Raw genomic sequence first — 72,089 nt, 5'->3', positions numbered from 1 at the left:
ATATATATATATATATATATTTACGATAAAATATATATATCGGACCTGAGTTGATCAAGGGATGTGTAATCATAATGGAAAATATTCTTGATTAAAGGGTGAAAGTAATAAGAAGTGACAATGGAACAATGGAAGAATTATGCACTTCTAAAGGCATATTCCAGCAATACAGTGCACCCAGAACACCTGAACAGAATGGAATTGCAGAAAGAAGAAATAAAACACTAATTGAAGCTGTAAGAACCATGATAGCTGATGCAAATCTACCAGTGACCTTTTGGGAAGAAGCCATTAGTACTACATGCTATGTTCAGAATAGGGTGCTATTGAACAAGACTCACAACAAGACTCCTTATGAGATCATGTTCAAAAGAAAACCTTATGTCAAGTTCCTGAAGCCATTTGGATATAAATGCTCACTTTTGAACACAAAAGACTATCTCAACAAGTTTCAATCCAAATCTTTGGAATGTTTCTTTGTGGGATATTCATCTCAATCCAAGGTTTACAGAGTGTATGTTAAGGAACATATGTGTGTCATTGAGTCCTCAGGCATTATTTTCAATGAAAACTACTTTAAAAATGTTGATGGGCCATAGTGGCTGTTTGATCTGGAGAAGTTAATCAAGTAATTCAAGATCTACACTGAAGACATGGAAAAAAGCCTGTTCAGAACAAGTTTGGAAGAAAAAGGGAAACAAAAACAGATTGATCTAAACAGACTATGGTCTAAGGTAGCTTCTGATGACAAAGAATTCAACTTTGAAAAGAGCACTCATGAGTTAGATGAAAGTGAATGTGCTGGACCTGATCCTGAGGTTGAAATTTCAAATGATGGTCCAAGTGCAGCAGAAAGTGATTAGATGCAAAGTCATTCAGAAGAGACAAATACATTTGAAGACAAATTTCAATCACTTTTTGATTCACTGCATATTGGAAATGTTGAAGCATCTACATCAGGTAATATCAACAACCAATTTGATGAGATTGAAGTAGAGACTCAGGTTGTTGTTCCTGATGAAAACATCTCTAATGTAACGTCCGTATTTTGAGAATTAATAAATAAAAGAAAATTTATTATTTCATGTGTGTCGTTAATTTAATTGTATGATAGTATTGGGTTTAGGCTTGGGAATGGTTAGGAGAAAAGGTTATGGGCCCTAAGCCCCATGGTCCCCTATATAAACCCCAAACTCTACTCCATTTCATTTTCTTCTCACAACACACACACACACACACACACACACTCAAGAACACACACTTTTTCCCTCAAGCACCCGGATCCAATTCGAGCAAAAGAGAGGCTGAATCTTGTCTTCAACTTCATTAAACAACAAGAAACATTTCTTAGATCCATGGGTGTCCAGAATCCGAACCCAAACCCAAGACCAAAAAGGTGAGTTTCGGCAAAAAGGTTAAGTTTTATGGTCGGATTTGACATGCAACTTGACATATTAGTAGATCGGGTTATAAGAAGTTAGAAAAATGTAAGCTTGATGGGCCGAGCGTTAACGGTTTCGTTATAGGACAAAAAGGTGATATCCTAACCTTGTAAAACACGGGTATACAAAGTTGGTACAACCCAAAAACCATAAAAAGGGGTAAAATCGGGTCCTAAGGAGGAGTCACGAAGGAAAATGGCTTTAAAATGGTAAAAACGAAGAAAGAAAAGAATTCTCATCGCACAACCATGGGAAGCGAATGGTCCATGCGAAGCGAAGGGTTTCCATGCGAAAACCTTTCATGCGAATTGTTGTAAAAAAAAACCCGATTCTTTTTTCTGATGCATTTTTGATAAAGGCCTATTAGCTCGACCTCAGCCAGGGGCTCTGCCCCTTGGACCCTGCTAGGGGCCTCCGCCCCTAAACCCCGCTACCAGGGGCGCTGCCCCCGGACCCTAGTTAGTTGAAGGGTTCATTATCATAGATATACGAAATAGTAGTAATAGATAATTTATACCCGTAACTTGGTACACAGTTAGCCGTGCACAGCTAAGGAAGGGCATTACCATTAACTCGGAGAGAAACCGACTCCAGGTGAGTTTCTAGCCCCTTAATCTGTTATGTTTTCGGGGTTGTGTGTATACTACTATGTGTTTAATGAATACACTTACTTTAAGTGGTAAGTGTATGCTACGTAAATGCCTATGAATGATGTATGAATGATATAGAAAGAGTTAGGTATATGTATGTGGAAGTGTATGATTATATATAAATGTGTAAAAGGTTAGCGAAGTGCGTATGAATGTATGGTTTAATGATGGTACGGAATGAAGGGACCAGACCCTTAATATATGTGATGTTAGGGACCACACCGTTACAATATCTGTGATGTTAGGGACCAGACCCTTACAATATCTATAATGTTAGGGACCAGACCCTTATAATATCTGCGATGTTGGGTATCTGTGATGTTAGGGACCAGACTCTAATAATATCTGTGATGATTGAGTAAGAATAGCTTATGGTATACCATTGGGTTTTAGGAAAGAAAGTATGTAAGTACGTATGCATGTATGTAAAGTATGTATGAAGGAAGTAATAATAAGTAATGTATGAATACGTATCTTCGGACGCGTATGAGTAAGGATATGAATGTAATGTATGTTAATTGATTATAGAACTCACTCAGCGTAGCTGCCTTTTAGTATGCACGCAAGTAAATAGGTTGAGGCAGTTGGCTTGAGGAGGGACACATGGCATGAGCTGAAGAGGCTGACATCTATGAAGAAGTGTCATGACTATTTTATATTAATGTTTATGAAAAGACAATTTATATGCTAAAGACAAGATTCGATGTTTTGTAATGTAATGCTTGAAGTTTTAATTATTCCGCAAAAGTTTTAATTAAATATGATTTTAGAACTGTGTTTATGAGTAAATACAACGTCAAAGTAGGGTTATCGAGAACGAGACCTTACATCTAACTTGGATGCTGAAATTGTGGCACCTCAAATCATACAAACCTCCTTAGCTAAAAGAATTCATCCTGCACAAAATATAATTGGTGACTTGCATGAGAGAGTGACAAGAAGTTCATCTGAAAGAGCAAACACTTGTCTTTATGCTTTCTTTTTTTCCCAAGTTGAACCCAAGAACATCAATCAGGCTTTGAAAGACAACAGCTGGGTGGAAGCAATGCAGGAGGAGTTAGCTCAATTCAGGGACTTACATGCTTGGGATTTGGTTGACAAACCCTGAGGAAAATATGTAATTGGCACGAAGTGGGTTTTCAGAAATAAGAAGGATGAAAGAGGGACAGTAATCAAGAATAAAGCAAGACTAGTGGCTCTATGATGCTTACAAGAAGAAGGAGTAGACTTCTAAGAAGTCTTTGCTTCAGTTGCCAGACTAGAAGCCATTAGAATATTCTTAGTATATGCAGCATCCATGAACATCAAAGTCTATCAATTGGATATCAAGTCTGCATTCTTGAATGGGAAGATTGATGAAGAAGTTTATGTGACTCAACCTCCAGGATCTGAAGACCCAATTCATCCCGACAAGGTGTACAAGTTGAGCAAAACATTGTATGGACCACATCAAGCTCTTAGAGCTTGGTATGATGAGCTCTCAAATCACCTTCTAGATAATGGATTCAGTAAAGGATCAATTGACAATACCTTATTCTACAAATGGAACAGAAGAGATCTACTGTTGGTTGAAGTATATGTTGATGACATCATATTTGGATCCTGAAATGAACAAATGTGCAAAGATTTTGAGCAAGTTATGAAATCTAAGTACAAAATGAGCCCAGTGGGAGAAATGAATTTCTTTCCTGGATTGCAAGTGCAACAGAAGACTGATGGAATATTCATCAATCAATCCAAGCATGTGCAAGAAATTCTAACCAAATTCAAATGCCAAGACTATAAGACAGTGTCCACTCCAATGGACACACATGAGAAGATGGTGGCAGATGAAAAGGGGGAGCCTGTTGATCAACATAAATATAGGGCCAAGATAGGTTCACTGATGTATTTGACAGCTTCAAGGCCAGATATCATGTATGCAGTCTGTGTATGTGCAAGATTTCAAGCAAACTCCAAGGTTTCTCACATGTTAGCTGTGAAGAGGATATTCAGATACATGAAAGGAAAACCAGACTTGGGAATCTAGTAACCAAAGAACAACTCCTTTTACCTGACTGCCTTCACTAACAGTGACTATGATGGTTGCAACATGATGCCAATTCTTAGGGAATAGGCTGGTGTCATGGTAATGCAAGAAGCAAACCATAGTGTCCATCTCAACATTGCTACATCTGCCTGCTGTGCACATGTTCTTTAGATCCAAACCAACTACTGGATTATGGTCTGAATTTCTTACTCATTCCTATTTACATTGATAACACTGCTGGAATGTTTATTGTGAAAAATCCTGTCCAACATTCAAAAACTAAGCATATAGAAATTAGGCATCACTTCATTAGGGACTGTAATGAAAAAGGGCTAATAGAAATGAAAAGGGTAGACACCACTGACAATTTGACTGACTTGTTCACCAAACCATTAGACAAAACCATGTTTCATTTTCTATTAAAATGCCTAGGAATGATAAATGCTTACGAAGTCTAATTGCTGATATGTGCTTAGGTGAGATATTAAAATGTCTAACTGTTGATTACTCACTGCATGAATGTATGATTGTGTGACACATGCTTACTGATTATACTTTGTGTGTCTTATGTGTTGTCTGCTTGCAAAAAGTCTACCTGTGTGAAATGATAAATCTGAAATATGCGAGTATGACTATGAAAAATTGTTTGAATCAACTGTTTTGAAATGATCTTTGCTAATTCTGATTGATTCAAGTTTTTCTGATGACTGTGTGCTTGAATGTAAAATCATTCATCTTGGATGAATGTAACTGTTTGAAATTGTTTTTGAAAATATACACCAAGTTTCTAAGTCAAAACAGATCATATTTAATGGACAAAATTGTTTTCAAAATCAAAACTTGAAATGCATTTTCTAAAAGAGATGATGTTTGAAACAATTAAATGATTTTTGACTAAGTAAACTGTTTTTGGTGACATCATTATGAGAAATGATAAGATTATTCAGTTGCAAGCTTTATAGAAGCTTGAAAAGGTTTTGTGATAGAAATAGTATCCAACCTTTGGAAAATGATAGAAAACTGCTTGATTGACCTAACACATTAATTATAGGCTTAAAAGTCCAAAATTCAGTCATTGACACTGCTTGATAATTTTCTATGGTAAGTAGTTGTCCAAGTGATATAAACATAATGATACTGCTAAGTTTGATGTGGGGATACATTTGAAAATCAAAGTCTTTCTCTTTCACATCTCTCCAAATGAAGGGAAGAAAGGTAATTATCCAGTCATACACAAGCCTGTTGATGTATTGGTCACCAAAAACTTTTATCTAAATGATTGAGGAGCTATATATATGCTACTATATAATATATTAAGCTATTATTAAAAAGGGGGGGGGGTTATATAAAAATATGCTAAATATTAAAATTATATATTTATAAAACTATTCAGACTTAAAGGGGCACCAAGGGAACTATAAGGGTGGGGCATTCAAATAAGTCCTAAACACCCTGAATGTAAGGCATGTAAGTCCGGATTGCATGTAAGTCCAACGTTCAACCTTAAAGTCTGATTTTCAATAAAACTGCTCAAACACACAAAAATAGTTTGACCAATGCATCAGAGGGTTAAAGTCAAATTGAGGTGACTTGGAGAAAGCTAAATAAGCCTTGAGAAGAGATTAGGGACAAACTAGCTCTAAAGTGTTGACCATACAAACTTTGGCACTTAATTGAACCCTAAAAAAATCACTAAAGACAATGACAACCATGAAAAGTTCATCTCCACTGTCAACCTGAACTAGGCCACAATAATGCCAACCATGAAGTGTTGTGAAAGTAATTAAACAGTATGATCCTTTGTTGAGATCTTTCTATAAAATGATTTGCTTGAAATATTAGCTGAAATCTGATCTCTTAGTTTACCTTAAACTAATGCTTAGGTCAACTCAGTGTCTAAAAGATTATTTTTGATGAGTTTTGAAGGTTTAAGCAAAATGTTTTTGGTGTGTGACAATGTCTTCACTAAACAAACCTGAATTACTTGACAAAATATGGTCTATTATGACAAAATTGTTTTTGAGCATGTTCTACCAGTTAGATTTTCTCTTTAAGTGTTTCGAGCATGCTTCTGTGCCTGATTTTGACAAACTGTTGCTCTTCGAGCACAATAATATGTAGTGAAATGTTTTCTAAGTCATTCGAGCACATATCATGATCCTCGAGCACAGATCATGTGCTGTAGGTTACTCTAAGTAATTCGAGTACAGATTCTTGCTTCTTTCACATGAATATGCTTTTCGAGCACAAACTTTGCTTGATATATTTTTCTAATTTTTTTCGAGCATGTGTACATATCGAGCACAAGTTTAGTCTTGATAAATTTTTACAAAGTGTTCTCGAGCATGTGTACATATCGAGTACAAGTTGTCTTTTTCGAGCATGTTTGTATTTCGAGCACAAGCTAAGTCATGATAGATTTCTTTAAGTGTTGGTTAGCATGAGAGTATGCTAGATGCTGAGGATTGGATTTACGAACAAAAGAAATGGAATGATAGATTTTGTTAAGTATTTCGAGCATACGACTGTGCTAGATACTTAGGTTTGGCTCTACGAGCACAGGTTAGGAAATGAAAATTTTGCTAAGTGTCTCGAGCATGAGGATACTCTACGAGCATACGTGACCATAGAACAATTCTCTAAGTATGTTCGAGTAGGGTAGATGATTTGGATGTGATTCGAGTACGATTGAATGACTGAATATTTTTCTAAGTACTTCGAGCACATGAGATGTTTGTTATGTTTTCGAGCATAAAGGTTAACTCGAGTAGGTTAAGCTGACTGAATATGTTAAAGTATTTTCGAGTATGATCTTTTGCAAACGAGCATGAATGAATGTATGTGCGTGAAACTGGATTGAAAATTGGTTAAGGCAAGACCTCGAGCACAGTTCTATCTCGAGCAAACATGGAACTAACTGATAAATATTCTAAGTTTTCTCTCGAGCATACATGGTCTCTAGCACACAATTAAATGAACATTTCAAATAACCATTTTCAATTCAAACTATAATCGATCATACTTGGAATAGTACTTTCTAGTATACTGGGAACCAACTGGTTTTGGCTGTATGCTCGAGCATGGGAGGTGCATTATATTTCAAATTCAAATTAAATGACATCTGGCGTGCACTAGACGACAAATCTATGTTGTATAGTCCAAACGTTAGGTATAAAAGAGGGACTTAGAAAGTTTTCCAAACATTTTCCTTTCCCTATCTCAACCTAAACTCATACTACCTCCTTGGTCGTGCTTCCCTAGCTGCTCAAAATCACTCGATTCTGCTCGATTATTGTTCGACGATAGCCATTAGTTCTATTTCGACCTTGGTAAGATATCGATTATCATCTATCGTATCTCCAAGTATCGAAATTAGGGTTTCTATTGAATGACTTACTGATTGTTTATTTGCTTTGTGTAGGCTCGCAAACTGTTACGGAACAGGTTACTGAAGATGAATCTCTTCTTTAACTACAAGCCGCTATTGATTCTGCGATTATGCGTACTGATTATTTTTCTTTCTTTTGCAGAATTGATGGCCATGAGGTTCGAACCCAAGTATAATATGTGTGCCTGGTTGGAAGTGGATGATGAAAATAGGGAGTTGGAGTTCATAGTAAACTTCCTCAACAACTCCAACATCCGGTGGCACTTACAGAAAACCCAATCATTTATAGAAATCATATAATAGATTTCTGGGGTTCTGCTACTTATGTGAATGATATCAATGGAAGGACAATAGAAGCATCTGTTTTGAATCAGGATATTGAAATTACTGAAGCATCCATTAGAGTAGCTTTGCAACTAAATGAAAATCATCAAGAGCAGCTCATGTACTCCACACAGAGACTGTTGATAATATTCCAAGAGGTGCTAGGTTATCAGGTAGTCGTCCATGAAGGTCAATTCCAAAAGGGGAGCTTTCCATTGTTGTACAGATTTTTAATACATCATGTGATTCAATCCTTATCTCCTCGAAGGGGAACTTGGACCTTGATGAGCAAGGAGTTAGCAACAATGATTGTTGCAATATTGCTCAACCAACCATTCAATTTTTCAAGATTTATATTCAATGGTTTGGTTAGCAATGTTGAGAAGGAAGCACATCCAAGATTTCTAATGTATCAAAGATTCCTTCAAATCCTTATCAATAGATCCTTGAAAGGCTTGAACTTGGCTGGAGAAACATTGAGGCTGTAAGATCCGAACATTTCAAAATAATCAAGGTTGCAAGAAGTCAATTCAATGAGAATGCTGAAAGGGATATCCTTCCTTGGTTACTTGATCCAAACATTGAAGTGATGCAAGTACCTGCCTCTCCTGAACAGAGTGAAGATGAAGAGGAGGAGGATGAGAGTGATGAAGATAATGATGATGATGATGATCAGAATGTTGGTGATGATGGTGTGGGAGCTGAGCGTATAGTAGTTGAGCCATAGGCAGAGCAAGTGATAGATGAGCCTGATGTCCAACAGATTGCCTATGAGGCTCACAATGATGATGATGTGGGTGATAATGTTGAGGTTGAAGAACAAGTTAAGGAGCCGGAAGTGGATTCAAGGGGACTGGAAACTGAAGAAACTGATAATGATGTCTTTAGTGCCAATGTGGTGTCCAATGTGATTGACTCTATTCAAAAGAATACACCACCTGACTCTCCAGGCCTAGTTGAAGACAGTGATGATACATCCTCACTCGCATCAGCCCAAGCCTATGATTCTGTGCATTCATCTCCTGCTGCCACTGAACCTCTTATGTTGTGACAATTGAGACAAACCAGGTACATCTCTGTAAATAATTACCGATTAAACGAATAAACGCTTATTACGTAACGGACGAACGATTAACTGAATGGGTCTGGTTATGACCCAGATATTTTGGAGGGCCATCTATAAGTGATATATGTTTAATATAAGCTAGTATATTAGTATTATGGCCTTAGTTCGATAGCAAACAAGTTAAACGAAAACATGCTCGTTTAACTACCCGCTATATATTTAAACGCGAAAGATAGTTACAAACAAAGCATTGTATCATCCGTTAAGCTGAAAAAGATTTACCAAACATTTATTTGAAATGTTTTAAGCGATCTGTGAAAATATTTTCTATTTTTACAAACGTATAATATGTTTTTATAAATTTACACAAAATTAGTTGGAAAACACTCGTTTTCACGCTGTTTGTTGTACTCGACATATTTTTCGCGCCAAAAACCGAACCAAAAATAAATTTGAACTTGGGCTTTAACGTGTGGGTTTGCAAATTAATATTTTTTGACAAAATGGGCCAGGGGGGGGGGGGCAAGCCAAATCCCGGCCGCAATGGGGAACCCCCCCCCCCCCCTTGGGTTTCTTTCTTTTTATTTAAATATGTAAGATATTTTTTAAGCCTCAAACTTGAAAATTTCTGGAAAACACACTCTGTTCTTCAACGACACACCAAAAGGCTCTAGGTAAATTCATATTTTTCATCATTTTTTACATGTTTTAATAAGGTTTAATACCATATAAACATAGTTTAATTGCTAAAAATCATTCCTAACTATGTAAAAATCCTAAAAATGGTCCAAAAACATGTTTTAATCATACACATGGTTAGGAACCTGGATCGATAGTTTTGTTTTTTTTTTTTTGCCATAAACACGGATTAGAGGGTTTAAACGGCGTTTTTACAGTTCAAAAGTTCGGTTTAGTACCCTAGCCGAAACCCTAAGTTAAGGGGCTGTTATGTTGATGAAACTTGCTTGATTTGTGATTTAGGACTTGTATCTAGCCTACATAGAAGCACAAGAACCAAAAACTTGATTTGAAGGACGAAAACGAACCAAAACCGTTAAGGTAATATCAGATCACTCGTTTATGGGCTGTTCAGGATTAAATTGTGATGTGCATATTTTTTGGTCATAAAATTTTGCAGGGAAATCACAGACCATATTATTGAGTCCCTGTTCAAATTTGATAATTTTTCGACCATCCGAGAATATTTGGCAAATTTATTACCGAATTTGGACATTTATTTGGGAAAAATAGTTAACATGATTAAAAAATTATGAAATTTCGTGGGGAACTCATATTTGGTATATTTGATTACATATGAAATTTGGGAGCATTTTGAAAAGCCTAAGTAGGTTTCGTGCATGTGCGTTTAATTGAATTTTCATAGTCGTTTTTGGCTTGTAAATGATATTTGGCAAGATTGTTGGTGTTTGGAATTTTTCCAGATTGTTTTGGAACATATTCTGATCACTCAAAATATTTTTTTTTGAATTTTTGGAGAGTGTTTGGTATAAACGGACGATTTTTGGGCTAAATATAGTAGTTAAAATGAATTTATAATCAGTAAATAATTTCAGAAATATTTTTATAAAAATCTACATATTTTAATTGATAAGTGGCTAAATTTTTATAATTTAAGGATTAACGGATAATTAATTGTGCTAATTTAAAGATTAAACAAGTTCAATTCTGATATAAACCGATGAGTTCGTGATTAGCGAACCTGTTGGAATATCAGAACATCAAGAGTGATCAAAAATCATATTTTTGGATTAATTAAGTAAAAACTTGAACTTTTTATGAGAAATCTGGACAACTTGGATAAATTTTGCGTAATTTCTGTAAATCAAACTGAATAAACGGAAACGAGCCCGTAGCAAATCCAGAACCCCAATATGTGATATTTCTTTATATCTTAATCATTTTATCAACCAACACATTTACCCAAGCTTACTTCCCCATAACTGTTTTCTAAACGCATAAACGAACAACTTGGCCCAGCTGGGAAAACGGGGAAACTGAGCAAAGTTCGGTTTTAAGTATTAGACATTGAACAACATCACAATCTAAGCCTATTGACGCTTTCTGGGTGTTACAGCTACACCCAGACTAGCTATACAGCCTAGCTTAGTATAAAGATTATAATAATATTAAAATATTAATATTATTATAATATTGATTATAGGGACTAGTGATAGCAAATCAAGTGAACTACGAGTTGATGCACTATTGTAGACCGACTAAATCGTGAAGTTCATGACCCCACTTTAAACTGTTTTTACGAACTTTTGGGGTGAAAAACATGTTGATATATATTTATATACTCTGAATTGTTTGATGATGGGAATTATCTAAGTGATAACACACAAAAGTCCCCATGAACACAGTGATTAACTTCGAGCCGGTGGCTTGTGAATAGTACTATTGGTTTGACAAACCCAAACGGAATTGGCCTGGTTGCTGTGTCACATACCGCCGTTTGCACATGACCATACTTATACAAACAGGCTATGTAGTGTTAGACATAGCTACCAGGGCATGTTATGGGCGGAAGGGGAGCCACAGTGGTTGATTGGGCGTGGGAGATGGATGCACGCAGCACAGACAGTCAAGGCTTCACTGTAGCTTAGCATAATTACATCATAAACATACAAACAAACGTACTTGTGAATGTACATACATACATACATACTTGCGTATTTACAAGCTATGATTGTTGTACGCACAACTGATTTTTTTGAAACTCGTGAAACTCACCAACTATTTGTAGTTGACCCATTTTAACATGTTTTTCAGGTATACCAGACTTGGACTAGAAAGTCAATGTGCTACGTGTTTGACTTGCGATCAATGCTGATGCAAGTGTGCTAGGAAGAAGTAAAGTCGCTTAACGCATTGGATTTAGTTTGTATCACCTATTTGTAAACAAAGTTAGATCGATGTAAAATATTGTAAACTAGTTTATATTGTTCTTTATAAACAATGTGATTGATACCAGAGGTGTCTGTTACATTTATGTTTTTACGCTTCCTCAAATCGCTCAACGGGGTGTGACAGAAGTTAGTATCAGAGCCATTGGTTATAAAAATTATGTTATCCCTTAGGATACCTAAAATATAATCGTAGGCTCGATTAACACTGGGAAAATAAATAATATTTAATATTATATACTGATGGATGCCAGGATGAACTTGTAGGGCTAGTGGGTTATTGTGGTCCGGAACATAATAATAGACTTGCTTGTACGAGGGAATTCGGGGAGAAGTCACCGAACGTATGGGTAGGTAAAAATGACAACATATGTGAACAAAACGTAATGCTGAGTATGTGTAATATATATATATATATATATATATATATATATATATATATATATATATAAATACCCATGAGAATCTTGAATAGTCATATGTTATAACAAGGCAGAATCTCTTCTTGCCAATGCTTGGGACACTAACAGGTCCAAACAGATCCATGTGCAACAGTTCAAGTACCTCATCAATTAAGTTAATCATTTTGCTTTTGTGAGAGGACTTGTGTTGCTTCCCTTTGATGCATGAAGAGCACTTTTCTTCCAGCTTGAATTCTTTTGTAGGAAGTCCTATAGCATGCTCTCCTTTCACCAATCTGTTTATGTTCTTGAGATTTATATGGCACATCTTTCTATGCCACATCTTTGTTTGATTTTCAGTTGCCTTGGAAACAAAACATGCACCACCTCTAGAGACAACATTCTTCATTCTCAGTTCATAGAGGCTTCCATTCCTTAGAGCCATCATCATTATCATTTCTGGTGGGATGATAAATTCAGGCTTCAGGATGAGACAATGTGCATCATTAAAAGCAACCTTGTATCCTTTATCACATACTTGAGAAACACTAAGCAGATTGTATTGTAGTCTTTCAACATACAGCACATTCTCAAATGATACTTTGCCATTGGTCCGTGTGCCTCTTCCTACAAACTTCCCTCCATTTTCATCACCACCAAAGGCTACTGGTCCTTCATATTTTTGTTCATAATTCACAAGTGCTTCTCTGTTGCAGGTCATGTGCTTGGAACATCCACTGTCCATGTACCATATATCATTTCCATTTGAGGAATGTTCCTGCACATACAGACACAAGAAGATCAGTTACAGTCTGAGTTACAAACTTCATCAGTTTGTAAGTCAGAGTCAGCTGGAACTTCAACAGGGGTTGGAACTGGATCTTCATGTATTATTTCACATGATTCATCAGAATCATATTTATTTTCAACAATAGCTTCAACATTCTTCACTTCAACTTGTTCAATCACAGTCTCCATCTTCTTCAATACCTGTTCCTTTGTTTTCCACTGAAAGCCTTTAGGTTCAAAACCTTGTTTCAGGAGAAACTTCTCATCTCCATTCAGAACCCCCAGTCTCATTTTTCCTTTTTCTTTCATGCAAGGTTTCTTACTTTTGACAGTCTTTTCTGATTAGCTTGATTTTTCATTTAGTTTCAAAACTGTCTTCAACCTATCTTCCAGCTTCAGTCTCTTAGCTTCATCATCTGATGGATCATTCTCTTCATTCAGATACCTTTCATACATTTGCTTGTATACTTTCATGTCCAATCCACAGAACATGTCAGGACTGAAGCATTCCTCTTCTTGTTCCACCCAACAAGAATCAGTGTGATGTCCATAGGCATCACATTTTCTGCACCACACCTTGGCAAAACTTCCCATAGATTCTAGTAATTGTTTGTCTTTGATTCTGTCACTAGGTTTAGGAAAGTCAAAACCCACGGAGGTTTTTGGATACAAAGACTTGCTGAACTCCATTTTGATAGGTCTATTTACTTCAGGAATCTGTGGATACTTTTCTTTCACAAATTTTATGAACTTCAGTTTTGCAGGTGTACCAGATGAGCTCACATCCTTTTCTTCCACATATCTTCTTCTTGGCTCATAATCAACATCGCCAATGTCAAAGAGTTCATGATTTGAGAACACAGGGTAGATAGGAGCATAGAACTCTTCATTTGAGTGGCTTCTTTATTGATTATTATTGTTCTTGGATTGAGGCCTCTCACAGATATCAAACACCTTGTGTTCCCTTCTCATCTGTTCATAGTGTTTCTTCAGCTTGGGAGTCACTTTTGGCATCTTTGGTAGTTGATCACCACTTTTCTTCTCTGAGGTCGTCTTCTTCCTCTTGTGATCAGATGATCATTCACTTCTGCAGCTGCAAGTGCTCTCTTCACTAGAATATTCACCCCATTTCTTCTTAGCTGCATCTTGCTTCATTTCCTTTTCAGGTGATGTAGTTGTTTCCTTCATCACAAATTCACCCTCTTTGTTAACTGTCACATTTACATACTTCTCCATAAATTCTTTCTTGTCTTCAAACACGCTTTTAAATTACTTCAAGTATTCTTCTCTGTTTTCTTTATCAACCTTCAATGGATACTTGTCACAAAATGGTGGTGGAACCTTCTTATACTTCAATTCTGGACTCATCTTTTCCATATATCCCACTATGTTTCCTGTTGAGACAAGATTCTTCAAGAATTCCATTTGTATCAACAACTCTAAGTTCTTGAGCTTCTCTTCAGTATAAATCTTCTTCAGCCCCTCAATTTCAGCATGCATCCTTGATTGAGTCATGTAAGCTTGCATGCAGTCTTCTTCAAGGCTCTTGATTTGATTTTCATATGTTGCTTCACTAGCCATATACACATTCATCATAACTTCGTTTCTTCCACACTCAGATTTCCAGTTTCCAACTTCCTTGTTGAGATCATCAATAATTAAAAGTAGTTCAGAAATAGAATGTTCAGAGTGTACCTGTGAGTTGGAGGATTCTCCTTTTTCATGCACTACAGCCATGTATGCAACATTGGCCTTCTCAATATCTGCAGCATGATTTCTCCAATCAAATTGACCATCTTGAGGCACCATTGTCATTGCCACATTCCCTTGATCCCTATTCTGGTTTACAGCAGCATTTCCCCTGTTCTGGTTGCCCTGTATCTGCAACTGGTTGTGTTTTTGTTGAGGCTGTTGCTGTTAAGGCCTGTTTTGATGCTGATAGGGATTATGATTTGTGGGTTGGTTTCTCTGTTGGTAGCCTTGATAGTTTTGATGCTGGTTTTGGTAGAATTGTGCTTGATTCACTTGATTTCCAAACTGTTTTGGTAAACTGCATTCCTTTGCAAAATGACCTGTATTCTGGCAGTTGTAGCAGATGGCTTTTGACTTGTCAAAACCTATTCTGTCATTGGGTCCAGAAATGGTTGACCTCCCAGTCTATTGTATAGTCTTTTACTTCTTACATCCAACATTGCAGCCTGCTACTTTAGATCCATATCTTCAAGGTCATCTGCATTAATTTGCTCTAAATCCTCTTGCACCACACTTGTGTGTATCAGATTCTTTGCAACAAAGGCATTATAGGAATCAGTAAACATTGAGAATAATGCTTGGTAATCAGTCCCTTGACTTGAACTCTGAACAAATGGAGGATGTCTACTGTCAGTTAAGGCATTGTCATCTTCAATCATTTGGACATTAAACCTTGATTGGCTTCCTCCACACATTGATCTTGTTTCAGCTGGCTCTTCCACTATTGGCTGCTGCTGAGACTTGATAGAGAGATTGCCCATTGGTGCAACTAATCCATTTGTCATTAGGAAGCTTGGCCTCTCTTCCTTAATCATATTGTTCTCAATCATTCCATGCTCAGCGACCTGTAGAAATGATGTGACATCATCCAACTTGAAATTTGGAAAATTGACTTTCTCTTTGATGAACTTGTTGGCTGTATACCATTCACCAAACAAAGAAGACAGTAATTTCTTATTTAGTTCAAAATCAGAAATCTGCATATCAGTGGTTCTAATCTCATTTGCAATAGCCATAAACCTCTGCAACACAGATTTAAGCCTTTCACCTTCTTTAAACTTGAATCTGTCAAGCTGTTGCTTCAATCTGTCCTTTTTTATATCTCTTAGCTCAACATTTCCTTCAAACATGTCTACCACAGCATTATATATATCTCTTGCGTTGGTGTGATGATTCACACTTGTCAATATTTCCCATGAGAGACCTAATTTCAGCATTGACAGTGCTTGTCATCTCTTTTCTTCATTTGTCTCTCAATAGCTAGATTGTTTCCAGTTGCTTCAGAAGGAACATAGGGTCCATTTTGGATAGAAACCCAAAATTCTGTGTCATTATAGTTCACAACAGCCTCAAACACCACTTTCCATTTTACGTGATTTTCCTGACCGAGTAACCTTGGAATCTTGTTTGTAGAGATTTCTTGGTCATCCATTTCTTCATATCTGGACTTTTACAAACGAAAACCCTTTAAAGAGTCAAACTTTACTTCAAAACCTTTAGTCCTGTGGCCTTCAGTGAGCTTCCAAATCTCTGATACCACTTGTCAGGACCGGACATGGTGCAAACCTTAATAGGTTGTCAAGAATACACAGATCTAATAAACCCAAAGGCCTATTGAATATCCCGACGGAATCAAGATATTCAACAGATGGGAGTGAAGGAATGAATAATAATATATATTCGGTAAGAACAATAATCAAAGACAAAGATTCACCATATTGAATATATCATTAATGTAACAGTGAAAGGAATGTCTAGGGTTTTGTGAAGGCAGCGCCTGTACGAGAAAACACAAAAGGAATATTCGCTGGAATATTTGTGCTCTTGTATTCTGTGCCAATCCATGCATACAATAAATGGAAACCTATGACACTATTTATAGGCCCCTAACATTCCTTCTAGAATACCCTAATCATTACATAATGAGTGACAAATGAAATACAAATGTAGACAAGTCTTCGAGTAAGGTATATCTTGTTCGAGCAGACTTGATATGCACAGCATACTCGATGAAATTCTTCGAGCACACTTTATTAAAATATTTTCTGATAGAAAATATTCTCCTCTAGCACGCTTCAATCTTCTCAACCAATCCTTGCTTTGCTCGAATAGGTACATTGAGCAAGCATATTTTTCTTGATGTCTTCAATCCTGCCTTGGAGACTTATTTGAACAATCTTCAGCAAGCTCGGACGCAAAGCTTGCTTGGGACTGAACTATGCTCGAAGTCTATACATACAACATTTGGCATCTTCTTTATTGGCATCCATACTCGACCCACCAATGTGTTCGGATCACTTGGTTTAAGCTAGATGATTAAGTTGTTTGCTCAATTGGAAATCCATACTCGATGAAGAACACTCTTGCTCGGCGAAGTGTAGCTTTCTCGAAGCCTTCAACACTTAGAATATTTCACTGAAGTTGGTCAGAAACACCATGCTTGAGGTAGTAAAACCATACTCGATGGTCCAAGCTTGCTCGTAGTCCATACTTAGCCAATTTCTTGAGGAGGTTGAGAAGATTCCAATCTTCCTTGCAAATATCCGACTCAACAAGAAATCCAAAGTTCCATAATCAGCATAATGGAGATGATCTAGTAGGCAGTGGCCCGTCAGTGATACAAAGGCCATTCAAGAATAAAAAAGATAAATATAAAAAATGGGATGTGGAGGATTTTTAAAATGAAAAAAAAAATATTATTAAAGTTTATTTCAATTAAATTATATTAGTAAAGATAAATAATGGAATGGAATACTTTAATAACTTAGTCGACATCAGCTTGACCGTAATGTATGTTACTTCAACGTTAAACATATGAAGGTGTATATTAGTGAAGGGATGGGTCTTTCATGGGAGGATGATGGTTGGACTTGCAGAAGGCGAAATGTATAAGATTTTTATTCTTATTATTATAAATCATATTTTTTTATAATGTTTAGTCAACTTTAAGTTTAATACATAGAGATATGTATGCATTTTGTATTGTTTTTCCAACAATTTATTACATTTTTCACGTTTATGATTTTATAGTATAATGTGTAGGTGTTTATGACTAGAGTTGTATGATCTTTTTTTCATGTATAATGTATTATGTTGTTAATCATGTTATCACCTGCACATAGTGAAATTTATGTGTAAAAGCTACATTTAATGCAGTTTATATGTATTTTTTGTGTAGGTTATATGTGTTAGTTGGTAATTAAATTGTAAGGCCCCGAACTCGGGCACCTTATGTAGCATCTCAGATTTTTCGTATATGTATTTGTTTATGTTTAAACCGATTCAGGAAGGTAATTCAGATCTTTCAAACTATTTAAAACTTGTATTTACTGGTGTTTAACTTCGTTTAACTTATTTTATAATTTCATAACTTTAAGTAATGCCAAATAGCCCTTAAAATCTCTTAAAATTTGCTTAAAATGGCTAAAACTGCATTTTCGGAACTTCAGGACCAAAATTGACAAAACAAAAGTGGTCAGAAATATCCCCTCACCGCGTAGCGCGACCAGGAACCCCATAGTGGTTGCGAGGTGCGGCCAAAGCATCAGATCAGCAAAATCTTTCCTTTGTTAGTTCCTAACTCGTGTTTAATGCAATATCGCTTATTTTTGGACCAAGTTGCGTGCTTTAAGCTCCAAGAAAACCCTCCTAGACTTGTTGCATGCCCATATACATTAGCCCCTTCTTCAAGAATGAATTTTGGTTTATTTTCAGTTGATTTGCTCATTAAACGAGATCGTGTTGCTTAAACGAGTTATTTGACTAAAATTAGCCTTTTTTTACTAATTCTATATAAACAAGACCATTATAATCTGCAAACCTCTTCCCTAAACCCTAATATCTAATATAGCAGTCATCACCCTCAAGAAACACACGTTTCCCTCTGTGTTCTTTGCTATTTTATTCAAGACTGTTCGTGTTCGAGTTGACTTTGTTATTTTCCCGGTGTTTGACTCCGTTTTCTCAATAATCTAATCACTTTCTGGGTAAGTTTTCTTCTATAAAGTTATTCTTTATTGTTCAATGATCAATAAACCTCAATCAATTTCTGTAATTGAGGGGAATTGACGGTTCAATTGGACTCTAACCCGTTTAAGGGCATATTGGTCAACAACGTTGACTAATCGATTTCGATCACTTTTGGTCGGAAACGACTCGGTCCAAAATACTTTTAATTTTATCACAAGATTTTGAGTGTACAGACCAAAACCTGACTCCCGACTCACTCTTCGGATTCTGGTCAGTACCAGCTCGCTTATTTACTGAAAATCTCATAATCGGGGTTCTAGATATCCGTTTGGGATGATTCCAGTGGCTATGTTCTCAGTTTTAATTGTAGTTTATTGTCTCAATGTTTCAGGCCTGGTCATATTAACTCGGTCAGCGCATTAAAAGTTCATTTTCTTATTTTATTCTTATTATCTTGCAAACTCTCCTAAGCAATAAGGTGAGAAGTCATTCCCCACTTTTTACAGCTTTTAAACGTTTGGGGACACTTGTATACTTATCAGTATTTACATATTATATATTATTCGAACTAGAAAACTATGAGTGTTATGTGTTATCAATTGAATGATTAATTGTTATTGGTTTAGTTGTTTTATTTTATTGTTTTTCGGAGAAGTCCATTGGAAGTCTAGCAAGTCAGTATATTATGCGCCGTCTTAGTAGGCAAAGACCGATTCGCTAGGCAATGGTCAACAGACACCCATATTTGTATATGTTTTGACATAGTAGCCATAGCACGTGTTCGAGAGGCATGGTCAACTGGCACCTTTTATTTGCTCATGGTTTGATTGATTTATACTCACAACATCAGTTTTGCTCATTTTAATTATATATTATTATATCAAAACTGGTGACTTTTCTCACTCAACCTCGTGTTAACAAATCTATATTATTTTGTGCGCATTTGTAGGTTATCATTTGGTTTGAAGCTAAGGTAAAGAAACACTTAAAGAGACCTTAGTTAATGAAATAAAAGATATCTTTGTTATATTTTTGATTTGGTAATTTGTTAAAACTTTGTGTAGTTGATTGAAATTTTGGAATTAATAAATAATTAGATATTGTCATATTAAATTGTATGATAGTACCTTATGAAGTGTGAATCAACGGTTCGCACCCCATCATTTCCGCCTTAGGTTGGGGTGCGACACCTTACTTACAGTTGGATTTATACTTGAACACAGCTTAAATGTCAGAGTTTACAAGAACTTTCGCCGAATAAAAATGTATTTATATAGAACTTTCTAAAACAAATCTTTAGATGCAAACACCATGTGGATAACCTTGCATGCACTCCAAGATCCTTAACTTTCTTTTATCAACCACTTGTGTGCATACTAAAAGTCAGCTATGCTGAGTGAGTTATAGTTTAACAGGCACATGTCATACTTACACATTCATCCTTATACGTATCCAAATATGCACATACCATTCTTCACTTGTTCCACATACATATATTCCTACAAGCCTATTAAACATTCTTAGCACATTCACATTCAACACTTTCCTTAACCAACCAAGAGTAGGTTCATAGTCCACCGTCTATACCTATACTCAAGGTCGTGAACACGTACAAGGTCCGCAGTCCTTACCAGTGTTCATCATTCATGGTACTTACAAGGTTTGTTGTCTTTTACCAACATACATTAACGTCATATACAAGGTCCATCGTCCTTCCCTATGATGACACCTACATCATAGCACGTACGAGGTCCACAATCCTCCCCTATGCTACCACATTACATTTACAGTATATATAAGGTCCACGATCTCTTCCTATGCTGACATCTAACAACTACAACACATATAAGGTCCACAATCCTTATGTACGCTAACACATTACATCCACAACATGTATAAGGTCCACACTCCTTATCTATGTTAACACATACCATATTTACGCCCAACGGAAGTTAGACAGATTTGCCATCCTAACTTCCAATGTCTTACATATAACATATATAATTTAATGGAAAATTGGTTTTAAATAATCCCAACCTATACCCTATTAACAAATAACAGTCCGCATTTAACATTTAGGTGGTGGCGGTCCCAATGAAAGGTGTATTTATTTATAACGGTCCACGACTAACAGAACCTTAACGCCGTTAGTTGCAAGTCGTCGAAAAAATGTTTTTAGCCGGAAAAATCACATTTTTCGTTAGAAAACTTAATCTTTTCATTGAAACCTCTTTGTAACCTTAGATCAGACCTTTATGAACATTTTTTTCGTAAAAGACTCAGTTGCTGAGGTTACTGGAACCTTAAAAACACCGTCGAAGTCCATTGTGATGCTCAAGTGGTGCTGGCAATTGGTTTCCTCTCTGACAAAAAGATGCAACAACTACAAAGAATTAGGGATAATATACAGAAAAAGAGGCAGCTTAATTTCAAAAGGAGTCGGCTAATCACCGACACGTGGCACATAATAACTTTTTCAAAAGAAACAGATTAGTCAAGGGACACGGGGCATAAATAACTTTTTGTTTATTAGATTGGGGATTAAAAATGAACATCAAAATTTGAACATGCATATGGAAAAGAAGTTACAATTAATTAATTATAGAAGAAGAAGACCGGCTCTAGGTCTCATAAATGAGACACGACTAAAATTTAACTTGAAATATTCTAATGTTATGATTATTAGAAAATTTTAATGTTTGCACAACGACAACATTTTAATTTAATTGCTAAGCTTCTTTTGAATCTATCTAACATGTTTGTCTTAAGATTTAAAAACTCGACTTTCAAATAAATGAAACACCATTTCACACTCAGATACCATGTGTCAAATGCCCATTGGTTACACAAATACAACTACTTCAAATATATTTTATTAAATTTTAAACATGATATAATTTAAAATATATTTTTGTTGTACGCATATAAACTTAAATTTAGAAAAAAATACGTAAAATACAATATCATTATTTTTACTTGTCAGTTATTTTCTTGTTTTTATTATTAATGAATTAATGTGCGTCTCCCAAGTCGTTATGAGTTTAAATGTGGATTTTATTATAAAAAAATTATGCACATTTAACAATATATTCAAAATTAATATATGTGGTATTGGTATTCTTTATCTTCATCATTCGTATTTAATATTGCACATAAATTCAGTTAGCACATTCATTTTAGTAATAAATTTTATAAAGATATACATAAAATAAAATGAACAAAAAAATCTACTATATTATTAAAACAACACAATTCTTTCAGATGTCATTCAACTAGACCCTGCATATACACTGCCAAGTGTACAAGTTTCTATTTTATAATTTTCACCTTATGAATGATAAAATAAAAAATATGTTGTTGGTGAAAATCAAACTCGTTACCTTGCGTTTAAAATGTTTGTGGCTTACTAACTCAACTAAAATGAATCGATGGTAACATTTTAGTTTTCTTAATTGGTAAAGATTCACAGCCTTTCATTTTCATTTTCTAATAAAAATACAAATTATTCTTACTAATCTATGTATTTTAGAAATTATTTATATGTTATGAATTCATAAGATATGTTATTATACATATTATTCAGTTTAACTTTTTTATTATATTTTTTTAACTACCCGTGTATTACACGTATTATATCCTAGTTTATAGTAAAATACAAATCTAAAATGCATTACTATTTTAATGCACAGGATATTTCTTAGCAAAGCATACCTAAGACAAAAAAAAATCATTATTATAACTTGCTACCATTATTACTTATATTTAATAATCAACATGACGACCGATATCTTTACTCCATTATTAATGTGCGTCTCCCAAGTTGTTAAGAGTTTATGTGTGTTATTTTGCTATTTAATGTTATGTATACAAGTATTTTTAACCTTTCAATAATATATTGACGTTTAAGCCATGAAAATAATAATTGTAAAATATACAAAAGTATTATTAAAAAAAAACGTTAAATATGAAATAAATAAACTATTATTGCTAAAAAATAATAAAAACACTGATTATTACATTTTTGAAGTCATGAACTCATTTTTGTATTTCCCAAATCATTCTTTTTAATGTGTACACCAAATAATATAAAAAAGTAATTAAGCATCATGCTATTCTCACATCATCCCATTTTCGAATTTCACCTTCCAAAAATTTTAAACGGGCGTTTAACAAATACTCAGGCGGCCATTTGAAAGCATGGACCGTGTTAATTAAAGATAGGTAAGCTATAATTTAAAAATAATAAAGTTAAAGCAACTTATAAGACAATTGTTAGAGATGGTATGAGATTAAAGTTTAGTGTGTACGTATAACATGCCGCTTAATTAATTAAAAAAATTAAAAAGGATTTGTGCAACCACTTACCCAACTAACTCAGCCCACAGGTCAGATAAGCATTAAAAATGACTAATTGTTGACTCCTACCCTACCTTTGTTACCCCCCTCACATGTTATATATTTCCCCACCTCTATTGGTTGAGCTAATAATAAATAAATAAATAAAGGGTATGATTGTAACCCTAGCACTACAACTACACCATAGTATCAACCCATATAAATGCTCACAAGCCCTCCACGGTTTATTAGTTGGACAACATTTATAATAGCTTTGGCATAGACATACATACACCCATCTGTACGTATGCATAATGAATCATCTAAAGCCCACATCCGCAAACTCATGCCCACTTACACCTCTCACCTTCTTAGAACGAGCTGCCACCGTTTATGGCGATTGTACTTCCATTGTCTACAATAACACCACCTGTACATGGGCTCACACCCACCGCCGATGCCTCCAGGTGGCCTCCTCCCTCGCCGGAGCAGGCATCCGCCGCGGTGATGTTGTGTCGGTTTTGGCTTATAACGTCCCTGCAATGTATGAGCTACAGTTTGCGGTGCCAATGTCCGGTGCGGTGCTCAACAATCTCAACACTCGCCTTGATGCTCGGACCGTCTCGGTCATGCTCCGACACTCGGAGTCTAAAATGCTGTTTGTTGATGTTCATCTTTGGGCTCTTGGACAGGAGGCGGTGTCGAGGTTGCCGTCCGGGACACCGCGGCCGGTGTTGGTGATCATTAAGGATTTTGAAGGTATGTTTTGTTTTCTTTAATGTGAAGACAATTAAGTTTTTATTTAATGGTATTTTTAATGTGACTATATGATTTTTGTGATATGAAATCATAATAATCAATTTCTACCGGTTAATATGGGGGAAGACTTATTGATAACCAATTTTTTTTAATTAAAATGATGTATATGATTTTTTTGAGTAGTGTATAAGTTTATTTAAACATAATTTCTTCTAACAGATATACAAAATATGATTGCTTATAAATGATTTGGAAACTCATTATTGATCCTATAAATTAATTTAGTATGTGTGTGTATATACTAACTAATTTATGTTTTCATGAAACTTTATAGTGGTCCATTAAAGGTTTAACATTTTAAAGTTGATACTTATTGAACAAAACTGGTACCATTTGTCATTCCAAAAAACATTTGATTGAGACATGTCGTAACAGTCATGAGGATCGGTTATCAGGTTTTAACACTTAGGGTGTGATGATAAGAATTTGATCGATCATCATCATCATCTAATATCAGTCTTCGCAAGACCAGGTAAAAATCGGTTTTCAAAAATTGTTCACGTTAACTATTGCCTAAGCTAATTAACCAACAAATGGCCGGCCTTCAAAATAAGATAATTATGTTGATCACATAAAAACTAGCATCCTTCAAGTGATTGACATATCCAATGAATTACAATCCAAAACCTTTTCACTTAGGCTTTTCTTATAGCTTCAGTAATCCTTAATTACCACTACCCTCCATAGTGCAAAGTTCTCTTTTATTATATATCAAAGCTCACATATGGAGTAGATAATTTGTTCCTTTAGTTAAGAACTATAAGAGCAGCCACAACGTGCATCAAAACCTGAGGTTCAGGTGAGGTGGCTTGGAGGTGAACAAGGGGTGGGTTGGACTCCACCACTGTGTAGAGAAAAGTCCGCGGATGAAGGTCTTGCATTAACTTAAGTAGAAAATACTTTTTGAAAAGGTAAAAGCCTTTTTTTAGCAACTAATAATTAGTATACATTATTTATTAATTAATGTATATTTAATTCACTACATTAAGGATATATAATAATACGAATTTATTAACAATGTTTATTATTTAAATAATAACAATACCCCAAATATAATTGGCGTTTAAGGCAGGTTAAGCTAGTTTGAGCTCTTATGAATCCGTCGCAAAGCGTGGCCCACCTAATGTGTGTGTATAATATTTGAGAGATGTATGCTAAGGCTGAGGGGTGTGGAGCGCTAGAGGGGGCGCGTGAGCCGGGCGTGAGCACCACACCACCGAGGCGCGAGAGGGGCGCGAGCGCGGAAAAAGAGGCAGGCGCAAGGCCAGTAGCGGCTGGGAATGGGCTTAAAGGTGTCTTGGGTTGCGTAAATAGAGCCGTTGGGCTCTTTGTTTATTAAAAAAAAAATTTTTAAATAAAATAATAATAATGAAAACACTTACGAGATAGATAAAGGAAGGAAGAATTGAATAGTGATGTGATGTGGATCCTACACTTGTTCTTCTTCTTCTTCTTCTTCTCCACTGTGTGTTGTTTGTTCAGTTTTGTTCGTTATATGCAACAAACAGAGTAATAATAATAATATTGTGTAAGAATTAGGGTTTTGAGGTTAGAAATAGAAGTAGAAGATGACAGACAGACAAATTCCGAACTGTTTTTCGCTGTAACTTTAGAGAGAGAGAGAGAGTGTTGGCCTTGCGGACGTCAAAGTAGAATTGTATCCGATTGAATAATTTCTTTCTTTCTTACATTCTATTCTATTCTATTCTCTTCTCTTCTCTCTCTCATCAACGGAAGTCAAATCCACTTCTTTATATGGACTTATTATTATTAAATAATTTTTGAGTTTTTTATGTGTGTTTTTTTAAATAATTTTTGAGTTTTTTTAATAAAACGTTTTTTTAATACATTTATAAAAAAATAAAAAAAAACCGCTCGCGCCCCCTCTCGCGCCCCTCCACACCATGTCCCGGGGCGCGAGCACCACTACCAACACCCATCTTATCAAGTTTCTCTCTCTGCCACACGTCACAATATTATTGGCTGGAGCCCCCACTCGCGCCCTCTCTCGCGCCCCCCACACCCATCAGCCTAAGAACTTTTAGATTTTAAAGAGTTTTGCAGCTTTTAATAAATATGATACAACATTTGATGCATTCAAGTAATAACACATTTTTAAGTGGTAAATAGTCTTTAATAACTACGAATAATTAGTGTGTGTTGTTTATTAATGCGTATTTAATTCACTATGTTTAGCACATATAAAACCGCAGATTTAATAAAAATACTAATAATAATTTAAATAATGATACCCAAATATAATCTGTGTTTGAGGTAAGTCGGGATATATTTAACTCTTAAGAACCTTCCGTGAAACTTAGGCTCCCATTGGTGTGTGTATAATTTTAATAATTTTTAATGATATATGTGAAGGTTTGTACGTTGTGGTGGAAGAAAAAAAAGGATCTTTTTAGAAAAGTTTGAAATTTTAGATGAAGTTAATGTGACGATTTACTGTGGGTGCTCTAACTTAAGTGTATAGTAGGTTGTTAACATACTCTCCATAATCAATTACTTCAACTAGTACCTTGTTGTAGGTTTTAGATCACAGAGCTCCTGTTAGATTCGATGTTATTGTAATATAATTAAAAGAAACGGAAAAAATTGAATCGGTTACGAACACATTAATATATATGATGTGAAGAAAATGATTTAGTACTCATTATTTGGTGATACTATATTTATAAATTTGGTTTTAATTGTTTCCAGAATCTGAATCTCTTCCTCTGACCGTTGAATCTGGAATGAATGAAGTTGAATATCTTTTGTCGTACGAGGATATGGTTAAGAAAGGAAACTCGAATTTTGAGTGGATGAGGCCAATCAACGAGTGGGATCCAATTACCTTAAACTACACCTCCGGGACCACATCGTCACCTAAAGGAGTGGTACACTCTCACCGTGCAATCTTCATCGTAACCATTGATTCATTGCTGGATTGGTCGGTACCCAAAAGCCCCGTTTATTTATGGACCCTACCCATGTTCCACTCTAACGGCTGGAGCTTCACTTGGGGCATGGCAGCCGTTGGCGGCACCAACATTTGCCTCCACAATTTCAACGCCGATCACATCTTCTCCGCCTTGCACCGACACAAAGTCACCCATATGTGCGGCGCTCCGGTCGTCCTCAACATGATAGCAAACTCACCAACCGCCAGGCCGTTAAAAAACCCGGTTCATTTCTTGACCGGTGGCGCTCCGCCTCCTGCCGCCGTGGTCCTCCGTACGGAGGCGTTGGGTTTTACCGTCAGCCACGGGTATGGCATGACGGAAGTGGCAGGGGTGGTGGTGTCGTGTGCATGGAAAGAGAAATGGAACCGGTTGCCAGTCATGGACCGGGCAAGTTTAAAAGCAAGACAAGGAGTTAGGACCCTAGCGTTGACTGAAGTCAACGTGTTGGATCCTAACTCAGGACTTGGAGTGAAACATGACGGGCTGACTTATGGTGAAATAGTGCTAAAGGGGCCGTGTTTAATGTTGGGCTACTTAAAGGACCCACGGGCCACCGCGATGTGCATGAAAGACAATGGGTGGTTATACACGGGCGACGTTGGGGTGATACACCCGGATGGTTATTTGGAAATCAAAGACAGGTCAAAAGACGTGATCATAACAGGGGGCGAAAATGTGAGTAGTGTAGAGGTGGAATCTGTGTTGTACTCGCATCCAGTGGTTCACGAGGCTGCGGTAGTGGCTCGAGAGGATAAGTTTTGGGGAGAAACGCCATGTGCGTTTGTGAGTTTGATTGGAAAGGCGAACTCGGAAGATATAATAAGGTTTTGTCGGGAGAGGTTGCCACATTACATGGTGCCGAAGAATGTGGTGTTCATGGAGGAGCTGCCGAAGACAGCCACCGGAAAGATTAAGAAGTTTTGGTTACGGGATATGGCAAAGAAATTGTCTCCGCCTAAAGAAAGGAGTAAAATATAAGGTGGTTTGGTGTTGAGGTTGAGGTTGAGGTTGGAATACATGTTGATGTTGAACTGTGTGTTCGGCTTTGGATTTTTTTTCCTTTTGGGTCATTTAAAATTTGGTATACATGTAACGGTTGCTATACAAGATAAATACCTTTCAAATTATATTTGTTTTTAATAACTTTGTTGCTAATTTGTGTTTTTAAATCTAAATTTTTGGGATGTGCATGCCGACTCATATTACCAAAACTTATTGTAGACATGTGCGAATGATAGTTAGGGTCAGGGCGGCCACGATTAGTGACCACCTCTGTTTTTTTGCGCAACAGTGTAAGTAAGTGATTTTGATTGAAAATTTGAGTCTGGCATCCATCGTTTATTAATTTGTTTATATGTATTTTTGTCCACACCCACTCCCCTTCCAACGTTTTCGTCCAAATTTCGTCACTGATTGCAGAGGTGTGTATTTGTTGTAGATGGGTCGGTTTTAGATTGCCTCCGAGCCAAAAGCATAAACTTTCTGTTATGGATATTAATTAAAAACAAAAAAACAATCGTTTTAGGTTTTAGTTTTTTTTATATGAAAATAATCTAGGGTCCGTTTGATATGAGGTAATGAAATGGATGAGATAATGGAATGGACAATTCTCTTGTTTGATTACCATGTTAAAATGGAATGAAACATTACTTGGGTTGTTTGGTATGCATGAAAAAGACGAAGGAATTAATAGGCGAGTGATGGCGATGGTGGGTGGTGGTGGTGGTGAATGCGATGGTGGGGTGACGGTGGTGGGCGGTTGGGTGATGGCGGTTGGCAGTGACAAGTGGCGTGTGGGTGGTGCAATGGGCGGTGGTGGTGGTGGTGGTGGTTGGTGGTAGGGATGGGGTGCGAGGGCGGCGATGGTGGTTGGTAGTGGTGGGTAGCGATTGTAGGTGACGGCAGTGGTGTTAGGTGGTGGCGGAGGTGGTAGTGATTGGCGGTGGTGGTGGTGGTGGAGGTGGAGGTGTGTCGTGGCGGTGGGTCGTGGTGGGAGGGAAGGTGATGTAGGGTGGTGGTGGGAGGATGGTGAAGGTGAAAAAAAAACAAGGGGATGGATGGAATGAATTCGGGGTGTTCTAGGGACATTGAATGAACTTGGTAATGGGTGATTCCATTCTATTAACCAATCAAACGCTCTTTTTCTTTATACTACCGCATTGGCCTATTTCATTTCGCCTCTTATTTCAGCATACCAAACGACCCTAAATCCCTAATGTTGATCCGGTAACTTAGGTTTGGGCTAAAACTTTTTTACTTGGGTCACTTGCCATTGTTTGGCCTTTCAACTTATGGGCCAAAACACAATTGTCAAGAAAAGTTCTAGAACAATAGGCCTTTTCTTTAGTAGGGGAAGTTATTTTGAGAGGTGGTTCAAAAGGTGACGTGGGATCCAGGGAAGGGTAGTTTCTAACATTTTCAGATGCCATATACAAGTATAAAACTGCTATTTTAGGTATGTTTGACAGTCTTTGCACCATTAAATGCTAAATTTGTAAGAGGCTAAAATTTTTAAAAGATGCTAAGCCAGTAAGTGCTGAGTACGCTGATGTGGTGGTGATTGGCGGAGATGGGTCGAGGAGGTGGTACATGACTGGCAGACTTAAGATTATGAACACATACGAAAAATGAAGGGATAAATAGGTAAAATTTTCACTATCATTTTAAAACTTAATAGGTAAGAGGTTTGCTAATCGATTTAGAGGTGACATTATGGTAGGGGTGAGCAAGAAACCGAATTAATCGAACTGAAACCGAATTAACCGAAAAATACCGAACCGAAGCATTAACCGACGGTTTATTTTTTGTTTTTTTAAAAAACCGAATTTTCGATTCAGTTCGGTTTTCCATTTTTAAAAAACAAAAAAAAAACCGAACCGAACCGATATGTGTTTTTATTTAAATATTAAAACAATTATATGTGTTTTCTTAGATGGTAGGACTGGAAATAAAACACCAACATGATCTATCGTTGATGGTGATGAGGATTATGAAGATGATGAAGATTGGGAGTAAACTTTGAATATGAAGAATGAAGATTGGAACTAAACTTTTAGTGTTTTTTGATTAAGCATTTTGTTGAATTTTAAACTCTAGCACCTTGAAAGTTTGTATTTGTTTGGTTCCACGTAACAAATGCATATTTTTGTTTTTTGGATCTAATATGCATTTTCATTTTTTTGGATTTTTTTTTTTTGCAATGTCTACACACATAAAAACCCCGATTATAACCGAACCGAAACCGAAAAACCGAAAACTGAAAAACTGAAAAACCAAAACCCGAACGTTTTGTGTATTTGAAAAACCGACTTTTCGGTTTCGGTTTCACCTAAAAACCGAACCGAACCTTGCTCAGCCCTACATTATGCTATATCTGACTAATTCAAAGGTAGCCTCTTAATGGAATCATTAAAATATTGCCAAACACTCTTTTTACTTAGAGATTAGCACATAGATACGCTAAATAGGCCATGCGTCAATAACTTATAATAACATCATATACTTCTATCATTCGTCCTTTAAGCCGAACGGCTATTTAGATTATGTGGTTTTTGAGTTGGCCAAGTATCAACTTATTTTTTCCATTTGAATATCAAAATTTTCTATGTCAATGATGTCATGACTCATGAGACGCCACAGATTGTACGTTCAATCCTATGAGAAAAGCTAACGATTACATAAGTCCAATATAAAAATTGTAAAGAGTTATCATACAATAGACTCATAATTTCTTGTGCTTCATTAATTCAACATCAAAGCTATTAAATAGCAATACAAAAGATAACTGACTCCACTACTTCTATCACTAATCTCTATGTTCTCCTACAAACTAGGTCAACACAAAGACTCGTACAAATTCATAACTGAAAATAGATAACTAAGAAAAACAAACAGACTGACATACTAATGGACTCAAACAAAGACTGTCCAAAACCCAAAATAAATTCACTGAATTGGATAACGAGAAGCACCAACAAGCCCATAACATATCCTTCCCTAAATTGAAGTTGGGCTCCCACTTCAGTTTAATCTTCAATTTCTTGAACTCCCAGCAGCCTACGCATCTTTTCGAACACTTCCAGCTTAACAGGTTTGGTCATCAAGTCTGCCACTTGATTCATAGTGGAACAAAATTTCAATTGAACTTTACCTTCATTCACCAGATTTCTCAAATAATGATAACGAACATCAATGTGTTTAGTTCTCCTAAGCATCACAGGATTCTTTGAAAGTTTAATGGTTGAGCTGTTGTCACACAGAATGTCGATAGTTCCCATTGGTTCTCCACTGATTTCTTCTAGTAAACCTTTCAACCATAAATAGTGACAAGCACAGATTGTTGTAGCCACATACTCGGCTTCTGTTGATGAAAGAGTGACAATGTCTTGCTTCTTGGAACTCCAACATATTGCCGCATTACTTAACATACATGCATACCCTGATGTACTCTTTCTATCTTCAATATCTCTAGCATAGTCACTACTATTGAATACTTGCAATCCTCCTCCCTTTGAACCTTTATAAAACAAACCAAAATTGAAAGTCTCCTTCACATACCTTAGTATCCTTTTTGCCAGCAGGAGATGCTTTTCATAGGTTTCACACATAAACCGAGACATAAAGCTCACCGAGGACATTAAATCAGGCCTTGTGACGGTGAGATACATTAAACTCCCTACCAAACTCTTGTACTCAGACCCATTTACTTTCCTCCCTACTCCTTCTTTGGTCACATTTGTTCCAGGAACAATTGAATTTTTCACTCCGTTAATGTTCCACATATTAAACATGTTTAGTATGTCTTTTGCATACTTCTGTTAACATACACTAATCCCATTCTTCTTTTGATGTACTTCAACGCCGAGAAAGTATTTCATTTTTCCCAAGTATGTCATTTCAAACTCATTCATCATGGAATTCTTGAATTCTTCACACAACACTTCATTATTTCCCGTATAAATCAAGTCATCAACGTATAGACTAACGATCACTACCCCTTTTTCCATCTTCTTGATGAAAAGTGTGTGGTCATAAGGACTTTTAACGAATCCAGTCTTCAAAAAATAACTTTCGATGCGATTGAACCAAGCCCGAGGCGCTTGTTTCAAACCATATAGAGCTCTTTTCAGTTTGTACACCTTTTGTTCTTCCCCTTTCTTCACAAAACCCTATGGCTGTTGTATGTAAATGTAACATTTCGGATTTTTCAAACCGTAATTGTTAACGCATAACCCAACCCGAGAACTTATTTGGATTTTTAATATTAATTATATTAGGTATTTAAAAGTATTTAAAATTTAGTATTTTCATTTTATACCCTTACCTTTTCTAAGTTGTTTATGATTTGAATTAACCTTAAAAATAATCAAGAAATGGCATCTTATTATAGTTTAGGGACCATTATTGCCAAAATTGAAATTTGACCTTGTTTCACCGGAGCACCGCACTGTGGGCCTCCCCCTAACTGCCGCGCGCCGCCTTGGATAACCTGCACAGTTCGTTAACTTGATTTCGTTTCCTAGTTCGTTTATGGCATGAAATCGTTTATTTTAGGCACGTTTGAGAGGAGTAAGGATCAAGTAAGGATAATATCATTCCTAATTCGTTTTCCCTTGTCCAAGATCAAATCTTACTGATTATTTCGTTGATTCTCTTATTAAAACCATATTTACTTGCCTAAACGAGTTATATGTCCAAATATAGTTCGTTCTTGCTATTCCTATATAAACACATCTTAATTCCCTGCTGTAAACTTTAATCTAACCCTAATCCACCTCCTCCAGCCGTCCTACCTTCTGCCCAGCTCGAATCCTCTCGGTTTTTGGTGTTTTGTTGAAGAACCGTTCTTAAAACGGTTGACTTTGCAAGTCTAAGGACCGTTGACTTGATATATCTCTTTGTTCGATCACTTTTCGGGTAAGTTGTAAACTGTAAAATCGTTCATACATATTCCCTAGTCAATAACCTTCAATCAATTTCGGCGATTGAAGGGCGTTGACTGGTCAATTGCTTTAAAACCCAATAAATGGTAAAACAGTCAACAAGTTTGACTTTACGTTTTCTCATACTTCTGGTCATATTCAACGTTCAGTCAAGAAGACTTTTATTCTCAAAACGAAATTTAAGGCTACTGAACAAAACCCGACTTTCCACTCGCTGTTCGGATTCTGGTCAGTACCAGCTCGCTTAAACGTTTAATTCAACATAACTAGAATTCTACTCATCCGTTTGGATTGATTCTAGCGACATTAAGTTCGTTTTTATTTCTAGTTTCATATCGTTTGATGCGTATTGGACGACTCACTTATCCGTTGACTCGTTTATTCTTAATTATATTCACTTGCCTTTAATCTAAGGTGAGTTTTATCATTCCCCTATTTTACTCAGTTTTCTAAAACGTTTTGGGGACATATGCGTATATCATACTATATATATACATTTCTATACATATATATATAAAAATAGCAAACGTGTAATTGTGTGTGATTAATCAAATCTACTTGTTATGTGCTTACTTGTTTATGTGCGCATTTGTGCTCGAAGAGGTCCCGCATATCCCCATGTATTGGGTTCTCATTCTATTGACCACCGCCCGATTCGCTTGGCAACGGTCTTACTCTATTTATTAGCTCATAGTTGATTTAACGGCGCCCGATTCGCTTGGCAATGGTTTAAATCGACAACTTAGTTGCTCATGGTTTGATTTCATTACCGCATTTATTACGTTTGCTTATTTATTATATTAACATTATTTTTGGTGTCAAAACTTGGTGATAAACTCACTCAACATGTTTGTTGACAAAACTCCATTTTCTACGCATATGCAGGTTGCTTGAAGTTGAAGGATGGAGACTTAGAAAGACCTTATGGTTATATTGAAGACAAACTTGATTTTAAATGATTGTATACATTTATTTAAGTTGTTTTGTAATGTTTGTAAATGTGTGTGTGTGTTTGAATTAAAATAATTAATTAGATATTGTCACTTTTATATTATGATAGTATCTTCGAGCTGTGAGCAATCGGATCACACCCCAGCATTTCCGCCTTAGGTTGGGGTGTGATAGTAAACGGTTTCCTTCAATTCACCAGTTAGGAAGGCACACTTAACATCTAACGGATAGATGACCTAACTTTTCTGTGCTGTCAATGCTAAGATACTTCTTACAGTATCCCAACGAGCCACCGGAGCATAGATTTCGTCGTAATCAACACCTTTCTTTTAAGAATATCCCTTCACAACTAACCTAGCTTTGTGTTTATCCACCTCACCTTTCTCATTTAACTTGGTTTTGTATACCCGCTTTACCCCGATAGCCTTCACTCCTTTGGGAGGATCCACCAGCTCCCACGTTTCATTTTTCATTATAGATTTCATTTCAGTTTCCATGGCAGCCACCCATTTTCTTTCTTTCACAGCTTCTTCGAACTCAGAGGGGTCTTCGAGTGAACTGAACATGTCAAGGTCCACTTCATCTTCGAACATTCCTTCCCCACTCACGCAATCATTCATCCACCCAGGCGCTTTGGTATTTCTTCTTGAAGTTTCTGCCATTTCACCTTGGATTATAGTGTTATTTTGATAATCAGAGGGTTGTGGAGTATTCGGTTGGGCTATATCCCAGCCAACTTCTTCAGTTTCTTCATTTGTGTTGCCATTTATATTATTATTTTGAGAGATGGGACTATTGTGTAAAGTATGATCAGTCCCATTACTTTGTACCTCTTCATGCACACTTTCTTTGTCATCTGACCCATCACCATCATGGACAATAAAGTCATGTTGACCAGTCACTTCAACCCCCCAATTCCAGCTTTCACTTTCTTCGAAAATAACATCCTTGCTCACTATGATTTTCTTGTCTTTTGGATCATACATACGAAAAGCTTTTGATTCTTTACTAATTCCCAAGAAAACACACTTTACGCTCTTATTATCCAACTTGGTCCTCAATTGAGAGGGAATTTTCACATAACCAATACACCCAAAAATTTTCAAGTAATTAACATTGGGTTTTCTCCCTGACCACCTCTCTTCAGGGACAATGTTAATAAGAGAAGTAGTAGCACATCTATTTAAGATGTGGCATGCCCAACAAGTGGCCTCAGTCCAAAGATAGCTAGCCATACTCTTCTCAATTAACAAACACCTAACCATATCCATTAAGGTTCGGTCACGACGTTCTGCCACCCCCATTTTGTTGGGGTGTGTATGCGGATGTGAGGCCTTTTTATCCCATGAGATTCACAAAAATCATGAAATTGTTTCGAGGTGAATTCTCCCCCACGGTCACTCCTCAAACATTTTATCTTTTGCTCAGTTTCATTTTCAACCATTAGCTTGAATTTATTAAAATGTTCCAAACTTTCATTTTTCTTTTCAAGGAAGTACACCTAACCCTTTCTTGAAAAATCATCTATAAGAACCATAACATACCTTTTCCCACTTGGATAGATTGGATGAATGGGTCCACACAGAACAATGTGAATAAGTTCAAGTCTTTGAGAGGCCCTCCACGAGCTTTTCTTTGGTATATCTTCTCTTTTCTGTTTTCCCAGGCTACATACTTCACAAACTTTGCTTGATTCGGAGATCGAGGGCATTCCGTCTACCATATGATTGAATTGCATCATCCTTAAACTCTTGTTATTCACATGGCCTAACCTCCTGTGCCAAAGTTGCTCTAGATTCTCCTTTTCTGTTCTGAAACATCTCTCCACATCTAGCTTTAAGGTTGCTTAACATTCTATTTTTCGTAATTTTTGAAGTGATAATCGTACCCTTTTGAGGATGGTAGAGTTTGCATTCACCTCGTTTTATGACCACAGTAACATCCTTCTCTTGTAGTTGACCAAGGCTGATAAGACTTGAAGTGAGCTATGGAACATAGTATACCTTAGTGATAACTTGGGTAATTCCATAAACTTCCAACTTTACATCACCAATTCCCTTCACATTAAGACGTTGGTCATTTCCTAACTTCATGGTGTGAGAGAAGTTCTCATCCAGCCTCACAAACCATTCACGGGCTCCAGTCATATGATTGGAGCACGCCGAGTCGAGAAACCAAATTCTGGATCTCTGCTCTTCACGTACAACAACATTGGTCATTAATAATAAGTCTTCTCCTTCGTCAAACTCGGCATAATTGACTACTTTCTCATCTTTAGTACATTCGTAGGCGAAGTGTCCTAACTGATGGCAACGATAACACTCCACCGATGTCTTATCATACTCGGGTCTTGATCTACCACGGCCACGTCCCCATCCTCTGTTGAAGTAGTTCCTCCTTCGTCCACTTCCACGTCCACGTCCACGTCCACCGAATGAATCAAGATCTGTTTTTTGCACTTGATCATCGGGAGTTTTTTGTGACAGTTTTTATTCATGGACGAGGAGGGAGCTTTGCAGTTTGTCTAAGGAAAGATTGTCAATGTCCCTTGATTCTTCTATTGAACAAACAACAAAGTTATAGCTTTCAGTGAGGGACCTCAATACATTTTCCACTATCTTCACATCCGTCATATCTTCCCCAAAATTCTTCATTTCGTTGGCTGTGGTCATCACACAACCAAGGTATTCGGTAACACCTTCTCCTTCCCTCATCTCGAGTGTCTCGAACACCTTACGTAGTCTCTGCAGTTGAGCCCGTTTAACCCTAGCGCTCCCTTGATATTTACCTTTCATGGCATCCCAAATCTGTTTTGCGGTCTCCTTTTTAGTCATTGTCTTTAGAATTTGCTTGTCAATTGATTGAAACAAGTAATTCTTAGCCTTCAAATCTTTCAATCTCATCGCCTCTAGTTGTGTGCGTTGCGCCGCATTGATTTGTTCTCCTTCTTCAGGTTCCTCAAACCCGGTTCAATCACCGTCTAGTACTCTTTTGATCTCAGCAACATTTCCATCACCATGCTCCAATGGTCATAGTCACCATCAAATTTTGGAACCGTTGGGGCTTGAAAAATTGTCTTCTCTTCAGCCATGGAGGCGGATTCTCTTGTCTTTCACTATGCTCTCTCTCTATCTCTCTCTCCCAGTGTTTGCGCTCTGATACCACTTGTAAAGAGGTATCATACAATAGACTCATAATTTCTGGTGCTTCATTAATTCAACATCAAAGTTATTAAATAGCAATACAAAAGATAACATACTCCACTAACTCACAACTTCTACCACTAATCTCCATGTTCTCCTACAAACTAGGTCAACATAAAGACTCGTACAAATTCATAACTGAAAATAGATAACTAAGAAAAACAAACATACTGACATACTATTGGACTCAAACAAAGACATGGGCCAGTTCCAGAAGCCAAAATAAATTCACTGAATTAGATAACGAGAAGCACCAATAAGCCCATAACAGAAATGAATATAATCTTGAATTTGGGCAAAACAGAAATGTGTCATTTATTGTAATAATTTATGGCAATACGTGTAAGACTATCCTTTGTACAATTAGCAGGGACAGAGTGCTCGTAGCCTCATAAGGTAGGCTTGGTGTCGCCTTGGGCCCGAGGTAAAATCATCCCGTGCAGGATAACACTCCATTCACCCTAAAGATCAAAGAAGAAATTGAATGACGCGGGAAAATATCTCAAGATGGAAGAAAGAATTAAAACCATCCTGATCATTAACACCACTTTAGATGAATTGGGACTGAAGAGGAATGATGGTAAACCCACTCCCACCATCCTTATATTCGACCATACTAATAATAAACATATCATATCATCATAATAGTTATATAATATACATGGTATTGTCATTACGCTACAAACAAAAACCAATTCCTACAACATGGCCATCTCTTCTAGACTTAATTTTGATTTGATTCACTTCTACTATAAGGTAGCGTTTGGTACGTAGGAATGGAGGGCGGAATGGAATGATCCATTGTAAGGGAATGGAGAAAAGTGTGTTTGGTTGACCAAAGGAATGGAATAACTCATTACCTAGTCCATTCCATTCCCTCTAAAACACCACAATTTCATTCCATCCATACCCCTTGTTTTTTATTTCATTCCATTCCCTCTTTCACTCTACATCACCTTCACTGCCCTTCCACCACCATCAACACCCACCACCACCACCACTACCAACCACCATCGCCGCCGCCATCAACCACCACCATTGCCTTCCACCACCGTCGTTACCGCCACCATCGCCATCAGTGCCAAGCGTCCACCATCGCCACCCGCCCGCCGCCACCATCAACTGTCGCCCCCGCCCCTCACCAACACCACCCGCCACCCACTACCCATCGTCACCGCTGCCCACCACCGTCGCCCACCACCACCTGCCACCTCCACCGTTACCCGCCACCACCCACCCCCAAACCACCACCACCACCCACCTCCAACTACCATTATCTCCCGTCACCCACCACCATCCGCCACCACCAACTAGCATCACCGCCCACCAACGTCACGACTGCCACGTACCTCCCACTGCCACTCATTACCATTTTAATTTTATTTTTCTTTTTTTCTCCTACCTAAACAACACAAAGTCATCATTAATTTCATTCCCATGTGGTAACCAAACATCTCATTGGAATGGTAATAGCGCATTCCATTCCTTTGTCCATTCCATTACCACGTTCATTCCATTACTTCGTCCATTCCATTACCTCATAACAAACAGACCCTAAAAATATTCCTTCCACCAAGATTTATTTATTTATTTTGAAAAGTCAATTTGCATCATTAGCAGATCATTAACTCACCCGATCATTTTTATCTCACTATCAAGAGAAAGCCCACTTATTTGTGAGAAACCCCCTGGCCCAACTTAAACCTCTTATTTTCTTTTTTGTCGCAAGTGAGACTTGAACCCAAGACCCTCATTAAATTGAAGTCTTTAGGTGCGACTACGTTATGAAAACTTTAACTTGGTTTATAAAAATATTCAAAAGCCTTATTTTCGATTTGTAAATATTTTAATTTTATAAACATGTTAAAAGTTTTAAATAAATTTTGTGATTTTTTCATAAGATTTCATCTACATACCTTGTTTAGCAATTTGATTTTGTAATCTTAGTTTAAACTTATAAAAATGTTATGTTCTTATATTATTATCACTATCTTTTCAACTCGTGTATTACACGATATTTGTAAAATTATAAAAATAAATAAGATCTGCCATTTGAAATAAGATAATAAAATTAATAGTAAAAAAGAAATGAATATATAGTACAAACAATAAGAAGTTTAGAATCTCAAATTTATAAATTTGAGAAAATCTCTATATATATAACATTTGTTATTTTATCACAAGTATTTTCATCATCATCAGATATTAACAATTTAGGCCATGTCTGCTAATTACTCTGGATAATACAACATATATTGTTCATTGGGAAAACCTGGGCATCGAAGGAACAAACCAACTCTAAAAAAATATAGTTATTGACAATTATAAACTTGTTTAACTTTCATATTTCTACTTGTTTGATCTTTAATCAATATTTTTCTTTTAATTTCCTGATTGTTTTATAACCCAAATGACAAAATGGTTTCAACCTATGACCCGTGATAGATAGGTTGAATGAGAAAAGAGATTAGAAGATTAAGAAGGAAAATTGACTATTTTATAATATAACCCAATTGCCAAAATGTTTTAACCCATGGCCCATGGATACCTAAAATGAATGAGATGGAAAATTAGAAATTACGAGGGAAAATTGACTATTTTATAACCCAGTGGTCAAAATGATTTTGGCTCATGACCCATGAATAACTAGGATGAATGAGATTAGAGATTAGGGTAGTGTTTGGTATGAAATAATAAAGGATGTAATTGAATGAATTATTTTAATGGAGTGAATAACATGTTTGGTTGTCATGTGGTAATTGAATGAGCTATTCCTTAAGGAATGAAACTCCTTCCAATTATAGGATTTTCATTCCTTTAAAAAGGGTGTTTTTTTTTTCATTCATTCAAGGAATGAAATGACCCATAATAATAATAATAAATAAATAAATAATTGTTATTATTATTATATTATAATTATTGTCATATTTTCAATATTATTATAGTATATTATTATTACTATTATCATTATTGATTTATATATTATAATGTAACTATTATATTAGAATTATTATTATATTTAAATTCGGTTAGTTAAAATTTCATAGCGTGCATGCGTCATTTAACGTTTTACGATTATTTTTATTCAATTAAATAATCTCGTTGTAACGCGCGGCTTTTAAAAACTAATTATTATGAATATTCGTATTATATTATTATTATTAGTAAATAATAATAATTATAAATATTATCAGTTTATTATTAGTAGTAAATAATAATATTATTATTAACGAGAATAATATTTACTAATAATAATAATAATAATAATAATAATAAAGTGAAGAATCATTTCATTCCTACATGATAAACAAACATGACAATGGAATGTAATGATCCATTTCATTCTTTTGTCCATTCCATTACCACGTCAATTTCATTCCCTTATTCATTTCATTACCCCATACCAAACATACCCTAAAGGTCTGTTTGGTATGAGGTAATGGAATGAGCAACGGAATAGAATAAACGTGGTAATGGAATGGACAAAGGAATATAATGAGTTATTACCATTCCAATGAGATGTTTGGTTATCATATGGGAATGAAATGAATGATTACTTTACGTTGTTTTGTAGGTTGGAAAAAAAAGAAAAAATAAAATTAAAATGGTAGTGATTGGCGGTGGTGGTGGGAGGTAGGTGACGTTCGTGGCATTGGTGGGCGGTGATGGTGGCGGGCGACGGGAGATAAGGTGGTTGGAGGTGGGTGGTGGTGGCTGGGGAGGGTGGTGGCGTTAATGGTGGAGATGGCAGGCGGTGGTGGCCGTGGCGGTGGTGGATAGCGGGCGACGGGTGGTGGTGGTCAGGGGTGGAGACGACGGTTGATGGTGGTGGGTGGCTGGCACTGATGGCGATGGTTAGTGACAGTGGTGGTGGTGGTAATGGCGGCGGACGACAATGGTGGCGGTTGGTGGCGGCGATGGTGGTGGTTGGTGGTGGGTGTTGAAGGTGGTGGAAGGGTGGTGGAGGTGATGTAGGGTGAAAGAGGGAATGTAATGAAAAAAAACATGGGGCATGGATGGAATGAAATTTAGATGTTTTAGAGGGAATGGAACAAGAAAGGATGTACAAAAGATCAACCAATCGAGCAAGTTAATTAAGAAACTTGACAATAGCATCATGCTCGCTGATACTAATGAACCATGCATCTACGGAAGATCAGGAGAGAAAATTAAATTAGAATTTAATATGGGTTTGACACATAATTTTCGTTATTTTAATTTATTATAGGAGTAAGATTTACCACTTCACATTTATTGATTGATACTGTTATAATGTAATTCATCTTTTGATTTTGTATTACTCTTAAATCTTGACTTTGTTGATTATAAAAATCTCCATAACTCTTGTATCTCAAAACTTGATATTTTATCATTCTCGGACTTGACTTTGTTGATGATTAAATTCCCAAGCACACTACGGTTGACCAACAAGCCGATTGTCCCATTGATTGTGGATCGTATATTGTTTTGTTTAGCACTTGGTCACGTATTTGTGTCCCCATTGGACCGTAGATGCATGGTTCACCTGTGGCGTCGAGCATGATGCTATGTCTAGTTTCTTGATTAACTTGCTCGATTGGTTGATCTTTTGTAAATCCTTTCTTGTGGTTGGGGAATATAAGATATGATAATATGAATAATAGTATTTAGCATATATATTGCATACTCGTAGTTATGTTGTCATCAACCAAGGAGTGCATTTACAATATGTGACGATGTATACACAAATAACCTCCTCCTTTTTTTTGATGCACGAATATGTGACGTATGATAGAATTGTTAACTACAAAAATTACTAGAGTATGAATTATATTCCATAGTTGCCAAATTTGACTTAGATGCGTTTCTTTTTACATAATTTAGGCACCCCCAACCTATTGCCAAATGAGTATGGCTTAAAGAATCGACTTCACAAATGATGCATTATGGATTAAAACACATAAACCACTTGGGTCACACATAATGAAGCACTCACATTCCATCTAATGCCTCTCGCTTTATCTTTAAAATTTAACAAAAACATCATTACATCTCATCCAGTATTTAAAAATACCAATATGAAGGATAAAGTAAATGAACGGAGCTGAGTTGGATGTCTTAACTTCGAACTGGAGCTCAACCTAGCTGCTCGTTTACACTCGTAACATAAACACATTGTTTTCACTCCTAACTCGACAGGGCGTTGGATCAGATACCGGGCATAGAGCTAGTCGGTTAAACATATTTGTCTGCTCCTGATTCAAAACTAGTTGGTTATTTTCAAGATTGATAAACGATAATTAACAAACAATATATGAATAACCGCCTTTAATTATAACCTAAAAATATAAGTAAAAACTGATTACACAAACTTTGGTGATATCTAACCTTAAATTGGTAGATGCATATATACCAATTACATTCCTTTATGTCTAGTTACTTGACATTTATGTCCAACCACCAAACTTATGGCCAACTACCCTATAGGCTATAGCCCCGTAATCCCATACACCATAATAAGATACTTAGGGTTGGGGCCAATAGGCCCGTCTTGGTTAGCTACAAAATTCACCCCTTAATTTTTGAGTCGGATTTTGGGAGGTCTTCAACTTCAAGTAACTCACGCGTCTCAATGAACTTGATTCTTGCAAGTGCTTTGGTGAAAATATCGATCTACTGCTCTTTCTAGTCAATGTGCTCAACATCAACCTCGTCGTAGTTGTAGCAATCTTGGATAAAATGAAAACAGGACTTTATGCGCTTTGTTCGATTATGAAAAACCGGGGTTTTTTTTTCACAAGGGTATTGCGGACATGTTGTCAACCTTCAATACAACTTTCCACAACGCTTATCCGGTCAACTCGGTCAACAACTCTCGAAGCCATTGACATACTTGGCTTCGCAAATGAGAGTGAAATTGTCGCTTTCTTTTGTGAGCACCATGTAATTGGAGATTGCTTGTAATAAAACACGTGTTTTGTGGTACTTCTACGTTATCCTAGTATATATTATGACTATTATCATTGTACCTGACAAGTTGTTTGGGCTCGTTCTTTCCATACTTGATCTCGTAACTCGCCGTTTGCTTCAAATATCTCAATAGATTTCGTTTGCCATACCATGAGATTCACAAGGGCTTTGCATGTATTGATAGCAACACCCACAAAGTACTCCATATCGGGTCGGGTGTGTAACCGATACCGTAAGGTGTAAGCAACCCACCACCTTACGATACTCGGTTGCGTCGAGTTTGGTTTCATTCTCAGGCTTTGAATATTTCACATCATGATCCATCGGGATTTGAGACAGATTACAGTATATGGTCTCTTTCAAAATTCATTTGGCGTATCCTTCTTGTGTAAGTACGATCCTATCTTCTCTTTGGAATACTTCGATTCCAAGATAGTAGGTTAACTTCCCGATATCCGACAACTCAAACTTGGTTGCCATACTGTGCTTGAAATCAGAATTATGCTTGAGCTTGTATTGTTGCAAACAAATCATCCACATACGAGGCCACGATAAAAAAATGTTTCCCACTCGTCTTTTGGTAAACCGATTTTTCCTTAGAACATTTTTGAAACTTCATGTCTCATATGATGTTATCGAGCTTTGAGTTCCAAGCTTGGGGAGCTTGTCTTAGAGCTTGTCTTACCAGTACAAGCTGGCCTTTGACAACTTGCACACTTTTGCCTCCTTGCCCCTTTTATCGTATCATTCGGGTTGTGAAATGAACACAACTTCTTTCAGTTCACCATGTAGAAAGGCCGTTTTTTACTTCAAGATGGTAGATTTCCCACCCATTAGATGTGGCTAATGAGATTAGTGGCCGAATGGTCTCAATTCGGGCTACCAGAGAAGAAACATCATCAAAATCAATCCCAGGATGTTGCACGTAACTCTTTGCAACCAACCAAGCTTTGTCCTTTTTTATCATTCCATTCGCATTTTGTTTAGTTTTGAATTTCAACCCAATACATTTAGCACACTTTGGAAGTTCGACTAACTTCCACGTTTCATTCTTGTTTGTCGAATTGATCTTGGTATTCATAGCACATCCCATTCTTGGTTTAACTTAGCCTCATAATAACTGCTCAGTTCGCCACTTATTATTAGAAGTAATTGCTCATAGTCGGAGTTAAAATGTAGTACATATTCTTCTTTCAATCTTCTTGGTAAACCAAGTCTCGGGTTAAGCGCCTTAGACACGTCTGGGCCTCGTTTTCACCCGAATGGATCTGTGACCCATCAATCGTCGACTGAACTTGCAGTGGGCTGAAGAATGAGGCCTGTTATGACTCGGTTCAACTGAACAACTAGACTTGGGTTGAACTGATGATGCATGTTCGGAGTTTGGGCTACCCGGGTCACTTCTGGACGTGTTTTTAATAGTGGGTTCGATTTGACAAGTTCCTTGCCAATCGGGCCACTCAAACTATTGTAAACATACGTGGCTCGTAGTCATTCGTCTTAATTTTCTTTACCTAATTTAATCCTTTATTCTCTTTAAACACCACATCCCGGCTAACAACAATTTACCGGGTGTTCGAATTGAAAAGACGGTATTATTTTGAACATGTACCCGACTCAAGATAAACAGGTTGTCTCGAACCGTCATCAAGTTTCTTTAAATGCACACTATCAACCTTAGCATACGCCATGCACTCAAATACTCGAACATGTTCAATAATCGTTTTTTTTTTCTTGAAGCATTCATGCAGAATTTGATCAGCCAACGCCCGAGTTGGGACCCGCTTAATTAAGAATGTCGAGTGTTGGACCACTTCTCCCCACATATAATTTGGTACCCCGCACTTCCTTTAGCATACTCCGCACCATACTTATAAAGTTCGTTTTTGTCTTTCTACCAAGCCATTTTGTAGTGGCGTGTATGAGGTAGTTAAATGCCGAATAATTCCAATTTCATCGTAGAATCGATTAAAATCATGTGTAGTGAATTCTCCTCCCCTATCGGTTCGGAAAGTTTTCATTGGTAAACCCGCCTCCATCTCGATTAGGGCTTTAAACCTCTTAAAACTTTCAAAAGCTTCACTTTTTTTCTTTCAATAAAAACATCCACATATATTATCATCTATATTAACAAAGACATACTTATTACCGGAGATAGCGTATGGGGATATTGGACCGCATAAACCACCATGAACCAAATCCAAGGGTCGGGTTGCTCTAAACGAGGCAACGCCTGGAAACAAACGCCACATTTGTTTACCCATCAAACATGATTCACACAATTAATTTTCGTGTTTAACATGTGGTAAACCTCGTACTAGATCCTTTTTAAACATTGATTTCATTAACTTGAAATTCATGTGGGCGAGTCTTGCATGTCAACGCCATGCATCATCTTCGATTGTTGAGTGCAAACATACATGAACTCCAATTTTCATTTATATTTTATAGAGCCGATTTGTGGATCTCATGACCTTCATGACCAACCTCCTTTTTCATCGTGCATGGTCAAAAGATCGTGTTTCACCCGAACGTCGCATTCGGACTCCTTTACTTGACCGAGACTTATTATTTTATTTTTTAACTCCGAAATGTAATAAATCTCAGTTAGCAAATCTGGTTCACCCGATTTTCCTTGGAAAATAATCGACCATTTCCCTTAATTTGAACGTACGACTCATATCTGAACTTAACCCTCCTAGTTATATTTTCATTTAGTTCCAAAAAAATATGACCATCTTCCCGTCATATGATTACTCGTCCCCTTATCCAAATACCATACATCATCCTCAACCGACACGGTCTTGTATTTCTTCGGTATTAGGTTTGTTCATTTAAGAACACAACCTGATGCATATATGTTGCATCATCAATATTTTCAATGACTTCGGTTTTGTTTGCTTCTTGACTCTCATGAACTCGGTCTCAGAAACCAGATGCAAAGTGACCTAACTTATCACATTTGTACCATAGAATATTTTTATACTAGTCTTTTTTCACCTTTCTTTTCCCCGAGTCAATCGGTACTAGGGGTTCGGTCTTGGCCGTTAAATCGGCCTCGATCGCGACATCAACCTCCTTATGCTCGTCCCCTATTAGATTCAAAACTTCTATGGCTTGATGAATCATATTTACCGAATAAAATTTACCTTGGTTAGCCCCTTGTATTTCTTCTTCTCGGATTCGCTCCTCATAGTCTCGGAGTCGGCCTACAACATCTTCAAATCTCGTGTTATTGAGATCCAACACTTGCTCAAGCGAAGCAACTATCTGAATAAACTTTGATCTCGGGTGACTTTCAAGAAACTTCTTTACCAACGTCGCTTCATCTATAACTATGCCGAGAGCGAGGGATTTCGAGGCAATGCTTGAAACCTTGCCCGCAAACTTATCTATGTAATCTAAACTCGTTCATCTTTATATTGTCAAATCCATTCACAAGGTTTGGAGATGTGCTTCCCTAACCCGTTTGGCACCTAAGTGTCGGGTTTTAATCAAATACCACATACTTTTAGCATTTTCTTAATCTTTAGTCTACATAATCATAGTTTCGTGTGCGTATTGAATTAACAAGGCCGTAGCCCCGTTGTTTTTATCTGGATTGATGACACCCGGGTTGGTGGTGTCCCAAACTTTGTGATCTCTTATGCATATTTTCATCTTCATGGCCAACACAATATAGTTCGTTGAAGTTAACATGGGACATTAAACGAATGAAGGACCGTTCTTTTTTCCCTTTGGCGGTAGTGGTGTAGTTGAGTCACCATGACTGATCAAACCCAACTTGTTTGAACAATCTCTGACTCACTCTGCCGGCTTACTAGGCATTTTCTGTTGGCTCGCTAGAACAATATCTGGCTCACTAGGCAAAGCCTGCTGGTTCACTCTGCTAGCTCGCTATAACAATATCTGGCTCACTAGGCAAAGTCTGCAAGCTCATTGGAACAATCTCTGACTCATTAGGTAAAGTCTGCTGGCTCACTCTACTTTAGTTATTCTATCAGAGATTACAATAGTAGATAGATCAACTCTAACTCGTTCAACTGAAGCAACAACAACTCGGTTTCTCTCATTCTTTGTTGAGTGATTCATTAATTACCGTATTTCTTGAACAAAGCACTGATACTAGTTCAAGATTGATAAATGATAATTAACAAACAATAACTGTCTTTTATTATAACCAGAAAATACAACTTAAAACTGAGTACACTAACTTTGGTGATATCTAACCACTAACCATAACTTGGAAGATGCACATACATACTAGTTAGCAAACTTACAAATTACGTTTATTTATGTCCTATTACTTGACATTTATGTCCAACCACAAAACTTATTGCCAACTACCCTATAACCGACATACATTTATATCTAACCCTATACACCATAATAAAATTATCAGGCCGATACTTAATAAGTCTAGCTCGGTTAATTACCAACATATCGGTCTGAATGATAAACTGGTAACCGGCTAAATCTCTCTTTCTAGTCGAGTTTTAAAAACATTACCCAAGCATAACTCAAACCTCCACTAGCCCCTATGGCCCTATCCAAATTAGAAATAATAATAATAATAATAATAATAATAATAATTAGTAGTTTTCCCCAATAAAACACAAATATCTCCTCCACATTCAACGGATTCACACATTACGACCCATCACGTTCCTACTCCCATTGAATCATTGTATCCAGATTCCATTCCAATTCCAATTCCAATTCCAATTCCAATTCCATTTCCAATTCCACCCGAACCCTCAACCATTTTATTAAATTTATGACATCCAGGTCAAGACAACGACACACTCCTTCCTGCCCTTAAATTACCCCCAAACCAATCCCATTCACTTGCAGACTCATGGATCGAACCATTGAACAACAAGAAGATGATCTGCAGAACGGAAGCGGAGGGAAAACAACTGACTACGACTCCGTGGAGCGAATATTCGAGAGCAAGAAGGTTCCACCAGCTTACTCTCCGTGCATTCGTCGTGAGCTTTATTCTGGGGATTCTGTTCACGTTCATTGTCATGAAGCTTAACCTTACAACCGGAATCATTCCGTCGTTGAACGTCTCCGCCGGTCTGCTGGGGTTCTTCTTCGTCAAAACTTGGACTAAGTTTCTCTGTTGAAGCAGCCGTTTACCAGACAGGAGAATACGGTTATTCAGACGTGCGTCGTCGCCTTCTCTGGTAAGTAACTTGTGTTTTTCTTTTTATTTACTTTTTTACCAAGAGATTTTAACCGTGCTTAGTTATTTAGCTACTGCTGTTCACGAGTTTGCTGTGAATATTATAGATCTCAAATCTTGTCCAACCAATAATAACAAAAGGCATCAATAATTATGTGACTGTGGTATCTGTAATTGTTTATTTATTTTTCAACGGCAACATATTTTCATTTATTTGGAAATTATAGTTTGGTACCTAAAAGTCTAAAACACAAGAAATTAAAACCTCATTAAAAACACAAGAAATTAAATGAATTTCATAATGCTTACAAAAGTTAAAACTGATGTTTCATAAATTGTTGAATCTTTAAGTTTCATTGTTATTTTGCTAAAGCCATTCAATTTTTATTTCAACAATCAAAATTTATCGTGAATTTTTGAATAAATGTTAAATTTAAAAATAAGTTGAATAGAAAACATATAAAAACGTGATTACTATTTATAGTTTTTTTAAAAGTTTAACATGAAGTAGGAGAAAAGCCGAGGATTGTGGAAAAAGAAGTTATGCTAAATAATAACTAAGTTTTATAATTATTTCATTTAAGTTTAGTTGAAAAGAAAAAACTCACAATTTAGTAATCAAATTATTTTTCATTTAAATCACTTAACTATAAAAATTAATACTTATTAAAAAATTAAAAATTTGAAACAATATAAAATTTTTTTAACCAGAGATATTCTTGTTTTCATGGCTTGCATGGCTTGCAAGGTTACAGGGTAAAGTCATATATTCTTGTTTCTAATTCTTCATCTAGGTTTTAACCAGAGATAATAAAACCGTCTTGTTTGCAAGTTAACGGTCGAACCCAACACCAACCCAAAATGTGTTAAACAACCTTTTCAACCTAGAAAATTGTTATGTTATGCAGTGTAACACTTTTAACTTACAAATTTACAGTAAAAAAAAAAAATACAAATGTGTATAAAATAATTACATTTAGAAGTATTAATATGGCACAAAATCTTATCTTGATTCCTTTTTTAATCTTTTGCAACCAATTCCTAATTAGTTTGAATCATGACATATAAAAACACATTTTTTTAAACCTATAAATAAGCATTTTCAGATGAATGTGTTCGGGTTAGGGTTGAGCAAGATTCTGGTTGGCTCGAGTATCTGGAGTAGCCGACCTGATTAAGCCTTTTCAGTTCAGTTGGTGATCTTAATTTTGGTGTGCATTTGGGTTTGATCTAGTCAAAATTAGAAACATTTTAGCCAAAGAAATTAATATTTGGTCTTAACCCGACACAAGACCAAATCTAAACTAGACACAAATATTAATTCGACCCACACACATTTAGACTAAATCTAAACTCGTGGATTTCATGTTAAGTTCACGCAGTAAATTTACATTGAACTATATATGACTTGCAGGTATTTATCGGCATAGCCATGATATTAGGTGACGGGCTCTACAACTTTATCAAAGTCCTCGGTCACACTTTATTCGGCTTATACCACCAATTCACTCAAGACAAAACCAAAGCGGACCCGATCACTGGCAACTCATCCCCTGATCTTCCTTCCCTCTCCTACGACGACCAAAAACGCACCCGTCTCTTTCTCAAAGACCAAATCCCCACGTGGATCGCAATCACGGGCTACTTAACCATCGCCATCGCCTCCGTTGTCACTCTCCCACACATCTTCCACCAACTCAAATGGTACTACATTGCCGCTATTTACGTATTTGCCCCTGCTTTAGCCTTCTGCAACGCTTACGGATGCGGGCTAACCGACTGGTCCTTAGCATCAACCTACGGGAAGCTAGCGATCTTCGTTATTGGAGCATGGGCTGGCGGGTCAAACGGGGGCGTGCTAGCCGGGCTAGCCGCATGTGGGGTCATGATGAATATTGTCTCGACCGCATCCGACCTATCCCAGGACTTCAAAACCGGTTACATGACTTTAGCTTCACCCAGGTCCATGTTCGTGAGCCAAGTGATCGGGACTGCGATGGGCTGCATTATCTCCCCGTGCGTGTTCTGGTTGTTTTACAACGCATTTGACGACCTCGGGACCCCCGGGTCCGAGTACCCCGCACCGTACGCGCAAATTTACCGAAACATGGCGATTTTGGGTGTCGAAGGGTTCTCGACATTGCCTCGAAAATGCCTGACACTTTGTTATATCTTCTTTGCGTTTGCGATGGCGGTTAACGGGGTTAGGGATTTGTTAGGGAAGAGTCGGGCTCGGTTTATTCCGATTCCAATGGCAATGGCGATTGAGGGTATTTTGCGATTGATATGTGTGTTGGGAGTTTGATACTGTTTATATGGTCCAAGGTTAATAAGGCGAAAGCGGCTGCGTTCGGGCCTGCGGTTGCTTCGGGTTTGATTTGCGGGGATGGGATTTGGACGTTACCGAGCTCGATATTGGCTTTGGCGGGTGTTAATCCTCCGATTTGCATGAAGTTTCTGTCGAGATCGACTAATGCTAAAGTTGATAAATGGCTCGCAACACATTGATCCATTTGTAGGTAATATTGTGTAATAGCCGTCAAGTAGGAAAATGAAAAGGTGTGAAATTCATATAGATATCAAAATGCTTGTTAGTCGGTTTCATTTCTTTGTATTGGTGTATAATGTAAACAATACACGATCAATATCATTCAAGTTTATCCTTTTTTAAACACATTGTTACATGCTATGTTTAAATCTTCTAAAAGTGTTCTATATATGAGCTAAAATAGTAAGCATGAACGGAGCTTCCGTTAGGCTCGGGTTCCCACCCCCGTTTCTGGTTTTTTTTTTTTTCATGTTTTTGTCTGAAAAAAATTACACATAGTGTAAACTTGCCCGCTTTAATTTGAAAATTCTGAGCCTGACACCCATACTTATGAAAAATTGTTTTATATGTATTGAATCCGCATCAGTCGCACCTACCTTTTCGTCTAAGCTTCGTCACTTAGGTAGTATAAGTGGTTTGATTTATAACAATAAACTACAAAGTTATATTTAATACCAAACATGATTTAAACCTCTAAATGATTGAATATTCTTTGTATAGATGCGTTTTCACTTTTTATGTTAAAATACTTAGCATGAACAAAGTAAAGTAAAAGATATAAAGGGGTAGAGAAGAAATAATTTTTGTTTTTATCAAAATTTCTTTATAGAAAACACCAAAGAAATTACTTTATATATAACTTTCCTTAAAATGTTGCTGCACATATATATATATATTAATATTATAAAAACAGTGCATTGCATCGTTGTTTTCCAGTTCCCCCGTAGAAATTCAAAATTTCAAAACAAAGCTAACCCCTCTATCTCTTCTATGGGTTCTTGTTTCAGCAAGAAAGCCACCGCTATCCCACCGGTGCCCCAATCCTCCGACGACCACCCACCAATGACTTCAAAAAGGAGTTATTCGTCATCAAATACCGAGTCAGCCACGACATTGACCGACACTCCGACCAAGACAGCGACAAAAACCTCCCTAGACTCCGAACCCCCAGTTTCACTAAGGAAGATGTCGATTCAATCCTCGTACAATGCCACACGCTCAGCCGGAACAGTTCTGCCGGAACTCAAAACCCTAGCTACAGAAGACGGCGTTCTCGTCCCAATTCAGACTGCAATACAAATGCTGACGTGGATGATGACGCACAGGATGACCACCATCGGCAGGAATTTAGGGTTTCGTCGGGTAGAAGGTCTAACTCTAACAGTAAAGAAAGGAGAATAAGCATATCTCCTTCTAGAAGATCCAGCAGTAAGGAAAGAAGAATAAGCATATCCCCCAGTAGAAGATCCCAATCGCCTTTTACTCTTAATCCCGCTGTCAATCGCCCCGCTAAAATGGTTTCGGTCCCGCCCACTGATAAGAGTAGCAATGTAGCTGTCCAACAACCAGCGCCTGTCGGTCCGGTAAAGCGAATTCATGTTAAGCGAAATGTGTCTCCGGCTCGAATTAGGGTTTTCGCTGACGACATAAGTCAAGACCAGGAAAGCAGCAGCAGCCGAGAGGCGGCTCATAGGCGCAAGTCACTGGTGGAGATTGATAACAATGCTGGTAGATCTGCACGACCGCGCGATACTAAACGAACACGGAGGCTATCTCGGGACCTAGACATGAACCCGGTGCCAGTTTTTGAACCTAGTCCTAGTCTGAGTCCGCCTTCATATGCAAGTTTGTTGCTTGAGGATATTCAAAACTTTCATAAGAACACTGTCACAACGCAGCCAGCTTTTGATCTGCCGGAGTGCGTAAGCAAGGCGTGCTTGATTATGGAGGCGGTGGCTGACATGAATTCCAATACGAGCTCTTTGTGTTCGGATGAAAGATGGAGGAACACAGCCATGAAGAAAGAGAGCTCTGGTATGACTTGAATTGTATTGAGAAAGCATCATGGTACATTTGTATTATGTGTTTGTAAAAGTGGCACATTATTTATGTGATGATAATTCATGATAATTGATCCCTTTGTTGTTATTTAGAGAGCTTGCTTGATCTTGCTGATAGTTGTGATCACATTTACATTCAAGTATACACACATACTTGACTGCTGGGATTTTTATTCAACACCTTTTTAGTTTTCACTTTTCATGTTGTCCTGCCAAGAGGCACAAGGTAATTTAGATACAAATAACCTCTGCATATGATTTAATGTATAATTAAATTCTATGTATGTAAAACTTAAAAAAACGGCTATATGTATAACCTAATAATACACAAAATCTACCTGTGTACAAGAGGCCGTCCCAATAGGCACGCCTCATGCCATTTTAACTTGCGCAACATGTAAGCCGGCTGACTCAACTCAAGCAGTCACTTTTTAGATCCAAGAAAGCGTAGTATGCAACCGAAAAATGCTATTTTGAAATCCCCTTTGAACAAAGTTTTAGGCTAATTTTACACATATCTCCATTGCCAGCATTATAAATTTATGATAGTGCTGACATGGGTCTACAAGGTTTCTCTAGTTGTCATACAAGACATGTGAAATGTATATAAACACCTAGTCAAATATTGCGAATTTCATGGACAAAGGTTGTTTTCATAGGAGCTAATATAGGTAATAACAGCAGAAATCCAAGTAACGTTTAACACAATTAGATTAGTTGATCTACAAAGCTTAAGTTGTGAGGTTAAGGGGCTGTTTGGTAATCTAGTGTTAAATCAATAAGAGGTTTGACTGATTAAAGAGCCTTTGATTCAGCATATCTTTGTAACTTAACCATTAAGAGGCTCCATGAGTCATTAAGAAGTGCAACAAAGCAGACTCTACCTCTGACCATTTCAAAGGTAGCCTATTAATGAAATCTGGCTAGCTAACATCCCCTCAGACTAATTAGAGATAAGTGTATCACTTTGTTACTAACCTGCCCGGTAAAGCTGCCATAATAAGATCCGGAACTTAGTTTTTTGGTCAAATCTAGCATTGTTTTCTATAAAGGACAACATTAATCGTATAAATGCAAAACAAGTTAGGCCTTTTTGAGCATGACGGTGTGCTCGGATCATCACAATGGTAGCAAACTCGAAGTACGAGTATATGATCGGGTAATAGGTCGTGGGAATACATGTGTGGTGTTGGGTATGCAAAATTTCGTGGCAGAAGTTGATGAGATGGCCGAAATTACCACAATTTGGAGCATTTCGACATTGCGGTAGCGGAGTAGTGGAATTACACATGTTACACAAAATGGTGGGTTCTCGTGTAAATATCTTTGTTGGGTTAGGTTTGAGTGTCCAAGAGTTGTGTTGGGTTTGGATTGAGTTAGGCATAACTTTGAGGTTTTTATATATTAAATTTTGGTTTATCATGGCCGGGATTGTAACACCCCAGTTTTAAGCGGAATACGCCCGGGTGCAATGTATAGATCACTCATAAGCTCGTAACACTATTCATAGTGACAATATATTTATTTTATTCCATAATTTCGCAAGTACACAAATAGTTTAATAATGAGACAAACAACATTACAAAAAGAAACAAATATTATTCATTGAAATAACCCTAAGGTATAACTAGGTTTCTTGTCCTGACACTTAATCGTATCAACATGCAGCACGTTTAAATAATATATAATATATTTTGTCAACAACACATGTTGGTGAGTTTTCATGAGTTTTTGCGTATATAAATATATATAAAATGCGCGATTAAATGATCGTCATGCAATAAATATTCAAACATAATGTAAATGAAATCAAATAGTTTCGTCCTCCCGTTCATTTAGCCGAAGCCGTAGAAGTCGAGGAAATGAGAACCACCTTACGTAAACAACCAAAGTCGTAACGTTAGACGGCGCAGGTACGTCTCGTCGGACCCTCCCACTATGCGTTTGCGTAACTTCCACCATAAAAACAGTAAACACTTTGCACATAATTCACGTATAATCACAAACAATATGCAAGAATAATATTAACATGTACGATAAATGTGAATCGGTTTGTAAACAAGCGCATAACTAACGAAATAAAACTTGTGACATGCTACACCCCAAAAATATTAAAAACCTTAAAAATGGGTTATGAAAAACTCACTTGTTAAGTTAAGTGAATAAAAGCGAACTATGCGTTTAAGCGAGCTGAAATGGATGAGTTCTGTTCGACGATTGGCCCTAGAAAATATTTCTAGGTTCAAAATAGGATTCAAGGTAATAAATGAAACATAAGACTTAGATAAATTTGGTTTTCGGTTTAGTGTTTAAGCCTTTGTAAGAAAACATATATTACCTTTATAATTGTCCATTTTTAGACTTTTTAATGAAAATGTATAAGTGAGTTCATTTTAAATTATTTACACAAATTTGGGTCATAATAATGGTTAGTCACATTATTTTCCGACTTTTTAAAAATATTATTTTTAGTTGATGTGATGAAATAATTAGTTTTTAGATGCTGGATATATTAAATAAATAAACCGAACCGAATAAATACGTAAGCGAATCAAGTTTGTTTTTTTTATGAACTAATACTAATGTCAAGTTATGTTTAACATAGCATTAAGTTTCTAAATAATGGAAACATGCATAAAATAACAAAAACATATCCGAGGAATGGACATAAAAGATAATAAGAAAAAATCTTTAACTTGATCGGTTTGACTTTATAAGTCAAAGTTATGCAAAACACCAAAGAGAGCTCAAGAAAAAGGAAATTTAGTAATTGTGGATGTGACAAAGTGAAGGAAGATAAATGAGCTCAATTTATAGGGAAAAAAGAGTCAAGGGTGTTTCAATTTGATTAAGTTGGTCAAAGAATTTAATTGTGTTAAAAAGTCTTAAAAATGTAGAATAATAATCATAAATTTAGACTTGTAACATAGGAATTTTTATTAAAGGAAATTAATATGATCATATAAATGTTAATCAAAACATAAAACTAATAAATTGAGCCATGAATTGGATTGATGCATGGCTTGAATAAATAACAAAACATTATTAAAGTTTGTAATATAAAACTTATGATAGATTAAAAGAAATAAAGATATAAAATGCATAAAAGATATAAAGATATAAAGCTATGAAATGAAATCTGTAATTAATTGGATTGTAATAATGAATTTTAACATCATAAATAAAATAAACAAATCCAACTTTATTAATAAAAATCGATCTGGATATTATTGAAATTTTAAAATGGTGCGGGTTTCGGTTTTGAAAAATGGCAAATGTCACAGGACTTACAACTTTTAGAAATTTCGTCTTGAAATTAAAATAAAGATAAAATTTTAAAATAAAATAACTAATACACGGAGTTGTTAAAATGTTTTAATAATAATTTTTTATAAAAAATACTTAATTATATAAAAACAGTAACATGGAACTTTGAATGACCAGAAAGACGCCACAAATGGGAATATGGCAATGACACTTATATATAGGATGTACCAGCGGCGTATCCACCATGCCCTTACCATACTACATTTGTCCCGTCTTTCAAAATCATTCCAGGTTTTGAGTTATTGCACACAACGTACTTATTATGTCTTCCACGCAAGCACTTGGATAATTACGTGTCGACCCATAATTACCTTTATCGTCGGATGGTCCACATAATCCGTCCCATTGTGTGGGTTTTAAAACATATACAATAAATACAATAAATAAAAACTTGGAAATCAATAACAATGAACTATATAAATCAAAATTAACAACATGTATAAACAAATCCTTGAGATCAAGGATAAGCGAAAATGTCAAAGTGAAACCGTTGAAGTTTAACAAAATAAATGATGTTATTGGAATTTAAACGAAATAAGCAAGATTCTTAAAATAATAAGAAAAAAGAATGAAAATATGAACATCAATGTAATTAAACGAAACATTGGAGTCGAGAATAATAGGAAAAATAAATGTAGCATTGAGCTAACAAAATATAAACACGTGAGTCAATAAAGCATTGGGTCCGAGAATAAGATAAATAAACGAAACATTAATAACCAATAGAGTAAGTTTCTTGGAGTCAATAATGACTCGTTAAACAAATGAAAATTTCCAACAGAATATCAACATGAATAACGGTAACATTGAGATTAAGAGTAACAAAATGAATAGTTGAAACTCCAAGATTGAGAGTAACAAAGTAAAACTTTGAACTCTAATTGATGAAATATTAAGATCAAGAATAACAAGATGATTCATGAAACATTGAGCAGGAAAATAACCAAACAAGTAACCAAATCTTCAGCTATAACGCATAACAATCAACTTATTTGTGTGATTTACAATCCATAACCGCCGGACTCTAAGTTATATCGCAATTACGATAATTAAACACTAATAGTTCAAATTGGCACTATAAATAGGACTATAGGCTGCAGCTAAACTTTTTCACACCTTCAAATCATCATAATACACTTTTTATATCACAAATTAAGCCGTCAAAATCGATTCCAGCCAAACCGTCATTCTCCGTCATTACGTAACGATATCAGGTAACTTTTATATGGATTTAATACATTTTTAGCCGAAAAACAAAACCCCTAAACTAATTTATACAAACATGGAATGGATTGTGAGTATTGGAACCTAGTGTTTTTATAATGAAGAGGATGAACTTGTAATATAATATATATAGTGTCACACCCCAACCTAAGGCGGAAATACCGAGGCGTGATCCGATTGCTCACAGCTCGAAAATACTATCATAATATAAACGTGACAATATTTATTTAATTATTTTATTGAAAGAATACACACAATATCCAAATATAACAAATAATTTAAATACATGAATGTAAGCTCAAATAATGATTATCTTGTTTATACCCTAAGGTCTTATCTAAGTGTCCAAACTTCAATCTTCAATACAAGCAACCTGCATATGCTTAAAAAAATGGAAAGAGTTTGCCAACATAAAGTTGAGTGAGAATATCACCAGATTTTGTCACAACATTATAAATAAGCATAACGTAGTAAATGCGGTAAATTAATCAAACCATGAGAAAATAAGTTGTTAATTAAACCATTGCCAAGCGAATCGGGCGCTGGTAAATCAACCATGAGCAAATAATAATAAGACCGTTGTCAAACGAATCGGGCGTTGGTCAATAGCATGAGCACCCGATACATGGGAATACGTTGGACCCCTCTAAATATGCGAATGAATGAATATTAACACAAGTAAGCATGTAACACGTATATTTGATTAAGTCACTCACAATTACACGTATGCATATATATATATATAGTATGAAATAGGAATATGTACGCATATGTTCCCAAAATGTTTATAAAACTTGGTAAAATAGAGGAATGATAAACTCACCTTAGATTAATGACAAACGAATATAAATACGAATAAGCGAGTCGTCCACTACACGTCAAACGACATAAAAAATTCGGAATCTGAAAATTTAGGATATGATAACATAAGTAAAAAAGAACTCGTTTCCGCTGGAATCAATCCAAACGGGCGTTTTGAATTCAAGTTATGTTTGTTTTAAAATTTAAGCGAGCTGGTATTGACCAGACTCCAAACAGCGATTCGGAAGTCGGGCTTTGGTCATTAGCCTTAAAATTATGTTACGGGAATAAAAGTCTTCTGGACCGAACGCTGAATCCGACCAGAATTATGAGAAAACGGATAGTCAAACTTGTTGACTGTTTTGCCCTTTAACGAGTTTTAAACGAATTGACCAGTCAACACCCTTCAACCACCGAAATTGATTGAGGCTTATTGACTAGGGAATATATATGAATGATGCCTGTGTTTACAGTTTACCCGAAAAGTGAAAGAATCAACAGATACGATGAGTCGAAGGTCCATACGCATGCAAAGATAAATGAACAAGCTTGTATCTTCAATGAATAAGCAAAACCCGAAGGGTTTGGTGACGAACAGTGGTAGGTGACGGCTGAGTATGTCTCCTAGGGTTCATGTAAAGTTTGTGGCAGAGATTATGAGGGTTGTTTATATAAGAATAGCAAAAAAGAACCATGTTTGAAAGATTTATTCATTTAGGAAACCGAATAAGAGTTTAGTGACCAAATCGATGAAATAAACCAAAAGATTTCGTGCTTGATCAGTAATATAAGGGTATGTACTTGTATTTTAGTTAATATCCTTTTCTTGGAACTTAATTCACTCGATTTATGCCTAAAATAAGCTATTCAGATGCTAAAAACGAACTAGGAAAGAAAATAAGTTATACGATCTGTGCAGACACCCCAAGGCTTTGCGCGGTGGGGGAAGGCCACCCCATCACGTGGTGCTCTGGCCAAAATAAGAGAAATTTGATTTTGTACATGTTTAGTCCTTGTAGTTTGGGTTTAGGTCATTTAACGAACTTTTTATGCATAGTTTAAGATTGGAACAATATATAATGTATAAGAGACCTAAAGTGAACATAATAAACTTAATTGTTCATAAAAATTTGGTTTTTATTAATAACAAAGATCTAAAATATTCTCGAGTCGGGTTAAATGTTAACGAATACGGGTTTAGAAAATCCGAAATGTTACATATAGTTTTGTTTCTGGTAGCTTAATAACAATCAAACTTGTGCAACTGGTTAGTCTTTTTGTGCGTAAACTAGAAGACCCGGGTTCGAACCCTGGTCAGATTGTTTCCTTTCTTTATTTTTTTAAATCCTTTTTCTTTTATTATCAAATAAATTCATTAAAAATTATTAAAAATCATTATACATTAAATAAAATTCTTTTAACTTAAATAAAATTATTTATAATTTAAATTTTATCATTATCATTCAAAAACCCAACGTTTTCATATTCGTTAAATCTCATTAATAGTATTTATTAATTCCATTTCGTAACTATAACTCGTTAATATTATTTATTCCGTTTCGTTAACTATAAATTCCATCTTGTTAATCGTTATAATACGATAACAATTTTTTTTGGACAAAGTTTAACCGTTAAAAAAACGACGTTCCATAAACGTTAGAATTTTCATATTAGTTGAAATAATATTTAAATAATATAAACGCTAATATTACAATTCTTTTTCGTTAACTTTATAAAACGCTAAATTGATGATTCTGATAACACCCGTGCTTCGTAATTCCCATATCAATATTAGATCACTAATCAATAATATTAAAATAGTTCGTTAAATTTTCCGTAAAGTTTAAATATAATATTATTATATAAAATAAAATAACATAAAATGCCTTAAAATAATATGAAAATAATACATAATCTTAAAATTTAAATATATAACTTTTTCAATCTCGTTAGTTAGATTTTGTTTTTGTTTTATTTATAGTTCCAGAAGTTCAATCATTTCGGGTTCTTTAACGCACTTTCGGTTGCTTCGGTTTCGTTATCGTGCTTTCGGATTTTATTGCATGTTTATCTTTGATTTCGAGGTGAGTTTCTCACACCCCCCTTTTCAAACGTTTTTACATTTATGGGGGTAGCATGTATATTCTACACAAATGATTACTTAGTATGTTTTATTCAGACTACAATTCACATTATGGACTTGTGTGTTTATTTGCTTACTTGCGTTGTGCGATTATCCGAAAACGTTGGTTGTTACCAACTGAAAAGGACCTTGCGTGCGTTGTTCGATTATCCGAGTACGTTGGCTGTCCCCACCTGGAGAGGGCCTTGCGTGCATTATGCGATTATCCGAGTACATTGGTTGTTACCAACTGGGAAGAAACTTGCTTGCGTTGTTACACATGTTCATAGAATTGTATGGTTTTTATATATGTATATTAAAACTATGTGATTCTCACCCACTACTTGTTAGTTGACCTTTTATTTTATATACATACTACAGGTACAATTATTAGAGGTTGAAAAAAATGAAGACACTAGACTTAGGATATTTAAATTAATGATCAAGTTGATTTGAATGTTTCTTTATATTTAATGTAATCTCTTTGTTTCGTATTTGTGTATTTGATGTTCAAAGTAATTAATGATAATATTGTCACTTAATAGTGTCACATGTGTTTTGAGCAATTTGTACGTCACACTCGGGCGTTTTTCGCTTAAGCCGGGATGTTACAGATTGGCATTAGAGTCGTGACTATAAGATAGGACATTAGACATAGTGCCCTAGTTAGTTATTGCTTATTTGTTTATTTGTTTAGGTTGCATAATTAGAAATTATGTGGGCCTATGTGTGTAACGCCTGCTAAATTTTTTCGGTTTAAAGATTTCCTGCATGTAAAGTATGTATAATTCTCGGGAATTAACCAACGTTTCTCGGAAACCTTTACGTCATCCTGGTACGTCTAATCGTTTAAATTTTCTTCCAAGTTGCATTATTATTCAATTTGAGGGGCTAGAATGAAAATATTTTATAATATAACAAATAACAAAAAACCCTCCTTTGCTTGTTGTCTGATCGTCGTAGGAAGAACAACCCCCCCTTCTTTGCTTCGGCTTTTGAGTAATTCCAAGGCATTTAGAAGTAGTTCAAGATATGTACTACAATCCCCAACACTTTCTTCGTTCACCCCTAATCGTTTTGATGCTCAATTTAGCCGATTCTTTTCGTTGGACAGATTTCGGCCAAGGTGCAATTGACCCGCTTCCCGTGGATAAAAATTAGATTTTTTGGTGTAGAAAGATTTCCAAGTATGGCATTTACATCATATTAAAATTTCGTGGCCATTGGAGGTGTTTAGGTCGGTCAATCGATTTTAGTTCGAAAACTAGGGTTTATCGGGTGTAGAATCGTCAATTGTTGAGTTTGATGAGTTAATCAATTGAATGACCAACCGAATCAGTTTGCATAGCCCTAGGGGGGTTTAAGGGCTGTGGGAAAATTATTTTTTTGGTACTCGGGGCTGATTAGGTTGGTGATTAGTCAATCGAGTTGGTTGTGCGCGAATTGTCGTTTAAACATTAAAGTGAGTGTTGTAAAACGGAACCGTCGACCCTATCAACTCGGGTGACATAATTATGATGTATGAAAAGGTTAAGATGGGAATTTGGTCCAATTGGGGCTGATTTGTTTGGCAATTGGTTTTAAGAGTTATTACGCGCGTATTCGACTCGATTTGCTTACCGACGGGTGAGTTGTGCATCATGGTTAGCCCCGACCATGATCGTAGGGTGGATTTGGTTAATTGAAAGGTTTTAGGGGCTGAGGTAAAGTAAATGTGTATGGGTTGGGCCTCGGGCCAAATTTTTGGGCTTGAACGGCCCGTTAGGCAAGTGTGTTCTTACGGTCTAGTTTAGTAACGCGTTGTGTACAATTATAGGCCCTTACTTGAGAGTGTGCACTTAGAGATTTCCTAGCTCGTTGCTGGTGTTTGGTTAATTTCAGGTGAGTTCATGATGCCCTTTTTACTCTTTTAAATTTTGGGCTAGCATGCACACCTAAGTGTTTTTCTTACTTGAAGAAATATTTTAAACTATTTTATATAGGCTTGCTAGTATATGGTATGCCTTGGGATGTTAAATATATATATATATATATATACACACACATTATTGTTTGGCCTATATTTGGCGATGTTGTAGTCGTTTCGACTACTGATGTTGCGTATGCCTACTTTGTGTTTGCATGCGTTGATGTTACGTGTTTGGGTTATACGTTTGCTCGACCCTGATATTATACGTGGATGTTATATATATATATATATTGTTATATATATAGGGATGTACTTGAAAGGATGTTTATATATATATTTTGTATATGTATGTATGTATGAGATTGTTTAGTCTTGGTAATGATGACTTAATGGATGCACTCTTTTTATTTTTAAAATTTTGGTATGACTATCATAATTGTTATTACTGATATTAATTACTTAAATGTAACATCACAAAAAATTTTGGTTCAAATTTGACAAATTAATAAAACTTAAGGACTAAAAATATTCATGGCAAATGTAAAGAGAAAAATAAGACAAAGAATGGAAGTAGCTTATGTTAAGGAATGGAGTAAGGAGACTCTATCCCACATCGGAAAAAGAAAGAAAAATAAAGCACTTTATAAGGAGAGAACATTCCATGGAAATATTCTTAAATGGCCAACCACTCTCCCTAGTCCTAGCGGAGGGTGCAAAGCACCCGACGCGCACGCGCACGGGTTTGGGTGTAGGGCGATGGGCGCAATGTGGCGCTATGATGGCGCACTTTGCACTTCGCTCGCATCGCCAAGAGCCGCCTTTGTATTTTTGGATGATGATAAGATCAAGATATGGCAAGTTACCAAAAGACCAGGGACTAAAAATGAACATATTCAAAATTTTGCATCTTCGCGATACGCGAAGAATCCAAGTTGTGCGTCTTCGTGATACGCGAAGATGCAGTACACGTGGAGAGACAGGAACAACACGTGGCGACACGTGGCAAGCCTACGCGGCGACTCAACGAAGTTAGTGCAGCTTCGCGATACACGAAGCTGCTTCGCGATACGCGAAGTTGCACAAAAATTTCTATAAATAGGCCGGCCTTGAGGGGTGGTCCTCACCATCCAACTCACACTTCCAATTACACATTGTCTCGATTTACGTGCCACGACCCGAGATGGCGATATCCCGACAAGCCTTACCTCGAAATGCGTGCCATAACCCTACTTAAATACCCTTTCGACTTACCTTCAAATAGAAGTGCTATTCAAGTAAAGCACAAGCATTTCTATAAATAAGCCATTCAAGGTAGGGGTTCTGCTCGATTACTATAATATAAATGGCTTAGACCCTAGTCAGGGATATAACCCGTACCTTGATTTTATAAAGTGGAAATAATATTTTATAAAGTCGAGATTATAGATAAAATAATACTTCTTTATTTTATATAAAGATTTTATATTTCTTATAATAAGAACATGAAATATATGATTTCTTCACGAAGAAGAAACAAATGTTTATAAATGATTAAAGAAGAAAGGACTAGAGGTCCTTATATTTATAAAGAGATAAAATATCAAGGTAAAGGTTATGCAATCGGACTAAAGGTCTGAAGCTAGATCGTTGATTTAGTACTTATAAAATGTTATTCTCGTACTATAGGTCCGAGGTAACGAGACAAATTGGTGAGAATCACCAACCAAGAAGAAGGGTGAATACGTCCAACTTTTTATAAAACAAAGTCTTGAATGTTTGCATGGGATTATATCCCTAAAACTTTATAAACAAAAGTAATACTGGCCCTCAGGCTATTGTATACGTTTGTCTGGATCCTTACATATGTGGGCAGACGGTGGGCACGCCACGCCACACTTGCTAATGCCTCCGCCACGTTGGGCCGGACCCATGTAATGTCCGAGAGGGGATTATCTCGTGTATATTGAATAGTTGCCAAGATCTCGATGCTGCGGTATCGCTGAGAGGTTTCAAGTATAACTAGAGGTTTATAATATTTAACTTGGTTTTTTCCTAAGCCACGATGGGCCGGGTCACAAGATACCCGAGGGGATAATTAAGTAACTTAAAATATTTTGAGTCAGCGTGTTCACCAGCATGTGTTGCTGACGTATTTTTTTTATAACTATTTTACAGGTAATGAAGGATACGTCTTTGGAGACAGAGGATAGCCGTTAGACGATCTGATGGCTCAAAGGATGTTTTAATATTAAAATAATGTAAATCATGGTTTTAATATCCAAACACTTTTGTATAACTTAACGGGTGTTTCAAACCTCGTGATTTGAATATAATAATATTTTATTAAAAGTCTTCCGCTTTACAACCTTTAACTCTGATGTATTTACAAAACAGGTACCAACTTACGAGTCACACGCCCAGGCCCTGAGCCGGGGTGTGACAAGGGTTGGTATCAGAGCCATCGATCTTAGCAAATTAGGTATATAAGTATACCTTAGCTTTGATCAGAGATAAGTTTCAAAATTATTATTTAAGGATAAGATAGGTTGATATTCTTTCATATCCCTTATCATTCTAATGTTTTCTATCCCTTCCCATTCTAAACTTCATAGATGTCGGTGTTCAAGAAAATAATAGAATCCTTTTACGAAGAGATGAGACGAACAGGACATCCGGAACCCATTATTCCTCTTGATGGTCAAAGTGATGAATACTATGTTAACTTCTTCGACCAAGACAGACCCCTCACACCAGTGGTTCCATATGGGAATCAACCCATTTACTTCCCGGGCACGGAGCAGATGCTAATCGACATTCCAAGCAATCCGCCAACCCCAACGGATCATCCTTCGGATAAAGTGCAGATTGATGCGCCAGCTAAGTCTGATCCTAAACACGCTACCCCAAGCTGGATGCAAATCTACTCTGATCCAAGGACCCTAGTTCATAACCCTACAGATTCTCCGTATGCTTCTGTTTCAGGTCCATCGAGGAGACCCAAGATGAGAGTAATGCAACCGGAGACCTTTCGGATTGAGGTAAATACAAGTAATGTGGAAGTTGAACAAGAAGAAGACCCAGAAGAGGAAGTTGAAGAGGAGTCGGAAGAAGAACCGGAAGAAGAATCGGAAGAAGATCCGGAAGAAGAAGTTTCAAAGGAGATGAGCCTTGATGAGAGGAACCCTGAGGTGCAAAACCATTCAGGATGTGATTGTCCACCAAGTATGGGCTGCCAGCAACCCTTGTTTCACCTGTCCCCCCATTATGATCCTCAAGATCCGTATGTTCAAGCACTCACTGGTAGCTTTCCACCTTTCACTGGTGTTGTTCCAACCATCTCAGAACAAGCAAGCGAGATTAGGCAGCAAGAAGAGGCTGCAAAAGTCTTTCACAACATGCCGGTTGAATCCAGTCCAACGCCGCAGTATCCTAGAAACCATTATGACATCGTCATGATGGGGTACCGTGATCCACCGCCCCAGTATGGATATCCAAGTCTCATTCCTCAGTCCCAAGAGGAGCATTTGGATCGGGCCCTGCATGAGACGGATGAGTTGCGGTAAAAGTTGGCTACTGAAAGTAGTAGGAAAAAGAAAGTGAAGAAGAAATTACTACACAAGTGTAGTAAGCTGAAGAAGTTAATCAAGAAGTACATGAAGGATTAAAGATCTCGTTCTATTGTAACCGTACCGTTTGTTCCCTGTTCAGTTATGGTTCAATCGTTTGTCCCTTGTTCCGTTGTTGTAGTATTAATGTTTTCTAGAATAAGTCCGTAGTGTTTATAATGGTATCGCTTGTGGTAATAGGAGTAGTCATAATGTACTCCTGTTTGTAAAATAAATAAAAACTTTTTAAATAATGAGTCAATTTCCTTATATTTTCAGAATGTCGAACCAAAGTAATCCTTCCCAAAATAAGGAAGCTTCGAATGCTAAAAGCAACCAACTGAGCCTACTCAAGGAAACAATGAGTAGTTGATAAACAAAATGCAAGAAATGATCAATGCCATAAATACATTATTACCCACCATGAAAGAAAAATCCGTCCATCAAAGTGAGGTCCGGCAGCCCAGTAAATCTGTCAAATCCAAATCTCGTCCTAACCCTACCCATCAAAATGAAGAAAGTGACCAAGGATCGACCAACGGTGAAAAGATCCACCAAACCTTTAAGAAAAAGTTACGAATTGAAGGTTGTTTGTTTAAGGATTTTAAGAATTGTGGGCCGAAAGAGTTTTATGGCGACAAGGGTGCCATCGCCGCCATAAGATGGCTTGAAGAAATGGAATCAATTGTGATAATAAGCAAGTGTATAGAGGAGGAAAAGATTTAGTACACGGTACAGATGTTTAAGGGGGAAGCTGTAGAGTGGTGGAGCACTCTATTGATGGTAAGAGGAAGAAGAATCATGTACCAGATGACGTGGAAAGAGTTTAAGGATCTTGTGTTGCAGAAGTACTGTCCAATGCATGAAACCGATTTAGTTCAAACCAAATTTTTGAATCACAAGGTAGTTGGAACCAATATGAGAGAATACAATACCAAATTCCAAGAGTATTGTAGGCTTGTTCCCCAATTGGTAACACCAGAATCGAGCAAGGTAACCCGCAACATATGGGGTTTACCGAGAGAGATAAGAGACATGGTGAGGTCTCATTTACCACAGTCAGCCGAATCAGCCATGGAGCTGGCTGGTTATTTGATAAACGGTTTGATTCGTAACAAAGAAGAAGACAAGAAAGAATATTCAACCATTGATAGAAAAGGAAAAGGGAATAACCGTTTCAAGGGAAAAGATGTGGATAGAAGAAGGAGTGGTTTCAATTTCAACCACCCATTGTGTAAGATTTGTAAGAGGCATCATGCGGGTCGATGCCGGTTTGTAGTATTTACATCTATTGTATGTGATACATGTAAGAAACCAGGACATGCCACTGCTGATTGTTGGAAAAACAAGATGACTTGCTTCAACTGCAAGGAAATGGGGCATCTTAGCTTTGAATGTCCCAAGAAGAATGTTGCTGGAAGTGGAAGTGTTGGAGGTGCTAGTGGAAGTGGCACCAAGAATGAAGGAAGGAAGGGGAATGCTCGAGTCTTTGTACTCGACACCAAGAAGGCCGCATACATACCGGAAGCCATCACCGGTACGTTCTTAGTCAATAACGTTTACGCAAGAGTTTTATTTGATTCTGGTGCAAATCAAAGTTATATAGATTATAAGTTTTGTAGTCTATTAAACGAACCTTTAAAGAAATTGAATAAAACCATAAACGTCGAGACGGGCAATGGTGAGATAATTAAAATTTCCGAGACCTTAGAAAATGGAAAGATCTTGTTGGCAGGCTACGTCATTCCTGTGTAATTACTACCTATGACGTTAGCAAGCTTTGATATAGTTCTAGGTATGGACTGGTTATCCAACAACCATGCTCGTATCATTTGCAATAAGAAAACCATAGAACTTCAAGCCTCTGACAAGCGAACAATTCAAATCGCGGGCGACAAAGACGCTGGTCATGTTAGTATAATTTCCATGATAAAAGCTAACAAATGTTTAAACCAAGGATGCTTAGCATTCATGGCTTATGTAACGGAAGAATCAAAACCGAAGTAAATCAAAGATGTACCTGTAATATCCAAATTTCCCGACGTCTTCCAGATGAACTTCCAGGAATTCCGCCCAATCGAGAAGTCGAATTCAGAATAGACTTAATGCCTGGAACAACTCCGATAGCCAAATCTCCCTATCGTTTGGCTCCGACGGAAATGAAGGAATTAAAGAAACAGCTAGATGAGTTGTTAAAGAAAGGGTTTAGTCGTCCAAGTTCATCACCTTGGGGAGCGCCGATATTATTCGTTAAGAAGAAAGATGGTTCTATGAGGATGTGCATCGACTACAGGGCATTGAACAAAGTAACTATTAAGAATCGATATCCGCTACCTAGAATAGACAACCTATTTAATCAATTGCAAGGAGCGAGTTTCTTTTCGAAAATAGACTTACGTTCTGGATACCGTCAGTTGAAAGTTCAAGAAGATATCCCAAACACAGCTTTCCGAACAAGGTATGGACATTATGAGTTCACCGTAATGCCATTTGGACTCACTAATGCCCCAGCCGCTTTCATGGACATGATAAACAGAGTTTGTAAGCCATATTTAGATAAATTTATAATCGTATTCATCGATGATATACTTATTTATTCTAATCAAAAGAAGAACACAAAGTTCATCTTCGGATTTTATTGGAATTACTTCAAAACGAGAAATTGTATGCAAAATTTTCCAAGTGCGAGTTTTGGCTGCATGAAGTGCAATTTCTTGGTCACGTTGTTAACGCCAATGGAATTCAAGTGGACCCCGCAAAGATTGAAACAATAGCTAAATGGGAGATTCCTAGGTCGCCAACCAAGGTCCGAAGTTTCCTAGGTTTGGCAGGATATTATAGAAGATTTATTAAAAACTTCTCCCGTATAGCAGTTCCCTTAACTTCACTAACCCAAAAGAACGTTAAGTATGAGTGGGGAACCAAGCAGCAATAAGCGTTTGATTTACTTAAACAAAAGCTTACAAATGCACCTATATTGGCCTAGCCAGAGGGTATGGAAGATTTCATTATATTTAGTGACGCATCTCAATCAGGTTTAGGTTGCATACTAATGCAAAGAAAGAAAGTAATAGCTTATGCTACTCATCAATTGAAAGTACACGAAAAGAATTATATGACTCACGATCTAGAGTTGGGTGCCATAATTTTTGCCTTAAAGTTACGGAGACAGTATCTCTATGGAGTCAAGTTTATCGTGTACACTGATCATAAGAGCTTAAAGCATATATTTGATCAGAAGGAACTTAACATGCGTCAAAGAAGATGGATGGAAACCTTAAACGATTACGATTGTGAAATCATCTATCACGAAGGAAAAGCAAATGTTGTAGCTGACGCATTGAGCCGATAGGAACATGAGAAACCCAAAAGGGTTCAAGCTTTGAGATTAGAACTACAAATAGATCTAATCGAGCAAATCAAGAAAGCTTAGAAACAAGCAATTGAAGAAAACCATATTTCTGAAGAAAAACGTAAAGGCACCATTGATTCTTTAATAAAAGGAGACGATAACATACTCAGACTTGGGAACCGAATCTGGGTACCAATTGTTGGTAATTTGCGCGAAAGGATCATGAGTGAAGCTCATAAATCAAAGTACATGATGCATCCCGGTAGTGATAAAATGTATCAAAATCTTAAACCAAACTACTGGTGGAATGGGATGAAGAGAGATACTGCTTTGTATGTTGCTAAATGCTTAACATGTTTACAAGTCAAGGCAGAACATCAAAAGCCTTCAGGTTTGCTTCAACAACCTGAACTTCCTATATGGAAATGGGAGATGATAACAATGGATTTCATTACGAAACTCCCTAAGACTACCCGACAACATAATGCTATTTGGGTAATCGTTGATAGGTTAACTAAATCCGCTCATTTCTTATCTATCAATGAATCTTATTCCATGGATAGATTGGCACGGATTTACGTAAACAACATCGTTGCATTACATGGTGTGCCATTATCTATCATATCTGATCGTGACAGTAGATTTACGTCTCATTTCTGGAATAGTTTTCAACAAGCGTTAGGAACTCGGTTAAATCTTAGCACTGCTTATCACCCTCAAACTGATGGGCATAGCGAAAGAACAATTCAAATGCTTGAGGACATGCTTCGAGCTTGTGTGATCGATTTAGGCGGATGTTGGGATGATCATCTACCTCTGATGGAATTCTCGTATAACAACAGTTATCACACAAGTATTCAAGCCGTACCATTTGAAGTTTTGTATGGGCGAAAATGTAGAACGCCTGTATGTTGGTCCGAAACAGGAGATAATCGAATATCTGGACCCGAAATAGTCCAAGAAACAACGGATAAAGTGTTGCAAATCCGTGAACGACTTAAGATGGCAAGAGATCGACAAAAGAGCTATGCAGGCGTTCGCCGTAAACCGTTGGAATTTCAAGTAGGCGATAAGGTTTTACTAAAAGTGTCACCATGGAAAGGAGTTGTACGATTCGGCAAGAAAGGAAGGTTAAGTCCACGTTTTGTAGGACCATTTGAGGTATTAGAACGAATCGGTACTGTTGCTTATCGCTTAAGATTGCCAGAAGGGATGAAAGGAATACAGGATGTATTTCATGTCTCTAACTTACGTAAGTGTCTGTCTGACGAAACTCTAACCATGCCTTTGAAAGATGTCGAAATCAATGAAAATCTAAAATTTAAAGAACAACCTCTACAAGTGGAAGATTTCCAAGTTAAGCAACTTAAACGTCGAAGGCTAAAGTTAGTCAAGATACGATGGAACTCCCGAAGAGGACCTGAGTTTACTTGGGAGTTAGAATCAGATATGAGGAAGAAATACCCACATCTGTTCTAAGCGAATCTCGAGGACGAGATTCATTCTAAGGTGGGGAGGATGTAACATCACAAAAAATTTTGGGTTCAAATTTGACAAATTAATAAAACTTAAGGACTAAAAATATTCATGGCAAATGTAAAGAGAAAAATAAGACAAAAATGGAAGTAGCTTATGTTAAGGAATGGAGTAAGGAGACTCCATCCTATATCGGAAAAAGAAAGAAAAATAAAGCACTTTATAAGGAGAGAACATTCCATGGAAATGTTCTTAAATGACCAACCACTCTCCCTAGTCCTAGCGGAGGGTGCAAAGCACCCGACGCGCACGGGCTCGGGTGAAGGGCGATGGGCACAATGTGGCGCTATGATGGCGCACTTTGCACTTCGCAAGCTCGTATCGCCAAGAGCTGCCTTTGTATTTTTGGATGATGATAAGATCAAGATATGGCAAGTTACCAAAAGACCAGGGACTAAAAATGAATAGATTCAAAATTTTGCATCTTCGCGATACGCGAAGAATCCAATTTGTGCGTCTTCGCGATACGCAAAGATGCAGTACACGTGGAGAGACAGGAACGACACGTGGTGACACGTGGCAGCCTACACGGCGACTCAGTGAAGCTAGTGCAGCTTCGCGATACGCGAAGCTGCTTTGCATTACGCGAAGTTGCACAAAAATTTCTATAAATAGGCCGGCCATGGGGGGTGGTCCTCACCATCCAACTCACACTTCCAATTACACATTATCTCGATTTACGTGCCACGACCCGAGATAGCGATATCCCGACAAACCTTACCTCGAAATGCGTGCCATAACCCTACTTAAATACCCTCTCGACTTACCTTCAAATAGAAGTGCTATTCAAGTAAAGCACAAGCATTTCTATAAATAAGCCATTCAAGGTAGGGGTTCTGCCCGATTATTATAATATAAATGGCTTAGACCCTAGTCAGGGATATAGCCCGTACCTTGATTTTATAAAGTGGAAATAAGATTTTATAAAGTCGAGATTATAGATAAAATAATACTTCTTTATTTTATATAAAGATTTTATATTTCTTATAATAAGAACTTGAAATATATGTTTTCTTCACGAAGAAGAAACAAAGGTTTATAAATGATTAAAAAAGAAAGGACTAGAGGTCCTTATATTTATGAAGAGATAAAATGTCAAGGTAAAGGTTATGCAATCGGACTAAAGGTCTAAAGCTAGATCGTTGATCTAGTACTTATAAAATGTTATTCTCGTACTATAGGTCCGAGGTAACGAGACAAATTGGTGAGAATCACCAACCAAGAAGAAGGGTGAATACGTACAACTTTTTATAAAACAAAGTCTTGAATGTTTGCATGGGATTATATCCCTAAAACTTTATAAACAAAAGTAATACTGGCCCTCAGGCTATTGTATACGTTTGTCTGGATCCTTACATATGTGGGCAGACGGTGGGCACGCCGCACCACACTTGCTAATGCATCCGCCACGTTGGGCCGGACCCAAGTAATGTCCGAGAGGGGATTATCTCGTGTATATTGAATGGTTGCCAAGATCTCGATGTTGTGGTATCGCTGAGAGGTTTCAAGTATAACTAGAGGTTTATAATAATATATTTAACTTGGTTGTTTCCTAAGCCACGATGGGCCTGGTCACAAGATACCCGAGGGGATAATTAAGTAACTTAAAATATTTTGAGTCAGCGTGTTCACCAGCATGTGTTGCTGACGTATTTTTTTATAACTATTTTACAGGTAATGAAGGATAGGTGTTTGGAGACAGAGGATAGCCGTTAGACGAATCTGATGGCTCAAAGGATGTTTTAATATTAAAATAACGTAAAT

At 36.8% G+C, this 72,089-nt stretch overlaps 3 protein-coding genes and 2 pseudogenes across 6 annotated transcripts; 3 read left to right on the top strand and 2 right to left on the bottom strand.

The window, feature by feature from the left end:
• The first annotated feature begins 23,386 nt into the window (after window positions 1–23,386).
• Window positions 23,387–27,823, top strand: LOC143616013 (putative CoA ligase CCL11). 4 transcript variants are annotated; one of them, XM_077088980.1, is made up of 3 exons: window positions 23,387–23,831; window positions 25,515–25,541; window positions 26,640–27,823. In XM_077088980.1, the coding sequence occupies exons 1-3, from the start codon at window positions 23,387–23,389 to the stop codon at window positions 27,821–27,823; spliced, it is 1,656 nt and encodes a 551-aa protein (XP_076945095.1). The 4 variants fall into 4 exon arrangements, with proteins under 4 accessions (XP_076945095.1, XP_076945096.1, XP_076945094.1 ...); XM_077088981.1 differs by lacking the exon at window positions 25,515–25,541 and adding an exon at window positions 25,841–25,858 and having other exon boundaries at window positions 23,387–23,840; window positions 26,646–27,823; XM_077088979.1 differs by lacking the exon at window positions 25,515–25,541 and having other exon boundaries at window positions 26,601–27,823.
• A 3,047-nt stretch (window positions 27,824–30,870) lies between these two features.
• Window positions 30,871–31,635, bottom strand: LOC143616016 (secreted RxLR effector protein 161 pseudogene; annotated as a pseudogene).
• Window positions 31,636–35,723: 4,088 nt separating this feature from the next.
• LOC143616015 (uncharacterized) lies at window positions 35,724–36,572 on the bottom strand. Its single transcript, XM_077088984.1, has 2 exons — window positions 36,305–36,572; window positions 35,724–36,184 (listed from the first exon to the last, which is right to left on the bottom strand). Exons 1-2 carry the CDS (start codon window positions 36,570–36,572, stop codon window positions 35,724–35,726), a joined length of 729 nt encoding a protein of 242 aa, XP_076945099.1.
• Window positions 36,573–48,822: 12,250 nt separating this feature from the next.
• Window positions 48,823–50,625, top strand: LOC143616012 (putative metal-nicotianamine transporter YSL7 pseudogene; annotated as a pseudogene).
• A 193-nt stretch (window positions 50,626–50,818) lies between these two features.
• LOC143616014 (uncharacterized protein At1g65710-like) lies at window positions 50,819–52,505 on the top strand. Its single transcript, XM_077088983.1, has 2 exons — window positions 50,819–50,863; window positions 51,418–52,505. Exons 1-2 carry the CDS (start codon window positions 50,819–50,821, stop codon window positions 52,453–52,455), a joined length of 1,083 nt encoding a protein of 360 aa, XP_076945098.1. The 3' UTR covers window positions 52,456–52,505.
• Window positions 52,506–72,089: the final 19,584 nt, after the last annotated feature.

This window comes from Bidens hawaiensis, unplaced genomic scaffold (genome assembly GCF_021521415.1).
Source record: "Bidens hawaiensis isolate Kalapana, Puna unplaced genomic scaffold, B.hawaiensis_p1.1 tig00045260_1, whole genome shotgun sequence".
Taxonomy (NCBI): Eukaryota; Viridiplantae; Streptophyta; class Magnoliopsida; order Asterales; family Asteraceae; genus Bidens; species Bidens hawaiensis.
The sequence above is the reverse complement of the archived record's forward strand: the minus strand, read 5'-3'. Positions and strand labels throughout refer to the sequence as shown.

What these genes read in the sequence shown, in the direction of transcription:
- LOC143616013 (XM_077088979.1), top strand. Translation starts at nt 23,387, where the DNA reads ATGAATCATCTAAAGCCCACATCCGCAAACTCATGCCCACTTACACCT. An exon ending in GATCATTAAGGATTTTGAAG is followed by an intron (nt 23,832 to 26,600) that starts GTATGTTTTGTT and finishes AATTGTTTCCAG; the next exon opens with AATCTGAATCTCTTCCTCTG.
- LOC143616015 (XM_077088984.1), bottom strand. Translation starts at nt 36,572, where the DNA reads ATGACTAAAAAGGAGACCGCAAAACAGATTTGGGATGCCATGAAAGGT. An exon ending in AAGCTATAACTTTGTTGTTT is followed by an intron (nt 36,185 to 36,304) that starts GTTCAATAGAAG and finishes TGCAAAAAACAG; the next exon opens with ATCTTGATTCATTCGGTGGA.
- LOC143616014 (XM_077088983.1), top strand. Translation starts at nt 50,819, where the DNA reads ATGAACGGAGCTTCCGTTAGGCTCGGGTTCCCACCCCCGTTTCTG. An exon ending in GGTTCCCACCCCCGTTTCTG is followed by an intron (nt 50,864 to 51,417) that starts GTTTTTTTTTTT and finishes TTCTTGTTTCAG; the next exon opens with CAAGAAAGCCACCGCTATCC.